The 72,089-nt window shown below is 39.7% G+C and overlaps 2 protein-coding genes across 3 annotated transcripts; one reads left to right on the top strand and one right to left on the bottom strand.

The window, feature by feature from the left end:
- Positions 1 to 519: 519 nt before the first annotated feature.
- Positions 520 to 1,468, bottom strand: LOC123602703 (olfactory receptor 5G3-like). Its single transcript, XM_045487171.1, is given in 2 exon segments — positions 520 to 550; positions 552 to 1,468. Coding segments are annotated over 2 exon segments (948 nt in total).
- Positions 1,469 to 37,661: 36,193 nt separating this feature from the next.
- LOC123601688 (fatty acid desaturase 2-like protein FADS2B) lies at positions 37,662 to 69,682 on the top strand. 2 transcript variants are annotated; one of them, XM_045485238.1, is made up of 12 exons: positions 37,662 to 38,269; positions 46,839 to 46,949; positions 48,557 to 48,754; positions 50,254 to 50,355; positions 56,500 to 56,625; positions 59,658 to 59,718; positions 62,381 to 62,457; positions 62,652 to 62,749; positions 63,732 to 63,828; positions 66,123 to 66,202; positions 67,536 to 67,661; positions 69,088 to 69,682. In XM_045485238.1, exons 1-12 carry the CDS (start codon positions 37,943 to 37,945, stop codon positions 69,167 to 69,169), a joined length of 1,485 nt encoding a protein of 494 aa, XP_045341194.1. In that variant the 5' UTR covers positions 37,662 to 37,942; the 3' UTR covers positions 69,170 to 69,682. The 2 variants fall into 2 exon arrangements, with proteins under 2 accessions (XP_045341194.1, XP_045341193.1); XM_045485237.1 differs by having other exon boundaries at positions 67,527 to 67,661.
- The last annotated feature ends 2,407 nt before the right edge of the window (positions 69,683 to 72,089 follow it).

Raw genomic sequence — 72,089 nt, 5'->3', positions numbered from 1 at the left:
CCCATACATTTTTGGCAATTTGCATTCACATTTTGTGAATTGCTGGTTCACTTGTTCACTCAATTAGCTATTGTTTTTCTTTTTTATTGTGAATTATAGAATGCTTTTTGAATATTGGGGGTATTATCCCAATGTCTGGCACATGTACACAAATATTTTCTCTTATTTTATTATTTCCCTTTTAATATTGTTTTTCATGCTCTGAACTTTCTATTATAACTTTGGTTTCCTTGTCTGGATTAACAGTATTTAAACATCCATGATTGTACAAATATTACCTAAGTTTTCTACCAGTATATTTTCACATTAATGTTCTTGATCCATCTCTATATTTTTTGGAAAATCTCATCATGTTACAGACAACAAGATGGGGCAGAAAAATATTTAAGTACTAGTCCATTTTTCAAATCATCTATGACCTGGTAGTGCATGAACTCACATGCAGCTTCTGATTTCCACTTCAGTGATCTTTCTCCTACACAGCCTGCACCAACATCTATGGTACAACACGGCAGGGTTCTATTTTGCCAAAACCATTAGAGAATTTTTCCTTAAACTTCCTCCTGAGTGCATTTTTTACCTCCTTGTTCCTCAGGCTGTAGATGAGGGGGTTCAACATGGGGGTCACCATGGTATAAAACAGAGAAATCACTTTATTGATATCCAGGGAGGGACTTGAGCCAGGCTGAACATAGATAAAGAAAAGAGTCCCATACAGGATGGAGACAACTGCCAGGTGAGAAGAGCAGGTGGAGAAAGCTTTCCTTCTCCCATCAACAGTCTGCATCTTCAAGATGGCCGCTAGGATGCAAACATAGGAGACCATGATGATCAGGCCACTGACCACACCAATTGCTCCAGCCAAGATGAACAGCACTAATTTATTGATCAAGGTGTCTGCACATGCTAAGGAAAGCAGTGGTGAAATGTCACAGAAGAAGTGATTGACGATATTTGTACCACAGAAGGGTAAGCGAAAAGTGAGAATTGTATGGGTCATTGTGCTTAGAAGAGCCATGGCATAAGGCCCTACTACCAGCTGCACACAGACCCTCTGGGACATAATGAGTGTATACAACAAGGGCCTACAGATGGCCATATACCGGTCATATGCCATGGAAGCCAGGAGGAAACATTCAGTTGCCACAAAAAGACCAAAGAACCACATCTGTGTAGCACAACCCATGAAAGAGATACCTTTTTTCTCTGCAAAGATATCACACAGCATCTTGGGGGCAATGGAAGAAGAGGAACAAATATCTACAAAGGACAAGTGGCTGAGAAAAAAGTACATAGGAGTGTGGAATCTGAGATCAGTCCATATGAGAATGATCATCCCTATGTTACCCCCCAGGGTGACAAGATAGACAATGAAGAGCGTGACAAAGAGGACAATCTGCTCTTGGAGAATGTCTGTGAGACCCAAGAAAAGAAATTCAGTCATTTTTGTCTGATTCTTATCTTCCATTGGTCAGTTTTAACCTGTTATAAAGAAAGAAAAATAATTTTTATCAAAAAATAACCAACAGTTACAAATATATTTTAAGGCAATAACATTATGCTAAACAGATCTATATTAGACAATTACTGAAATATTGTTGAACTGAAAGACAATATTTTCGTGTACTAAGTATGAGAGTTGTGCAAAGATTCTCTGTAAACTTGGACAATTCACCCTCAATCTCTTTCGATTCACTACTCTCTGATAAAAAGAAGAGTCCAACTATATTGTCAAAACCTTCCTCAAGTTCTAAAATTGTGTTTGAAATGAGAATTACCCTCCACATTTCATCTTACTGTGTTATGGGATAATAAAACTTACTTAGGAATACCCTTACTGGGAGGACTATAAAATCTCACCAATGTGATATGCAGACATTAGACATCTGGGAAAGACTAAGCAAGGGAGTTCCTGTTCTTATTGAAGGATCAGTGTCATTCTAATATTGTTAAGACACAATTCATAGATGGGCTTATCAGTCTTTTCTCTACTTGCACTGATAATGGCCTATGGAAGGATAATGTACACAATTAGCAAAGCAGTTACTCATGTAAAGTAATATGATGTCAGGGGAGAAATGGAGAGATCTTGCCTTTGAAAACAGATGACCTAGCAAATGTTGGACAGCAAAGTGGAAATGTCATCATTATAAGTGTATAGAAAATTAAGTGTGTTGCACCAAAGTAAGAAATTATTATTTTATGTGATTCCCTATACATTATGTAAACTACTTTTTAACGTACTTATTCTGAAATTTGTTAGGAAATATCAATTACAGTAATAAGATACAAAAATATCAAATGCAGAATAACTTATGCAGGGAGCACAGTGAAGAAAACACGACTTTTTGTCTTATTAGTTCAGGAAGATAATATCAAATGGCTTCTGAGGAGACAATCACTATGTAGGATAATTTATATGAAAAAGATCTGACTTTAAGTAACATTTATTATTACTTATTCTTATTCTCACTTCAATTAATCTTTAAATAAATAAAGCAATATGCTACTCATATTATACAATAATTATGTGTGAAGCCTGGTATACGATATAGTGACTGTATTAAATTTGCTTCTTTTACCATTATCATATTTCCTCAATGTGATATAAAGTAAGCTTTCAGTAGTCACAAAGACAATTCTAGGCTTAACTTAGGAGCATCAGGTACGGCATAAACGTTTTCAGTTATGGTAGCCCAAATATACTAATATAGGTATGTGGATGTAGGGGTAGTTTAGAGAGGCTGTTTCTAGTTTTGGTCCAACCACCCTTTGCTTTTTTCTTTCTTCCCTTCTTCTCTCTTTCTCTTCTTTCTTTCTTTCTTTTTTTCTTTCTTTCTTTCTTTCTTTCTTTCTTTCTTTCTTTCTTTCTTTCTTTTTTCTTTCTCCTTCTCCCTTCCTTCCTTTCTTTCTTTCTTTCTTTCTTTGTTTCTTTCTTTCTTTCTTTCTTTCGTTTTCTTTCTTTCTTTCTCTTTCTTTCCTTCATTCTTTATTCCTTTCTTTCTTTCCTTCCTTCTTTCTTTTCATTTATTTGAATATAAGTCATTTCGAGTCTTATATAATACAAGGAGGATGATCTCTATGCCCTTTAATACCTACATTCTGTGATTTTGGAAATCCTTGTGGACATTTCAGAATCTCTGTATTATACAAAACTGAACAAGAAATTCAGTTTAAAACAAAAAAAACTCACACAAACCAGTTGTTTAGTTTCCTGAGAATGTGAATAAAATCTCAGTCTGCTCTCTTTAGAGAGTCTGTGCTAGGAAAGTTATTTTCCTGACATTCAAACTCAACTTGATGTTTCTCCACCAAAATTTGGAAATGTCACATTTTCCAAAACGCGGTGTACTCACTTCTTTAAGGATATCCCTCATGTAGTTCCTTTAATTGCTTCAATCATCATTTTCTAGAAGAATGGGACACTAATTTCCTTCAAGGTGGTAACTTATCCCAAAAGGTATGAGTTTGTAAATACTCGGTGAAGACAAATCTCCCATCTTGAAGAACCTGGGAATAAAGAGATACTCTTTGACCTTCACATTAATACACATACTGCACAGAATAAAGGACATTTTTCTGGGAGTTTTCATTATCTTAGAGCCAGGTCCCCAAAGAACTAAAACCTCAAGAGTTTACACCTGAAGGGACAAAATTAAAAGAATCTCAGTGGCATTTAGACCAAATATTATTTCCTAACTATGTCTTTTCTTAAAGAGAGGGTTCCTAAGAATATATTGTGGTTTCCCCCAACCCTTTGAGATCTTCCTTTGCCCAAAGAACTTTTTTTTTCCTATCAGTGGAGAGTGATACGTTGAGCACCAGGACCAGTTTGGAGGAAATAGTTTGCACTTGGATTCTGGAAACACATCACCTGCTATTCATCTTAATTCCACAGTCTTTCTGCTTATGTCACTTTGAGCAAGTTTTTAAGTCTCTCTGTGCCTCATTCTCTTAATCTGTAAAATAAAGAAGCCAAGAGTGTCTAGTTCACAGAGATGTTGTAAGGATTTCATGAAGTAATACATTTAAAGTCCTTAATGAGTGTCTGGCACAGAATCAGTACTCATTAATGTTATGTATCATTATTAGGGATTTATAGCATAGTTGGGGACAGAAACCTAGACATTAAAAAAATACACAGCTGTTCAAGGAAGCTTTTGCTTCACTCTAGAAAAAATAAAACACAGTCACTGGACTCCAAAATAATGAAAGATGACCATAAAACTGGAATAGAGAAGAAAATAAGGAAGGAATTATGTTGGAATGATAAATAAAATTTAGATAAACTGAAGTTAAAAAGTAAAGGTATTCTAGAGAATGCTACAGAAGGAAGAGATCCACAGAAGCAGGAGCAGAAGCAAGGAAGTTGTTTGGGATAGAAGGTTCACACAAGAGAGAAGCAAGTAGAGTCTGATGACACAGATTAAACCATCACCACCATCACCACCATCACCACCTTCTCTGGGACCTTATTGTTGAAAGAAGAGTTGATATTTCCTTCTATTCAATGCCTATAACGTTTTGTCGGTAGTTCATTTTTAACTATCTATCTCAGAAGGCTGTCAATAATTGGCATTTTGTAAGTATTTGTTCAATACTGGAAAATAAGTTCCTCTCTCCAAAATTTATAACTTACTGTGGTATACATTTAGCCTTTACAATTATGTTATATTTGTTTGATTAACAATGTCAGGGAACGTCTTCTTAGAACCAATTAAAAATAATAAGAAAAAACAAAAACAGATTTTAATGACATTTGATTAATCTAAAATGGGAAAGGAAAATAAAAGGAAAAAATCATTTTATTAAAAGAAAAACATTATACAAAATCCTTCAATAGATTTTTAAGATTAAAAATACCCGTGTCGAAAAAGTAATAAAATTATATCAGGTAATGGAAATATGCTGGCTAAGCCCAGGAAAGAAATTACATGAAAACTGTAAGCACATGAAACAAAACAAAAAAGTAATCCAGATGTTCCATAAAACAATCATGGAAGATGTTTGAGAAGATTAAAAAGATAACATTTTAAAATAAGCTACAACTTCAAAGTGGTTATAGAAAAGATGATTACCAAGGAATAAAAGAAGGTCTAACATACAAATAATTGGTATCTTTGAAGAAAATAGATGTCCTATTTCTTTTGGGTTTTCTACATAGTGTATCACGTCAACTGCAAACAATGAAAGTTTGACTTCCTCCTTGTTGATTTGGAAGCCTTTTATTTCTTTGGATTGTCTGATTGCTGAGGCTAATATTTCCAGTACTATGTTAAATTGTAATGGTGAGAGTGGACATCCTTGCCTTGTTCCTGACTGTAGGGGAAGGGGTCTCAGTTTTTCCCCATTGAGGGTGATATTAGCAATGGGTTTTTGATATATGGCCTATATGATGTTGAGATATGTTCCACTTTGTTGAGGGATTTTATCAAGAATGGATGCTGTGTTTTGTCTAATGCTTTTTCTGCGTCTATTGACAGGATCATATGGTTCTTGTCTTTTCTTTTATCAGTGTGATGTATCACATTGATTGATTTGTAAATAATGAGCCAGCCCTGCAGCCCTGGAATAAATCCCAATTGATCACGGTGAATAATTGCTTTAATTTACTCTTGAATTTGATCTGCTAGTTTCTTGTTGAGAATATTTACATCCAGTTTCACCAGGGATATTGGCCTGTGATTCTCCTTGTTAGTGGGGTCTTTGTCTGGCTTTGGAATCAAGGTAATGCTTGATGAGGCAGAATGAGTTTGGAAGCTTTCCTTCCATTTGTATTTTTTGAAAAAGTTTGAGAAGGATAAGTATTAACTCTTCGTTAAATGTCTGGTAGAATTCCCCTGGGAAGCCATGGACTTTTGTTTGTTGGGAGATTTTTGATTACTGATTCAATTTCTTCACTGGTTATGGGTCTATTCAAATTTTCTATTTCTTCCTATTTCAGCTTTTGCAGTTTGTGGGTGTCAAGGGATTTGTCCCTTTCTTCCAGATTTTACAGTTTGTTAGCATATAATTTTTTATAGTGTTGTATTATAATTGTTTGTATTTTGTGGTATTGGCTGTGATCTCTCCTCTTTCATTTGTGATTTTATCTATTTGGGTCTTTTGATAAGTCTGGTTAAGGGTTTATCAATTTTGTTTATTCTTTCAAAGGACCAGCTCTTGGTTTTGTTGATATGTTCTACTGATTTTTTTTTTGTTTCTTTATCATTTATTTCTGTTCTAATCTTTATTATTTCCTTTATTCTGCTTGATTAAGGCTTTATTTGCTGTTTCTTTTATAGTTCCTTTAGGTGTAAGTTTAGGTTGTGTATTTGGGACCTTTCTTGCCTCTTGAGATATGCTGAATTGCAATATCCTTTCCTCTTTGGACTGCCTTTAGTACATCCCAAAGGCTTTGGACCAATTGTGTTTTCATTTTCACTTCCTCATATGTAGTTTTTATTTCTTCTTTAATTTTGTGGTTAACCCATTTACTCCTTAGTAGGATGTTCTATAACCTCCATGGATTTGAAGGATTTAGAATAAAGCTAAAAAAGGGGTAAAAGATGTATTCTTTGAAAACTATAGAAGAGTTAAAAAACAAATTGAAGATGACACAAAGAAACGGAAAACCATTTCATACTCATGGATTGGAAGAACAAATGTTGTTAAAACGACAATACTACTCAGAGCAATCTACACATTTAATGCAATCACTATCAAAATACCACCAGTTTTTGCAAAGCTAGAACAAACAACCCTAAAATTTCTATGGAACCACAAAAGACCCCAAATAGCCAAAGAAATCCTATAAAAGAAAGAGAAACAAAACTGGAGGCATCACAATTCTGGATTTAAAGCTATAGTCATCAAGACAGTATGGTACTGCTAGAAAAATAGACATATAGATCAATGGAACAAAATAGAAAACCCAGAAGTGGACTCATAAGTGTATGGTCAACTCATCTTAGACAAACAGGACAGAATATCCAATGGAAAAAAGACAATGTTCTCAGCAAATGGTGTTGGGAAAACTGGATGGCGACATGCAGAAGAGTCAAACTGGACAACTTTCTTGCATCATACACAAAACTAAATTCAAAATGGGTGAAAGACCTAACTGTGAGATAAGAAACCATCAAAATCCTAGAGAAGAACACAGACAGCAACCATTTTGGCCTTCCTTTGGAAAGGAAGAACTAAAATTGTCACTGCTGATTAAATGCTTTTATATATAGAAAATCCCCAAAAAATCCACTGAAAAATTGTAATAACTAATCAACAATTCAGTAAAGTAAAGGTTACAAAAGCAACATACAGGAATCAGTTGCATTCTTTTACACTAATGATGAAACATCTGAAAAAGAAATAAAATATCCTATCCACAATAGCATCAAAGACAATCAAATACTTAGGAATAAAATTAACTAAGGAAATCAAAGATCTGGCAATGAAAAATACAAGACTGCTGAAAGAAATCAAAGAAAACACAAATGGAAAGAATTTCATGTTCATGGATCAGAAGAATTAATATTGTTAACCAACCTATGGATGTAGCCCGAGTGTTCATTGATAGATGAATGGATAAAGATGTATTATATATATATATATATATATATATATATATATATATATACACAATGGAATATTATTTGGCAATTAAAAAATGAAATCTTGCCGTTTGCAATAGTATGGATGCATCTTGAGAGTATAATATTAAGCAAAATAAGCCAGCCAAAGAAATGACAAATACCACATGATGTGTAATTTAGGAAACAAAACAAGTGAACACAGAAAAAGATAGAGAGACAAAACAAAAAAAAAAACCAGACTCTTAATTATAGAAAACAAATGGATGATTACTGGCAGGGAGGTGGATGGGATAATGGTTGAAATAGGTCAAAGGAATTAGGAGTACACTTATCTTGATGAGCACTGAGGGATACAAGGAATTGAGTCGCTATATTGTTCGCCTAAAACTAATATAACACTGTATGTTAACTACACTAGAATTAAAATAAAAACTTAATGTAAATAAATAAATAAATAAATAAATAAATAGAAATTTAAATGGGCAGAACAACTAAAGAGACATTTTTTCAAAGGAGACAACAAAATGGCCAATAGACAAATGGAAAGATGCTCAGCATCACTAATTGTCAGTAAAAAAGTTAAAACTACTTTTATCTATCTAAAAGTAGATACCACCTCACACCTGTTAGAATGGTTATCCTCAAGAAGATAAGAGGCAACAGGTACTGGTGAGGATGTGGAAAAAAGGGAACCCTTATACATTGTCGGTGGGAATGTGAATTGGTCCAACTGCTATGGAAAACAGTATGGAGGCTCTCACCCAAATTAAAAATAGATCCACCCTACAATCTAGCAATTGCATTTCTGGGTATACACCTAAAGGAAATGAAAACAGGATTTTAAGGAGATATCTGTACTTCCATGTTTATTGCAGCATTATTTATACTAGCTAAGATATATATGGAAACACCTAAATGTCTACTAATAGATAAATGGATAAAACAAGATGTAGTATGGAGAGGGAGCCAAGATGGCAGAACGGCATGGAAGTTTTTTGTATGTCTTGTGTCCATGAAATACAGCCAGACGAACACTAAACCATCCTGCACACCTAGAAAACTGATTTGAGGATTAACACAACAATCTGCCCAACCTGAAACACAGAATTCAGCAGGTACACTGCACAGAGAGATGAACTTGGGGAGAGAGAAGTCTTGGAGGGAAGGGAGGTGCTTTTGCATGTGGAGAGAGGATGGAGATGGTGGGGAGAATATGGAAAAAGCACACCTCCCCAAAAGCAGCTGGAGAGAAAATGGAAAATTGGAAACAGCCGCAGGGACTGAACTAAAAAGGGAGAAAGAAGAAAGGATAAAGGATAAAGGAGAGGGTTTAAATTCCATTAAGACTATAAACAGGGGGAGCGCAGAGTCTGCAACTCCACAGCTCTATACCTGGTGGTGCTCTGGTCGGAAGAATGAATCCCCAGGAGCAGAGTGGGGTCTGGGAGATTCTTGGGCCACATGGGGAGAAGCGGTTCCAATGCTGGAAGGACATTTGGTAGAGGCTGTGAGGCTACCTGGTCCCAGCAGACCCCAAAGAACAGTCACATTCACTGGTGCCGGAACAAGGTCATTAAGGGTGAAGCCTGGTGCCAGATGCTTGTTGTGATTTTCCATAATCTCTGAAACGCTGCTGCTACACCATCTCATGAACATTTTCTGGGGCGGGCTGTCACCTGCCTGCAGTCTCCGGGCATCGGCAGTAGCATGGTCCTGCGAACTTTCCTGGGTGCGGCTGGTATTCAGCCACTGCTCCATGAGACACTCCTCAGAGGGGTGGAACAGGTCAAAGCCACAGTCCCTCAGAAGTAAGGGGCTAGTGAAAACAGCCCCATCTGAGACAAAACTCATGAGAGAGGTACTACCTGGGGTGTGGTCACGGATAGTGTAAAAGCGAGGAGTGGACAAAACCTGAAGACAAAGGATGGGTGTGCAATTGCTGATCAGGGAGAACACAGTTCGGATACTAAAGACTGAGTAGCTGGGTGGTGCCATTTTCACCACTTCCATGCATGCGCATATGCACCTACAAGCATCACAACAATCCACCCCAGTGAGCTAAGCAGCGCCATCTAGTGGAGAACGGGGCTGTTACACTAGGCCCCTCCCAACTGGGCCAACCTCATTCTTCAAGAACAGAAGTCTCACTGCCTGCTTAGTTTATGGACTATAAAGTCTGACTTCTAGGGGAGAATGAACTAATTTCAGTCGTATTTCAGTCTGTTAGCAGGTCCATCTATTCAATTTTCTTTCTTTCCTTTTTTTTTTCTTTTTTTCTCTTTTTCATTTTTTTCTTTTCTTTTCCAATTGTTATTAAAAATATTTTTCTCGAATTGTTGTGCTATATTTTTTACTTTTGTGTAATTTTTTTCAAATTCTACTTTAGTTCAATTATTTCAGTTTAGTCTATTTCAATGTATTCATTTTTATAAATTTTCAAACAATTTCCTTTTTTTTCTTCTTTCCCCTTTTTTCTCTAATCTATTAAGCCACTTTCAACACCCAGACCAAAACACATCTAGGATCTAGCATCATCTATTCAATTTTTTGTGTGTGTTTTTAATTTTCTAATTTTAATATTTTTTTATTTTAATTTTTCTACCTCATTAATTAATTTCCTCCCTTCAAAATGACGAAATAAAGGAATTCACCCCAAAAGAAAGAGCAGGAAGAAATGACAGCCAGGGACTTAACCAACACAGATACAAGTAAGATGTCTGAACCAGAATTTAGAAGTAAAAACTAGTCAGGATGAAATAAAAAATGCTATAACTGAGCATTATATCATAATCGAGGGGTCTATCCACCAAGAAGACCTAACAATTGTAAACATTTATGTGCCAAATGTGAGTGCACCCAAATATATAAATCAATTAATCACAAACATTAAGAAACTCATCGATAGCAATACCTTAATAGTAGGAGACTTCAACATCCCACTCACAGCAATGGACAGATCATCTAATCAAAAAATCCACAAGGAAACAATGGCTTTGAATGACACACTGGACCAGATGGACTTAACACATATATTCAGAACATTTCATCCTAAAGCAGCAGAATATACATTCTTCTCCAGTGCACATGGAATGTTCTCCAGAATAGACCATATACTGGGACACAAGCCAGCCCTAAGTAAGTACAAAAAGATCGAGATCATACCGTGCATATTTTCAGACCACAATGCTATAAAACTCGAATCAACCACAAGAAAAAATTTGGAAAGGTAACAAATACTTGGAGACTGAAGAATATTGTACCAAAAATGAATGGGCTAACAAAGCAGTTAAAGAGGAAATTAAGAAGTATATGGAAGTCAATGAAAATGATAAGACCACAACCCAAAACCTCTGGGACACAGCAAAAGTGGTCATAAGAGGAAAGTATATAGCAATCCAGGCCTTCCTAAAGAAGGAAGAAAGATCTCAGATACACAACCTAACCTTACCCCTTAAGGAGCTGGGAAAAAGAACAGCAAATAAAGTCAGCAGAAGACTGGAAATAACAAAGATGAGAGCAAAAAGTAATGCTATCAAAACCAAAAAAACAGTAGAACCTATCAATGAAACCAGAAGCTTGTTCTTTGAAAGAATTAACAAAATTGATAAACCACTAGCCAGTTTGATGAAAAAGAAAAAGGAAAGGACTCAAATAAATAAAATCAAGAATGGAAGAGGAGAGATCACAACCAACACAACAGAAATAAAAACAATAATAAGAGAATATTATGAGAAATTATATGCCAATAAAATGGGCAATCTGGAAGAAATGGACAAATTCCTAGAAACATATACATTACCAAAACTGAAACAGAAAGAAATAGAAAATTTGAACAGACCCATAACCAGCAAGGAAATCGAATTAGTAATCAAAAATCTGCCAAAAAACAAGAGTCCAGGACCAGATGGCTTTCTAGGGGAATTCTACCAAACATTTAAGGAAGAGTTAACACCTATTCTCTTGAAACTGTTCCAAAAAATAGAAATGGAAGGAAAACTTCCAAACTCTTTCTATGAAGCCAGCATTACCTTGATTCCAAAACCAGAGACCTCACGAAAAAAGAGAACTATAGACCAATTTCCCTGATGAACATGGATGCGAAAATCCTCTACAAGATATTAGTCAATCGGCTCCAACAATACATTAAAAAAACTATTCACCATGACCAAGTGGGATTTATACCTGGGATGCAGGGCTGGTTCAATATCTGCAAAACAATTAGCATGATTCATCACATCAATAAAAAAAGGACACGAATCATGTGATCCTCTCAATAGATGCAGAGAAAGCATTTGACAAAATACAGCATCCTTTCTTGATAATAACCCTCAAGAAAGTAGGGATAGAAGGAGCATACCTCGAGATCATAAAAGCCATATATGAATGAGCCAATGCTAATACCATCCTCAATGGGGAAAAACTGAAACTTTTCCCCTGAGGTCAGGAATGAGACAGGGATGTCCACTCTTGCCACTGTTATTCAACATAGTATTGTTGAATAGCCTCTGCAATCAGACAACAAAAGGAAATAAAAGGCATCCAAATTGGCAAGGAGGAGGTCAAACTTTCACTCTTCACAGATGACATGATACTCTATCTAAAACCCAAAAGATTCCACCAAAAAACTGCTAAAATTGATTCATGAATTCAGCAAGGTTTCGGGATATAAAATCAACACACAGAAATTGGTTGCATTCCTATACACCAACAATGAAGTGACAGAAGGAGAAATCAAGGAATTGATCCCATTTACAGTTGCACCAAAAACCATAAAATATCTAGGAATAAATAATAAACAAACAAACAAACAAACCAAAGAGATGAAAAATCTATACACTGAAAACTATAGAAAGCTTATGAAAGAAATTGAAGAAGACACAAAAAAATGGAAAAAGTTTCCATGCTCCTGGATAGGAAGAACATATCGTTAAAATGTTGATACTACCCAAAGCAATCTACATGTTCAATGCAATCCTTATCAACGTAACACCAGCATTCTTCACAGAGCTAGAACAAATAATCCTAAAATTTCAATGGAACCAGAAAAGACCCCGAATAGCCAAAGCGATCTTGAAAAAGTAAACCAAAACAGGAGGCATCATAATCCCAGACTTCAAGCTATACCACAAAGCTATAATCATCAAGACAGTATGGTACTGGCACAAGAACAGACACTCACATCAATGGAACAGAATGGAAAACCCAGAAATGGACCCACAAATGTATGGGCAACTAATCTTTGACAAAGCAGGAAAGAATAATCAATGGAATAAAGACAGTCTCTTCAGCAAGTGGTGCTGGGAATACTGGACAGCGACATGCAGAAGAATGAATCTGGACCACTTTCTTACACCATCTACAAAAATAAACTCAAAATGGATGAAAGACCTCAATGTAAGACAGGAAGCCATCAAAATCCTCGAGGAGAAAGCAGGCAAAAACCTCTTTGATCTTGCCCGCAGCAACTTCTTACTCAACACGTCTCTGGAGGCAAGGGAAACAAAAGCAAAAATGAACTATTGGGACCTCATCTTCTGCACAGCAAAGGAAACAATCAGCAAAACTAAAGGGCAACCGACAGAATGGGAGAAGATATTTGCAAACGACATCAGATAAAGGTTTAGTATCCAAAAATCTATAAAGAACTTATCAATCTCAACACCCAAAAAACAAAGAATCTAGTGAAGAAATGGGCAAAAGACGTGAATATACACTTCTCCAAGGAAGACATCCAGATGTCCAACTGACACATGATAAATGATCAACACTCATCATCAGGGAAATACAAATCAAAACCACAATGAGATACCACCTTATACCTGTCAGAATGGCTAACATTAACAACTCAGTCAACAACAGATGTTGGCGAGGATGCAGAGAAAGAGGATTTCTTTTGCATTGTTGGTGGCAATACAAGAGAATAAGCCACTCTGGAAAACAGTATGGAGGTTCCTCAAAAAACTAAAAATAGAACTACTCTATGACCCAGAAATTGCACTACTAGGCATTTATCCATGGGATATAGGTGTGCTGTTTCAAAGGGACACACGCACCCCATGTTTATAGCAGCACTATCCACAATAGCCAAAGTATGGAAAGAGCCCAAATGTCCATCGGTGGATGAATGGATAAAGAAAATATGGTATATATGTGTGTGCGTGTGTGTGTGTGTGTGTGTGTGTGTGTGTGTATATATATATATAGGAGTATTTACTCAGCAATCAAAAAGAATGAAATCTTGCCATTTGCAACTACGTGGATGGAACTGGAAGGTATTATGCTAAGTGAAATTAGTCAGTCAGAGAAAGACAAAAATCATAGGACTTCACTCATATGAGGACTTTAAGAGACAAAACAGATGAACATAAGGGAAGGGAAACAAAAATAATATAAAAACAGGAAGGGGGACAAAACAGAAGAGACTCATAAATATGCAGAACAAACTGAGGGTTCCTGGAGGGGTTGTGGGAGGGGGGATGGGCTAAATGGGTAAGGGGCACTAAGGAATCTATTCCTGAAATCATTGTTTCACTATATACTAACTAATTTGGACGTAAATTTAAAAAAATAGAAAAGAAAATTTAAAAAGATGTAAAAATAAAAATAAATGTCTTTTACATCTTTATTCTCCAAAAAAAATAACCTAGGAGTAAACATTTTAAAAATAAATATAGAAATTATGTTTAGCGGAATGAAAACATGAAATATCAAAGTAATAGGATAAGATAAAGCTGCACTTACAGGAAATTTCTAGCACTCACCACCAACAGAGAACAAGATAAAATGTCTTCAATCAATGATTTGAGCTTCTACCTGAGTAAGTAGCTCAGGAAGCACAATGTGATAATTAGAATAATGCCTCCTCCTCAAAGCTTTCAGGTCCTGATCCCTGGAACCTGTAAATGTTTCTTGATTTGGTTCAGGAGGTTTCATGATATAATTAAAGTGAAGATCTGAGATAAAGTAGGACCTAAATGCAAGAAAGTGCTTTTATAAGAGAGAGATGTCGAAGTGGTCAGAGAGAAAGAGAAATAGAAGGAAGGCAATGAGAAGACAGAGGCAGAGATTAGAGAGGTGTGTTCCCTGGGCCAAGAAATTCTGGCAAAGCTGAAAGAAGCAAAAAATGAATTCTCACCTAGAGCCTCTGGGGAAAGTATGGCCCCACTGCCATCTTGATTTGTGCCCACTGGTGGTAATGTGTTAGTGTAACCACAGTAAACTAGTACACAAAAGAAAAGAAACAGTAAAAATCAGAGTGGAAATCAATTAAGCAAAAGCAAAAAAAACACTTTTGTAAAAGCAATGGAATCAAAACCAGGTTCTTTGAGAGACAAATAAAATTTATAACCTTGTCAAATTGATCAGAAAAAAAAAGAAACAAGTTGGGGCACCAGGTGGCTCAGTGGGTTACGCGTCTGACTGTGGATTTAGATTCAGGTCATGAGCTCACAGTCATGAGTTCAAGCCCTGAGTCTGGCTCTGCACTGGCAGTGCATTTGGGCTCAGGTTGTGATCTCACAGTTGTGAGTTCCAGCCCTGAGTCAGGGCTGTGAGCACAGAGCTTGCTTGAGATTATTTCTTTCTCTCTCTCTCTGCCTCTTTCCCACTCATCTGTGCATGTACACACACTCTCTCCCCTGCTCTCAAAATAAATAAATAAACATTAAAAAAAGAAAAGAAGCAAATTACCAGCAACAATAATTACAGAGGTGACAGCACCATAGTTTCTACCACAGGTGAAAGTGGCCTGCATTAAAAGTACGCTCAGACTCCTGAGATGTTGCAAATGGCCTGGCTGTTGTTAAGGAACCCCGAAGATGCAAGACTGGAAGAACAGAGACAAAGAGCTCTGGGGGCGAAGCACACGGATAGAGCTATAAGTGTGTGTCCAGTGGATGCAGATCTTTGTGTCTTATATCAATGCCACAATATCACCTGTTGGAGATATCACTGACCAGGTAGACAGGATGTCAGCCAGTCTGTGTCCTCAGTCACCTCACTGCCAGCAATGGACCCATGAACAGAGCAGCCGTGGTGGAGTGAAGGAGGCTATGCACAAACCCAGCAGCATGAGCCCTCCCTCAGCATGGCTGATGGAATAGCCTTGCTGGTAGTGAGGCAGCTACTGCTGAATGTTCATCGTCACCGGAAGACTGATTCTGGGCCATTGATAAGGTCCCATCCCTTGAGGAAACTAACCAGCCACCTGGAACTAAATTGATTATATCAGACCCCTTCTACATTGTAATAAGCAATAAATGTTTTGATCTCACTGGGATTAACACAAATTTGAAATAAAAATTTGCTCTCCAAGGATGCTTTTGCTATTATTAGCTGACAGGTCACAGAATGTCTACCTTATTGTCATGGGATGCTGGTAATGGCATCCCAGTGTAAGGGACACATTTATGATGATTGGGGAGAAAAAGCAAGTGACCATGAAGCCATCATGACCTCCCTTATGTCACATCATCCAGAAGTTACTGACTGACAGAACATTGGGATGGCCTCAGGAGTAATGCTCAGAAAACAGTTTAGAAATGATAACCTAGCATGGTTAGGACACTTTTTCCCAATGGTCTGTATACTCCGAACCAACAGTCATTACATGGTGTGCAGTGTCCCTGAGAGCTAGAATACCAACATTGATGGTGGAATCCAAAAGATGAAAGAAGTAGCCCCTATCTTAAACACAAAGACCCACTTGGGGAGTTTATGTTTCCTACTACTTCAAATTTAAGACTGATGGACCTTGCATTTCTTTGCTTGAGGCCATTCACTGCTACCTGCCTGACAGGTCCAAAGCAATGGGGGAATTAACAACCCCAAGAGCTGCCTCCAGCCTGTCGCTGATAGGAGTTGGTATAGAAGTACCCCAGCCCCTGGTCACTCCGAGGGACCACCTCTGAGGTTTGTGTTCTGAACAGTCTTCCAGTGTGTCTTCAACTACTGCAAGCTCCAGATGCCCACAGCAGTAGCCTCTTTTTGGACAACCTCCTTTTTCTGTCTCAGTTCCTCAATCCTATACTGGTGCTTCCTTCACGTCCCAGATAAATTACTCAAACTCAAATCTCTGTTTCAGGTTCTGCTTCTAAGAAGCACACACTGGGAAACCAACCTGGCCTGAGAAACAAGAAGATAAAAATAATAAAATATAGATGGTTACGAAGAAACAAAACATCTGTATTTTTTTCTTTGCTAGGGTATTTCTTACATCTCTTTTCAGAACCAAGAGGCAGACGAACATCTTTTCCTTGACATTTAGGCTACAACTAAGCTTTGGTCTGTACATGTGCTTGCGTGTGTACGTGTCTGTGTGTTTTTAAGCCTTTTATAGCTGCCTTTTAAGTTGACATTACATTTTGGGTCGTTTTGCTTGTTTTAAATGAATACTTGACATACAATATCCTATTAGTTTCAGGCGTACGTTATTGTGATTCTGTATTTGTATACATTACACAATAATTCTCACAATGAATCTAGCTGCAATGTGTCACCATACGATATTACAATATTGGTATTACAATAGTATTGGCTATACTCCCTACATTGTACATTAATACCCATGGCTTATTTATTTTATTTCTGGAAGCTTGTACCTCTTAATCCTCTTGACCTATTTTACCCACCCTTCTTCTCTCTCTGGCAATCAACAATTTGTTTTCCGTGCCCATGAGTCTGTTTTTACTTTGCTTCGTTCGTTTTAGATTCCACATATAAGTGAAACCATATGGTATTTGGCTTCCCGTGTCTTCCTTATTCCATTTAGCATAATTCCCTCAAGGTCCATTCACGTTATTGTAAATGGCCAGACTTTATTTTTTTTATGGCTGAGTAATATTCCATGGTGTATATATGCCACATTTTATGTATCCATTTGTCTATTGTTAGACACTTTAGTTTGCTTCCATAGCACTGCTATTATAAATAGTGCTGCAGGGGCGCCTGGGTGGCGCAGTCGGTTAGGCGTCCGACTTCAGCCAGGTCACGATCTCGCGCTCCGTGAGTTCGAGCCCCACGTCAGGCCCTGGGCTGATGGCTCAGAGCCTGGAGCCTGTTTCCGATTCTGTGTCTCCCTCTCTCTCTGCCCCTCCCCCGCTCATGCTCTGTCTCTCTCTGCCCCAAAAATAAATAAACGTTGAAAAAAAAAATTTAAATAGTGCTGCAATAGACACAGGAGTATAGATATCTTTTCAAGTTGGTATTTTCATTCTTTTTGGATGAATGCCCAGAAATGCAATTGCTGTCTCTGCCCCTCTCTCTCTGCCCCTCCTCCACTTGCACTCTGTCTCTCTCTCTCTCTCTCTCTCTCTCTCAAAAATAAATATTTAAAAACAAATTTTTAAAGTGAATAGATACTTGGGTGCAATAGATGTGCCTCTGGTGGCTTACAAAAGGTTCGATGGGACTTATGTCCAAGCTGCACAAAGCTGGGCTCGTAGTTATTCAGAGTGCCAATCCTTAGAAGGTCAGTTTACTGTCATCTCTGCCATGAAGTTTCCCCTGTGTCCAGATTGCTGTAATCTCCTGGGTACTTGACTCTTTGATATTCTAGCTTGACCCTTCTTACTGCAGACATCACAATGATACGTAATAAACCATATGACAAGGTACCATTCTGTACTAGATAGAAGTCCCCTTCAGGGCTGGGTCTATATTGGAATAGGCTCTGTATTCCTCTTCCTTATGCTGCCTAGTGTGATTTTTTGTACAAAAAAAAACCCCTCATTAATATATATATTCTCAGGTGCTACCTTAAATGCCTTATGGCATTTTCGTGTCTGTAGAACCAGGAAGAAAAACGAAGGGTGGGCCATTGTAAACACTTAAGGAAGTCGGGAATCAAGTAATGTAAACATTAGTGTCCTAGCCTATGAAATGGTAATAATAACAGTATCTTCTCTATAGGATTACAACAATGGTATAATGAGAGAACTCATAAAAACTCACCACATTTCTGTCAAGTAGCAAGTTGTCAATAAACGTTAGCTATCATTATAACTAATTCATTAAGAAAAGAAGATGTAGAAAAACCAGAACTGGAAGCAATCTTTTAAAAAATATTTAGCATCATGTTCAAGGATATGTGTTCTTAAATCAGAACTTCCTAAGGTCAACTCCCATCTCCACCACTTATCAAAAAGTTTGGTTGTTGTCTCTTTGTCAGTTTCTTCATTTGTAAGTGTATATAATTATTTGGCCTCAGTAACATAATACATATGAAGTATTTAATAAGTATCATTTTGTTAGCTCACTACACATTTGGGTTATTATGATCAATTGTTTGGTGGTTTTGCAAATGAGAAAACCACCATCCAAAGCAGTTGGGACTTGTTAAGGTCACAGAGCAAGTTAGTGTCATTGTTGGCACTAGAATCCAATTTTCCTGAATCCCACCCCAGTGGGAAACACACACATACACACACACACACACACACACACACACACACTAAAAAGTCTGTTAAGATCTCAAAATAGGAAGTCATAAGTAGAATGAGTGTATATCCTCGGACCATATTAAGAATTCATGGGAGCAGCCTTCTAATCCTGACCAATGACAAGAAAAGACCAAAAGGTGGCAGTATATTCATGTACAAAGAGGTTGGTTGTATTGATTATCAATCTCTTCCAATGCTTTTCCTCTCAATGCTCAAAATCACAGGAGAAAATCTAGACTTGACTATTAATGTCCTGTGCCCACCCACAATGTTTCCTTTGCTTGTGTAAGCTTCAGATATCTCTAATTATGAACTCTGCTTACTGATTCAGAACAGAATTTCCCACAGCAGTTTGCTCCTGAAATCCTTATTGTTAATCAATTGATTTGTTGAGTCAATGACAGGCTTTTTAAGAACTTAAGGAGCATCACTGCATCTAAGGTTTACTCATTAAATCATTCTAGTGTTTACCAAGTAGAAAATATCACCTTACGTTTTACAGGCATTTCAAGGAGGTAACATAAAGATGCCTCACTGCTACCTCCACAGCCCCTCCCCTCTAAAAAATACAATATTTGAAATATTAGGTTTGCCAATTCTGAGAGTAAAACTATAAGTGAGTGGAAAATAATTGAGAATAAAAATGTACAAAGTTACTTTTGAAAGATCTGTCCTGAGACTGGACAGAAATAAGATTCAATTACTTCCTTATCTAAAGATGGAGTGCATCCATTAGGAGAGAAGTTTGCCAGTAATGCAACCACAAGAAAAATAGAAAGCGTAAAAGAAAGCATGAAGACAAGAAAGCATGAAGACAAGAAAGTATGAAAGCAAGGAAGGAAGGAAGGAAGGAAGGAAGGAAGGAAGGAAGGAAGAAAGGAAGGCTGGCAGGCAAGCTCTAAAAACATAAGCTAAATGGGGAAGTTCCTATTCAAATGTATTACATGGAGTGTAAGGAACTCTAGAGTATCATTCTTACGGTAGCTTAGCCAGATGCCACTGAATATTTCAATTTTAGTCACAAATTCTTTACCCATTTCCCTATCCATCAAGTTAGTTTCAAACTAGTATGTGGCACCCCACACACCCATATGTAGATATTCTCTGAGGAGCCTGAATAAATGAGGACCATGTGAGTTTCACTGTTTATGGAAACCAAATAGTTAATGGTGAAATCATAAACTTATATTCTACTTTTATCTGTCATTCTCTTGTGAGCTTTGGGGGCTTTTAGGTATCACTCGCCTGTGATGTTCTTTGGCTCAAGTCAGAACTCAACCCAATTACCCTCGAGACCAAGATTCTGTACTTGAAAACCTAACTAATCCTGGACTCGAAGACGTGTTTGAAGTCGATGGGCAACCTCTTAACTTCCTCTCATGACATTTCAAGTCCATGGACTTAACTTTCAAACATCAACAAATCGTCTTCAGTGAATATTCAGCTTACTTACATATATAGTCCTGTTTTTGTTCTCTGGGGAGATGGAAATAAGTGGTCACCTCGCTCCTTTATAGACTTAGTGATGGCTCTTGTTGTGCCGTGTAGCCTATGCCCCAGCCGTGTGGGCAGCTGGACAGTTGGATGATATCAGAAAACATGCTAAAGTCCACTGGTGAAGTATATTTCAAAAAAGGAGCGAATTTGCTGTAATGTTGTTTTAAGCAAAATAAATTGACAAATGGAAATCTGTAGCAATCGCACATCTGTTTTCTAATTCAAAGGTGACTTCTGAATCCTCCAGGCCATAGCTCATCTCTTCCATTTGCCACAGCGGTGAAAGGTGATGGATCTCCCTAATTTCACACAAAGTTCTGCCCTTCCTGGTCAAGGAATCTTGGGTGATTTATTTATTCGTGCTCATTTAGCTGACAAGCGCTCTAGAGATCATAGACTCCAACTTCTTATTTTACAAAGAAGGAAATGAAGGTCTTGCACATGCAACATGACTCATGGTCACGCAACTATTCGGTGAGAGTTCCAGGCTCACTATAGAGGACACTGGTGCCATGCTAGAAATTCTCTCAATAAAAATAATATTGAGGTTTAATCCAGGGTAAGATTGATCCCAACTCAAACAAGTGAGTGTTCACTGACCTTTTCAGGTTCCAGAGTGCACTAATGGTCGCAGTAATCTACATGATATCATTTTAAGTTTCCATGAAGTCTTTGGGGCCCTATTTAAGAACATTTGCAAATACCTGATCGCTTGACCCCTACAGTCTGGCAATGTCTGACATGCCACGATTAGAATTGCATTACTGTAGCTTAAGTTTTTATCCAGCTATTACATTTGCATTTGCACCTATTGCATTGGCAATGCAAATGTACCTGGGAGAAACATCACCACTCACTCAGCCCTCAGTAACTCTTCAAAGCGAAATAACTCCTTTATCTCTACATTTGTTAATTCATTGGTGTCTTTGATCATGCATTTAATGAGTATCTACTGCTATAAGACACTGTGGTAGGAGCTCGTGGATTTCATGGAAATGAATAGACAGGATTGTTGTCTTCACAGATTTTTCAGTCCATCAGGGAAAAAGGGATCTAATAGGATGTGACATGTCACAGCAGTTTTGTGAAAACATACTCCTGTTACCGCAGAGGACAGAGAATTTTATTTAAAGGGGATCAGGTAGGGGAGAATTAGGAAGGTTTCTTAGAGCAATCCACAGAAGGTCTTGATGGGGAATGTTAGAGAAAAATATGAGTGCATTCAGGGTCAAAAGGGGATGGGGAAAAACAGTGTGAAGGGAAGAGGAGAGGAGAAAATCAAGTCTGTGGGTTACTCAAAGGCTGACTTTATCAATTGCCCATGTGCCTTTGTCCAGCTTAACCTAGCATTTGCTCTAGACATGAGCTGAAAAAATATTTATAGACTTTTTACTGATTCACATTCCCAAGTGAATACAAAACTAACACAAAGCATTAATTATGCAGAGTTGAATGGTTGGAATGACTCATGAGGCTCCAATATAGCAGGAAAAAGAAAGCACAGGCAAATATCAGAGAGGTCCAGACTTCCAGACACAGATCACAGGGTGCTTCCTCAATCAATCACATAGGATGCACTTTTATATCTGAATCATGCACTACTAAGATATGTGCAGGATACCTTGGGCTCAGGAGAGCCATGGTCTTCTCCAATGAGTGGGTTTCAACTCCTCTGGTTATGTAGCCAAAGTTGGGCTTCATGACCAAGAGCAATAGAAGAAACCAAAGAACATAACAGATTCTAATTGCTAACCACCTACTTGATTTTTTTTTTAATGAACAAAGCCGACAAACCAATACAGATTGCTTACAGTGTCTCTCTTAGACGTTAGAACAGGAATATTTAGTTGCTTTCATTCTGATTTGGCCAAGAATCTGTACCTCAGCTCCAGTCATCCCTGGAAGTAAGTGTAAGATTCAATAGGTCAGCTGCTGTATGTATTTACACATATAATCTACACTTCCTCAAACCAGAAAAGGACAATTAAGGGTAAAGTGCTAATACAATGATAGGAAAAACATCTTTTGGCTGCATTTCTACCCCTCATCCCTCCATTCTCCCTATCCAAATATTTCCCTTCAGCACTTGTTGGGGCCCAGATGATGCCTGAAGTCTTCTTGGCCACTGGCTGCAATTGAGACTGGCACCTGCTCTCCCTCCTGGGGCCAGACTTAGTTTCCACTAAGTACATCCAATTAGTACATCCAATTTATGGCTGACCACTCCTGGATCTGTTGCTGGAGGTGGTGGGTCGTCTCTCCAACCTCAGAAAATATGCTGCTCTCAAGTACAAGAGAGAGAATCACTGCTTTCTCCCTGCCATACATAAACCATTTGATATTCTGCGATAAAAGTTAATCAAGTTAAGGCTGGATATTCTGGGCCCTGGCTGCTGATATAGGGTTGGCCACATACAAACTCTGGAGCCACTGGTATAAATTGCCTTCCACTCAGATCGCAGGCATTCACATGGTGAACATGCCAGTGGTTGAAATGGAAAGGACTTTGAGTCAAGGTTAGAACTTCAGCAGATAGTGAAAACATTCACGATTCCATAGATGTCTCTGTCTGTGAAGTTTTGTTTGTGAGGCACTCTCCAAAGGGCTGTGGATGGACTCAAATCCACTAAAATTGATGCTTCTCCGAAAGGTTGAGTCACTGTCCTAGAAATGGTGTTTATTAAGGTGGACAGCAACTAAGATTCAGATGATGAATTAGCAATTCAAGTCCTAACTAAAAAACCACTATAGCATGCCATTGTCCAACCACAAATAGACTAAATGCTTGGAAACTCATAAGTAAGTAGCTGAGTTTCTGACCGAGCAATATAGTCAGGACTTATTAAACAATGCTGGGAATTATCTCTATGCCAAGAGCCAACTCATTTTTTTTCTGTTTTATTGAGAAATAGTTGACAGACATTGGTATACAAGTTTAAGGTGTGCAGTATAATGGTTTCATTTATGTATATTGTAAAATGATTAGCACAATAAGTTCAGCTAACATCCACCTTCTCACTTAGATAAATATAGAGAAAAGAAGGAAGATAGAAGAAAAGACCTTTTCTCCTTGTGATGAGACGCTTAGAATTTACTCTCCTAATGACTGTTCTATACATTGTATAGCAATGTTAGCTACAGGCACCATGCTGTTCAGAACCAACTGTTAATTGAATCTCAACTTAACTGGGGAACACAGGGAAGGAAATCTCATGCACAACAGGATGTAGAACTGAGGAATGAAATTCAAGGAGGTCCCTGGAAGGTGGAGATGAATAAATGTCATCTGCACCCCACAGAAGCTTGAGTGCAGGCTAGAGACTTATGTCCCTGGTTCCCTTCCAGTGCAACATAGGCAGCCATAAAAGGGATGGTCAGATCACCTAGTGATTTACACCCACCCTCTCTGACTAACTGGGAACCCCAGAAGTCATGGACCAAATCCCAATACTGCTGGGTTAGAGATGGATATCTACTGGTTGCTTTGTTCAACCTTGTTACCTTTCCTATTCATGGCAAAGAGCCTGGTCGTGGACAGGAAGACTAAATTCTAATTCTAATGAATTTGCTCCTGAACAAGACTATTCCCCAGCCTGAAGATTTATGTGGGAGGGACTGAGATGCCTTTGGAGAGGTTCCACTTAACAGTAATTCCAGAATCAAGGATACATTTGTATTTCAGGAAACATCTAGAAGAGCAAGCTAGCTATTTGATACCACTCCACAGGGATGCACAGAGATTGATCATAGTGAGAACATCCTCTTATTTAGATTTACAACCTTCTCTCCTCAGCTTCTCAACCCACCCACAGCATTTAGCCACAGCCTACTTAGTGCTGTGCCCTTTATTCTAACTCACTAAGAGGAAAGAAAGGTCAGAAGTGGTTTGAACAGACACTTGCAAGAAGAGGAGGCAGAGCGGAGAACCAACTCCCCTTTCCAAGGAGCTGGGACCAGGGAATCTAGATGTTAAGTGAACAGTTCATCACACAGAAGGCAATACTTGGAGAGGAGACTACAGAAGGAGAGGAGAGATCAGACATGGGATGGCAGAAATGAGAAGGAAAATTCTAAAGTAAAAACTAAATGGCTCCTGAAAGCTGTAAGTGCTGGAAAATGACAGGGCAGGACAGGGGAAGAATATTCACTTTAAATTTGAACTTGATAGGCTTTCAGTAAATGTTAAAAGCACCATTCTTACCTTTGAAGAGCTGAAAAATAAAAATAAAAAAAAAAGGAAAGAAGAAGAAAAGTGAGATCGTTCAGAAAAGCTGAATGAATGCCTATTAACACACAAAAAGGGTGTTAAAACAAAATTTTGTTAAAACAAATAGAAATGTTCTAACAGGGAGGCTGGCTCCTGGTGCCAGTACAGCCCCTAAAGGACTGATATGAAACTCATCTTTACATCAGTATGAGAATAAAGGACATTTCTAGAAATAAAAAAAACCCATTGTCATTTGGGGGGGTCTGAGACTATAAAGACCTATGATAAGTTTTATGGCCTGTGGAACACATATTCTCCAATAGGGATTGAGATCATCAGGCAGTCTAGCCCACCTTAGGATACACAACCACCTTTAATTTTCTTATATCATGATTTTTTATCAGACTCTTTCAGCCTAAGCAGAATCACTTAGCTAGTGAGGAAGACTAGACATCTGCCCGTATTTATGAAGCTTTATTTTATCTTCATTGGGAACATGGTAATTCACTTACGGGGATGAACCTCTTTTAAGATGGAGATGGGTGTGACTTTTTCAAGTGGTTCTATCATGAAAGCCTGCTTTGGGGCGCCTGGGTGGCTCAGTCGGTTGAGCATCTGACTTCAGCTCAGGTCGTGATCTCACGACTTGTGAGTTTGAGCCCTGCGTCGGGCTCTGTACTGACAGCTCAGAGCCTGGAGCCTGTTTCAGATTCTGTCTCCCTCTCTCTCTCCCCCACTCCCCTGCTCACCCTCTGTTTCTGTCTCTCAAAAATAAAACAAAACATTTCAAAAAAAAAAAGAAAGCCTGCCTGCTTCTACTTTTGGAGATGGGAATAGAGAGGCTGAGAAAGTAATCTCAACTTCTCAAGTAATAGGTCTGCTTGAGTGTACAAGTGGAATATCAAATTTAGTGATAGCTTACATCTTCATATACCTTCTACACAAAAGCAGGAGAACTTAACTGTCTCAGTGAAAAAAAATTACTCACCAAGTGAGAGACAAATTTGTGAAAGCTGAAAATGTGGTTTACTTGTCACACAAGGATAAACACAGGAAATAAATGCCTCTGGGTAGAAAAGTACTTCAGGTAAAAAAGTCAGGAACTCGCAAGTACACGTCCTTAAATTGTAAATGGTGAGGCTACTGGGAACATTCCCAATGTTTCCCACTAAGCAATGGTTCCTGGGAATATTTTAAGAACCAGTTTTGCTTGTTTAATGTAAATTGAATAGAAGAAAGAGTATCAACTGACTTCCTTACCTATCAATTGTTTTTAAGTTTTTTTTTTTTTTTGTCCTAGATTAAAAAGTCAAAGAGTCTCATTATGGAGGTTATGGACCAGGATAAATGTTCAACACAGACCAAATATCTATATGAGATGAAAATGCTTTGGCACACAAAGATACCCAAGGAAAAATAAGCTTCTGGGTTTAAAGTGGATAAAGACCAACTAACTCATCTTCTCTGGGACAATTATGGAGGTTTGGTTGTTCAGCTGGAATTGTTGTGCTCTGCTATGTTATTAAGTTTTTGTTTCTGGCTCACTCACTCCTTTGATGGACTCATTGATATATACCTATAACTCCCAAATTTATATGTCCAGTTGAGACCTCTCCCCAAACACAGACTCCACACATCTACTCAACAAATACTCTTGGATTTTTTTGGCATTTCAAAATTGATACATTCAAAAATAAACTTCAGATTTTCCTCCCTTAACCTGGTACACCCACAGCCTTCCACATCTTTAAAAAAAATTTTAGACTGTATTTAAAAAATACATTATTTTTGAGACAGAGAGAGACAGAGTGTGAGTGGGGAAGGGGCAGAGAGAGAGGGAGACATAGAATCCGAAGAAGGCGCCAGGCTCTGAGCTGTCAGCACAGAGCCCGATGCAGAACTGCCTTCCACATCCTAATGGTATTTCCATTTTTCTAGTTACTCAAGCCAAAAAACGTGGAAGTTATCTTGATTTTCCTCCTCCTCTTCTGCCCCACATCCAATCCATTCATCAATGCTATTTGCTGTACTACAAAATATATCCATATCCATTTTTTCATACTTTCTTCCTTGCTAACACTCTGGTCTAAATTATTAATAACTCTTTCACTGGAATTATTGCTACAGTCTCCTAACTGTTTTTTCTGCTTTCACCTTTCCCCCTCAGTAATGGAGTCAAATCTCAGCACAGCAACCAAATGATTCTTTAAGAAAAGAAGTCAGACCAGGTCACTCCTCTGCTCAAGACCTCAGAGGCTCCCATATCATCTAGAATAAAACCAAAAGCCCTTTCACTGATTATGGTCCTTTATTTTTCTTACCTGTTTACAATTCCTTTTCTCCTGACTCATGACTTTCCCGCCCACTGACCTCTTTCCTGTTCCTTCAACATATACCAGATACAGCATTACCTTCCAACTGGAACTCTACTTCCAGATATTCACATGGCTCACTTCACCTCCTTCAATTTTTTGTTCAAATTTCATTCATTCATGAGATGTTTCTTGACCAGATCAACTTCAACGCCATTCCCCACACTCCCTCTCTCCTCCTTCATTGCTTTGTCTGCAACAATCATCACCAGTTAAGGCACCATATATTTTACTTAGTTATTTTACTTATTATCTGACACTCATTCTTGAATATAAGTTACGTGAAAGTGTGCATTTTTTCTGTCTTTTTTCTTCTCCTAACCTCCAACTCCCACTCCCTTGCTTTTTCTCTGGTACCTAGAATAGTGTCTGGTATATTGTAGATACTCAATAAATACTCATTCGTATTTTAATTGTTCTAAGTTCTCATACTACATTCACCCCATCTCTGAATTTGCAATAAGTTTCCCTGGGGTAGGTCAAGAGACTCTGAGGTTCATAAGTCTGGGTCAAAACTAGATGTTCCCTACTAGCCAATATCCAGACATTATCCATCCAGGATCCAAAGGCCCTCATGGCTGGCTAACTCAACTATATATAGAGACCACCTCACGTATATAGGCACAAGCTGGGAAGTTGGGTGATGGCCACTAAGGTTTCAAGAGAGATGTGAAATGGTAAGACGGTGGGTAGCGGGTGCTCTCATAGGCAGGAGTAGTTGGAGATCTAGTTTGCTTTGACACTGAGGGATATTGGCCCCACAAATGGACTCAATCAATAGGTATACCAGAACCTTCCCAGACTCTCTGCACCTCTTCTTATAACTGACGCCATCATCGCCAACAAGATGAGAGTGAGACCATGATGACAAAAAAGTCCACAGTACCCTTCCCATGCAAGAGATAAGACAACTGGTGATCACCAGCTAATGAAGAAGCCAGCAGCCGCTAGATGATGAGAAACAAGTAGGTTGGTAGGAAAGGTACTGTCGCCACCAGGATGCCAAGAGGACAAGTTCCCATAGGTGACTCCAAGAGACCCCTCCTATTTCAATCACCTTACAGTCTGCTGAGACCCCTTCCCTATACCTCTAGAGGTCAACTTGGAAAGAAGCAGGGAGATGAGGCATCTGGAAGGGAGGACCTTAAAAGATCGGTTCAGTTGTGTTTAACGGATTGATCTCAAGTGTAGTGGTCACTGCAACTCAGCGGCATGTTGAGTGCTACTTAAGATGAAGTCAGCTACAGAAAAAAATGTCAAAATACAGATTATTTGTACATATGAGTACACTATAAATTGTTTCTTCCTTGCTACATTTGTCATTTACTTCCAACACCACAGTCTAGATTTCTCAAAGGGATCCTGATGGGTCTTCTGTCTGGGTCCTCTCTCCCAGGCTAGTCTCTCCAATCCTGAGGTGGGCCTACCTAGGCCATCATGCACGCGTGCATTCATTCATTTGTTTGTTCATTTTCTTTAAATTACTCCAATAAATGAAGGCATCTGAGACATAAGAAGAGTCAATTTAGAGAGAAAAGAGCTGGTGCCAGGCCTCAGAGCCATTAAGTGTTACCTGCTCTGTGACTTAGGCAGTACCTTAACTTCTCTGAGTCTGTTTCCTCATCTGTAAAATAAAGATAATATACCCAGCTTTTAACTACTGGCATTTGAATTAAATTCCAAAGTAAATATGAAAGAGATTGGCGCATTTCATATATGAAAGAGATTGGCACATTTCAAATATGAAAGAGATTGGCTCATTTCAAATATGAAAGAGATTGGCGCATTTCATACATTGTCCTCATTAGGACAGTAATGTAGGACATACAATGTCCTACATTAGGACATTATTAGGAATACTAAAAGTACCATCACTTGGTTGCCCACTTATACTACTGCATGGTGCAAAGTTGAACAAGACACATGCCTTAGGTTCATCTGGCTTACCTTCTGTGTCTTGCTCTGGCTTGTTAGAAATCCATTGATTCATGCTGAGAAAGGCAGTTTAGACTGCGGCTTGGTTCCAATTTCTTACCCTGGAATGAGTCACTTGACTGCATACAATTCCCTGATCCCTGAGATATGACACAGATACGCACACACAAGCACAGAGGGACCAAAATGGCTCTGTCTCTCCAAATTCTCACCTTGGACATCTCTACAATTGTCTCAAGTGCAAAGGAAAATCTTTAGAGAGTCCCTAGCATAATGTTGGTAATATTGTATACACATCTCCCAGAGGTTTTTTTTTTTTTTTTTTTTACCTAATTAATTCAGTCTGTATCCATGTAGTGAGAAATTGAAGTAACCGACCAAATAATGCTCACCTGAAAATTTGCTATTGTGGGGCTCGGAATTATCCAGGGAAGCTGGTGACACTGGGCAAAGTGGCTGGAAAATAACTTTTTCCATCTTACTTTGCTAAAACCACATACACACACACACACACACACACACACACACAGATGCTTATATAATGGTATATTAACATATGCTGAGCAAGAAGAGGCTGTAAAACAACCAAAAGTGTTTATTTGGAGTTTAGGGCTTGCAATCTGGGAGATGCAGAGAGGCCAGAAATTGAAAGTGTGCTCTGAATCGCAAGCGGTGAGTGCAGGCTTAGAAAGGCAGAAACCACGAGGTTACATAAATTGGTTTGAAGGAGCTAAGATTGGTGCTGACAGGGTTAAAATGACTCTCTAAGACACGACTGGCCATTTAGTGAACAGATGTTGTATTATCTGTGTTTCAGTCCAAATTGGAAGGATGTGTTCCAGGAGGTGGTCGAGGTGCAGTTGACAAGCTGCAAGTCACAAAATTCACAAGCCGTGGTTTTTCAAAATGGAAGCAGGGGAAGTGGATCCGTCCTGCTTCCTTAATATCCTCCCACCCTATTCTGAATGATGCTCCTAGTGATGCTTACTTCACTTCTGAAGCTTTTGTCACACATGATGTAATTATTGTATTTTAATTTCATATTAATTTTGTATTAATTTATTTTAATGATATTTAATTAATATTAATTTTTAATTATTATATTCACTGTAAATGAAGCATGAGGATAAGCCTCCCATAAGCCCCACCATGCTTGGGTGTGGGGTAGGTGAGTCCAAAGGAAAAAATATGTGAATTAGAATTCAACTTATACCACTGCACACATCTTGTGTTTAAGGGTATAATTCCCTGTCACTCTAAATACCTATCTACAAAACCAGAAAACCATTTTTTTAATATTTGCGCGACACACACACACACACACAACTCAGATTTTATATATATATAAAATATATATATATATATATATATATATATATATATATATATATATGGGATTTTTCCCTCTCCTGCTTCCATCCCAAGGTTATATCAAGTTCAAAGATAGTACTTTTCTTAAGGAGGAAAAAATAAGAAAAACATACACTGAATTTTCTCTCTAGAGATATCGCAGAGGGAGATAATTAAGCTCCTTCTCTCTGAAAGTTACAACAACTCTAGGAGAAGGAGTTTCAGCCATTTGTGCTTTGATATTCTTAGTACAATCATCTCCATTTGCCCACAGGGGTACATTCCAAGACCCCCAGAGGATGCCTGAAACCAAGATAGTGCCAAATGCTGTATATACTCTGTTTTTTCCTATACCTAAGTACCAGTAATAAAGCTTAATCCATAAATTAGGTACAGTAAGAGGTTAGCAATAACTAAAAATAAGAACAATGATAGCAATAGACTGTAACAAAAGTTATGTGCTGTGGTGTCTTGCTTTCTGTCTCTCTCTCAACATATCTAATTGTACTCTACTTACCTTCTTCTTGTGATGATGTGAGATTGTAAAATGTATACCTGATAAGATGAAGGGAGGTGAATGATGTAGGCATTGTGATGTGGTGTTAAGCTACTACTGACCCTCTGAAAATACATCAGAAAGGGGATCGTCTGACTCCTGACTATATTGACTGTGGGTAACTGGAAGTACAGAACATGAAGTTTCAGATAAGGGGGCGGGGAGACTTTAGTATTAGTAAGTTACTTACAGTCTACGGTGGCCTGGCCTGAACTTGAGCCCAGCAGGATGTCTACTGTTGCGTTGATTTCTCGGGACGGTGACAACAATAAAATAATGAGCATTTATTGCATACCAGTCGCTAACTGTTCTAAGCACTCTTCATGTATGAGCATGCGTAATCTTTACAAGCACACTGGGAGTTAGACACTGTTATTATTCTCATTTTGTGGAGGAGGAAATTGAGGCATGATGTTTCAAAAGATATCCACAAGGAAAAGTGTGACAGTGGGAAAAATGAGAGAAGGAGGACACAGTCATTATAATCAAGTAACTTTTGCAAACATATCATTGTGTGAGCACATTCCTGGGGTCCCTTGCATGTCCCTTGCAGGAAGAGCTTCCTGGCAAATTGGCCTCTAATGGAAGGACTCCTTGGGAACCTATCTAGGTAGAGGTTTAAATGATGGGAAAGAAGCAAATCATGTGAAAATATGGAGAAACTTGGGAAAAGATTGCCCTGGCTCAACTAAAGCAAAATCTCAAAGCAAGAAGAAATTTGAGATGTCTAAGGCATTGAGAGAAAGCTGCCATGTATAGAATGTAACTTTATCTTTCTGGAAAACTCAGGATCATGAAAGCAATAAGTAATTCAATGTGGAACTTCTGCCTGGAAACTCATGAGTCACTATGATGAGCTTAAAGAAATATGTGAGACGATCTGATAATCTGCAATGTCACTAGAATTCTGATATGCCTCGTAGAGCCCCAGAGATTGGAGGCAGGGAAGCTTATACAGAGGCCAAGCAAGATTCAAGCCTCTCACCCCAGTTTTACCACACTGCATGTTTCATATATCTGTTTAAAAAAAACTTTAATGTTTATTTATTTTTGAGAGAGGGTGTGGGGAATAGAGAGAGGGAGACACAGAATTCGAAGCAGGCTCCAGGGTCTGAGTTGTCAGCACAGAGCCCAATGTGGGGCGTGAACCCACGAACTGTGAGATCATGACCTGAGCCAAAGTCAGATGCTTAACTGACTGAGCCCCTGGGGCACCCCTCATATATCTGTTTTACGTCTTGGATTCCTCACAAGGACTTACTTGAACCAAGGGCTCTATCACTGGGAAGAGTTGAAAGCCTACCTCACCCTTTGATCGGAAGGACACTGAAGCTCAGAAAGAGTGTATGGCTGTCCCCAAGCCACAGTTAGATAGGGACAGACCATTGCAAGAATTCCAACCTCCTGGTTCCCATTCTGGGGCTCATTCCAGTAGTCCATAAGTCACCCATCTCTAATCTTCAGTAAGTTTATTTTTTTTCTTCAGATATTTGATGTTCTTGTTAAATGCAGTGTCGCTGGGTTTTCACCAACTCATATTTTGTACCCAGCTAATGAGACAAAGCAGAAATCTGGACTACCTGCTCAGGGTAATAAATGCTACATTTGACAGTGTTAAGTTAAGAAAGGAAAAAGTGAATCTTTGCAGCTGTCAATTCTACCAACTGGAGCTCCAGTTGCTGATATTGCTACAAGCAATATCATTTCTTGATATCTCTACAAGAGTCAAGGCATGGTGCATGTGGTTGTGATGAAAACGCTAGGAGATGCCAACCTCCTTCCCCCTCTGCTCTCACCACTCTTAGTCGTTTTCAAATCCTTATTACATTTCACCTTAATCCATGGTGCAAACCATCAGTGTTTTCTCGGCCTCTGGTCTTTCCCCATTCCAGTCTGCTTTTTTCAGTCTTTCCCAATTCATCATCTTTCAAATAAAGCTCTTACAAAAACATGCCTCTTCACACACAATCTGAGGTTCTCCTACAAATAAAATTGTAGAAATCCCAGAATCTCCAAGAATGTGTGGATTCAATTACTCAAGCTCGGTATTCAAAGCCTTTTGTGATCCAAACCTTTGCAATAATTCCTATTTTTTCTCCAAACCTGCTTTTTTTTCATGCTGTGACCCAGAAAGTTTGAGTGTTCTTCATTCCCACACTCTGCTCTTTATTTTTGCAAACATAAATATTTGCTTATCACCTGTGCCCATGTGTTCTCCCTGAGAACTGCCATTGGAGAGCTTCTCAGTCTTTCATGGTCTAATTCTATGATATCTCCATTATGAAGGTTTCCTTTTTCATGGCAAACAAATAAGAATTCTTCCAACTTTGACTCCCCACAGTGGGTTTTATACCACTTTTATGGCAGTTGTAAGATGCTGTGTTATCGTTATTTGCAAAATTATTTTGTTCCCCTTATATATTGTAAGGGAAGAACTAATCTATTGATCTTGGCATCTCCTGTAGGGCCTCACACAATGCCAGGGGCACAGTGAGTGTTTGGCACCTGATTTGGTGAAAGGACAGGACTGGGAGATCCTCAGTATTCCATTCCTCCAGTTTGGGATTGACGCACAGACACTAGGTCAGAAATTGAAAAGAAATTCCTTTATGAAATATTCAAAGGCTCTGCCCGAACAGAGGGTGAAACACAGAGGGTTACCAGGATGCAGCCTGACAACAAACAGACATCCAATAAAGTTAGTTATAGACAGATGACACTATGACAAAATAGAAAGAGCTTCAGCTGGAGCCATTTGGAGCCATGTCCAAATCCTGGTCAAGTCACTTATTAGCTCTGTGACTTTGAGCAGGTTCCTAACTATTCTGAATCTTTCCTGCAAAACCAGGCTAAGGGTCAGCTGTGCAAACTGCCTGAGAAATGGTAATTAACACTTTGGAACCTAATACTTCTGCCATAAAAAGTAACAAAACTACAAGAATCAGAAAATCAACTGCAGAGCTGAGTATTTGTTACTGAAATCATTCCCCGCAGGCATGAAATAGCCATTTGCAGCAGCAAACACCTGTTAGAAACCCAAAGTTTGGGTCTTTGTCTTGTCATCTGAAGGGTTTTTTAAGCCTTCAGAAATCACCTTTCCTCCTTTTTTGCAGGCTTCCCATTTATCATCAGATCTAAAGATGATGCAGATGACACAAGACTGTGAACAGCACATCCAAAAAAAAAAAAAAAACACAACAGAAACAAAAACAAAAAAACAAAACAAAACAAAGTGAACACACCTGGGATGAAAGACCTAAGGACACTTCTAATGAGAGTGGGAGAGAAGAAGCAGGGACAGCACTGAAATGAGTCCCAAGGCCTGGCACTGCCAATATGGGAAGGGAGCCAGGCGTTAACTGAGACTTGCCCCGTCCATCACAGAGAATATATGACAGAGGAGAATGTGAACATTTCTGAGTCTTTGTTATCCATCGAGCCACTCATTCACTCTGTCCTCAAGTACTGAGGATTAGGCTGTGCCAGGTTTGAAAAATGCAGGAATGAAAGTGGCTTGTCCCTCAAATAACTCACGAACTCATGGCGGAAATAGACAACAGTTCAGTCAAGACGCAACAAGAGCTACAATCACACTGTGCTGGAGGGACGGGGAGAGCAGAGGGGATCCAGCTCTAGCAAGGTGGATCATGAAAAACTAAAAGTGCTGCTTAACCCGAGTTTTGAAGCATTAACAGGAGTCCCCGGGTAGGCAGGGTGGCACGCGCCAGCATGCACGGAGTCCACACATAGTCTAGTGTAGGAGCACAGAAAATACAAAAAGGTAGCAGATGGTAAACCAGCGGTGGGCAGAGGTCACACGTTCACCCTTTCTTGTGGATCGTCCAAAAATGCCTAGTTAAATGTTTGCCACATATGTTCTCAGCAGAGGAGTGTTTATTATGAAATCTCATGTTATCTGTAGGCTTAATCTCCACATATGATAGAGCAGAATCAGAAGTGTGCTTCAGCTATCGTCACAGAAGAGCATTGAAGAAATTATCACACCAGGGAAATCAGATATGGTTTCTTTTTAAAAAAAAATATTTTAGGGGCGCCTGGGTGGCTCAGTCGGTTAAGCGTCCGACTTCAGCTCAGGTCACGATCTCACGGTCCATGAGTTCGAGCCCCGCGTCGGGCTCTGGGCTGATGACGGCCCAGAGCCTGGAGCCTGCTTCCGATTCTGTGTCTCCCTCTCTCTCTGACCCTCCCCCGTTCATGCTCTGCCTCTCTCTGTCTCAAAAATAAATAAACATTAAAAAAAAAATTAAAAAAAATTTTTATAGTTTTATTAAAAACTAATTGACATACATCACTATATAAGTTTAAGGCAAATAGCATGATGATGTGATTTACATATATTGTGAAATGGTTACCACAATAGTTTCAACATCCGTCGGTAAGACTTTTAAATACAGAGGACAAACTGAGGGTTGCTGGAGGGGAGATTCGTCAGGGGATGGGCTAGATCAGTGATGGGTATTAAGGAGGGCACTTATTGGGGTGAGCACTGGATGTTATGTATAAATGATGAATCACTACGTTCTACTACTGAAAAAGAAAAAAGAAGTTTTTCAGACATGGTTTCTTTTTATCTGAGAGCTGGAAGGAAACTCAGATACTATCCAATATAGTATTTCTTGGCATCCTCAAGTACTCTGTGAAGGATTCTGGTTTCATTTGAGTTATAAAAAATAATATGTGTATTAGGATGACCAACTTCTAGCAAATTCTGCTATGCAATTTTGGCGTTCAAGTGTTTTGTGTTTGTGGTCCTGAATATTTTGATACCAAATGATCAGCCAAAGTGATAGTTTTTGGCTTCTTATTCTTTGGGATCTCCAAGTTCTCAAGTTTGAGAACAACTTTATCTGATGCAATCTCTCAATGTGAGGTGAGGATTTGGAGACCCAGAAAGGGAAAATGGCTTTGAAGTGCATCCAGTTAATCAGTAATGGGGACTAGAAGCCCAGATGACTGGTTCAGCATTTGTTTTAACACAGGTCGGCCACCACCCCTCTGAACAGGCAGCCACAAGTCCCATGACCTTTAGGGTCTCTAATTACACATCCAGCTTCATAATTCACAGCAATGCAATTTACCTTTATGGCCAGAGAATCATCTTCTAGTTTATCTCAGACGAGGTCTGTGCCCCACCTCTCTGAGAAGCAAGCAGAAAAAGTCAAGATAAATTACTCAAGCTTGGGATAATTAAATTTTTTTTTTTTTAAATCCTCACTCTCTGAGTCTCTCATATGATGGAATTCATGACTTCACATATTTACGTGGGAGATTTCTTATGTTCTGATGAGATGATACCATGAAACTGCTGATCCTAAAGTAGGTATTGCTATTTTGTTTGTTGAAGCAGGTAGTAACTGCTTTCCTATTAGGACACTTTTAAAGCAGAGGAAACAATCAATTTTTGCTGTGCTTTACACATATTTGAACTTCATAAGTGGTCACTGAATGAATGGCAAATCGATGTTACCTCAAACACCCATTTAATAAAATATATGATCTAATTAGAACTGGGAGGTGAGTGAACTACTGGGTAGGGGGATTCGTGGAAACACAGGGCAAGGTTCATAAGTACCTGCTGTTCAGCAAAATTCTTTGGGGAACTTTGATGAAATCAGCTATGGTAGTCAAATAATCCTTCATGAGATATAAAACCTTCCAGGATCAAGGTAATTGGGACCAGATGTCCAGTTCCTTCATCCAGCTATTTCCTCTGCTTGGTGCCCTACTTGTTCAACCATTGAACAAATAATTATTAGATGCATACTGTGCTAGACCTACGGATACAATAGTAAACACGATACAAATCTCCATTTTCTCATGGAGTATGTGGTATCAGTCTTTGTAGTATTATGAGAATTCTATCCAGGAAAACTTCCGAAATTTATAACCTTGAAATTTTTTTCCTGGTATCTCCTTACTTTTTGCACTTGGTACGGACAAACGTTTTGGCTTCCCAGTCCAAATGATAGAAAGTAACCCTTGTTAATATCCTAAATTTACATCTCCTCGATTCAAGATATTAGACAATTCCAGAAGGAGATCTTGGTTCAGCTTAGGTTGGGTAGCTCTCCTGGATTAGCCTCTGTGGCCTGGAGGAGAGGGATGTGGTTGTTCCAATGGAAATACGGTGTATCCTTGAACAACACAGGTTTGAACTCTGTGGGTCCACTTATATCCATGTTTTTCTAACAAATGCAGTACAGTACTGTAAATACACTTTATCTTCCTTATGATTTTCTTAATTATTTGTTTTCTTTAGATTACTTTATTGTAAGAGTAAAGTATATGATACATGTAACATACACAATCTGTGTTAATGGACCTTTTATACTATCAATCAGGCTTCTTCAGTACTAGGCTATTAGTGGTTACGTTTTGGGAGAGTCCAAGTTTTATATGTGGATTTTTTGACTGTGTGTTGTTCAAGGGTCAACTATATCATTCAGACAGAGGTTGGGGCAATTCCATTACACAGAGATGATGGAAAGACAATTTAATACATTTCAACCACACGTGGAATTAACAAACCTAAATGTCTCTATCCACAGGCACGCCAGAGAGCTGGTGAACCCAACTCCATGGAGTGGCAGTGTAGGACAGCCCTGTGACCTGAGCCTTGCCCCACGGCCCTGGGTGCGGGCCACAACTTTCAGACCAACTGTGATTGGTCCAAGCTCTTTACCCGGGGACATTTAATGATGAAAGAGGATGCTGCTAAGACATCAGCCTGCAGAGAGAAGGAAGGTGACCAAGCCTCTAGCAGGGCAGAGAAAATCAGGACAGACAGAGAAGTGTGAGGCTGGGGATGAGCTCACTGTCAGGACGGTGAAGAGATAACTAGGTTAAAAAGTTTTCTGTGCAGGCATCAGTAGTATTCTACTGCAGTATTCTACTGAAGCAGAATAAGAAGGAAGGAAAAGTGTCATCTTATGGTCTAATCAGAGGCAAATATTAGAAATTTCAGGAGCCAACCCAGAAATCAGAGGGGTACAATGACGACGAAGCTTGAAGACAAGCATGCAGGTAATGGGAACCTTGTAGGAGAGGGCCAGCCATACCTGGGTGAGAAGTATCAAGCGAATGGGAAACCAGTAGCAAATGGGAGAGGTGAGATCTCTGTAAAGCAGGAGGCAAATGGAAAGTGTGGCGTGCCCAGAAAAAGTCTCAACATGTACAGCTGGCAGGAGATCCAGAAACACAATCAGAAGGCTGATCAGTGGCTGGTGATCAATCGCAAGGTCTACGATGTTACTGGCTGGGCCAACAAGCATCCAGGGGGGAGCCGAGTCCTCAACCACTATGCTGGGGAAGATGCCACGGTAAGGAACTCAAAGCTCTGCCTTCTCTCTTCCGACTGGTGGGTGGCTGGGACTTGGCTCTCTTTCCCAAAGCATTTTGAGTACATGCTCAAACTCCACAATTGCTCATCTCCTCCCAAACCAATTTTTCAGGATTCCTATCCAGCAAGAACCTGAAACCAAATAAGCCTCAAGGACTAGCTCCTATTTTGGGATGGGCTCAGATGTTGACAGTGGATACTGTTTGTGTATTTTGGATTTTGTTTTCTCTTGGTGTTGTGTTTTGAATTGGAGTCACTGTTTGCTTCCTGGTTTAGTATAGTTGACACACAACATTTCATTAGTTCAAGTGTACAATATAGTGATTCAACAACTCTATACACCAGGATATACTCACCACAAGTGTGGCTACCATCTGTCACTGTCTTTTAAGAAGAAAGTTACAAATGCATCAGTAAAATTTGGGAAAAATCACGTCTGTGCCCATCTAGAAATTTCTCAGACTCTTATAAATGGGGTGTGTAAAAGGAAGACAGCAATTCACATGATAGGCATCAAAATGTTAATAACAATAACACAAACCTGCAATTATGGATACTGCTTTTCTAACCCAAGTCACAGGATCAGCTCAGATGATGTGTTGGCAAAGATGCAGGCCTTCAACCACCTTGGAAATAATTGATAAACTCACTCAGCTTGAGACAGCTGAGCTGATGAATCTTTAATTTTCTGATGATGTTTATCTCTAAGAAGTTAGGGAAAAAAACATGATTCCACATCCAATTCTAGCCAACAAGGTGGAATTAATTAATAAAATAAAACGATCAGGACTTTAGGATAAAATACCCATGCCACCTTGGGATTCATATCTTAAGAATGAAAATCCTGAGCGTGGCCAGCCATGTAGCCTAGACTTTATGTAAGTAAATCCAAAAATGTTTGGAGAAAAGATTCTTGCAAAGGAAGATGGTTCAAGAAGAATGGGAGGCTCCAGAGGAGTTCTGACAAATGTAATACCCCATAGCTACTCAGAATTCAGGGAGCCTGAGCTTGGCACCTGGATATATGAACGTGGGAAAGTTGTTAAAATGCTCGCAGCCTCTGCTTCATCATTTGTAAAATCGAAATGACCTTACCAATCTAACTGGTTTATGGTAAATGGGACTAATGCTTGTAAAGTGTTTAGCACAATGCCAAACACTTAATAAAGTTTCATTAAATTTTAACTATTATGATTTATCTCACTGGCATCCATAGCCCCAGAGGTGTGGTTATTATTTCCTATTTACCACCAGCTTAGAAATCTTGATTATATTTGGTGTCATCTGATTGGGAACAGAGGAGCCCATGGTGGAGAAGCATCATTCTCTCTAGTGAAGGAGGGCAGGACATAAAGGACCTACAATCAGAGACTTACTCTACAACCTAAGACGTGTTTGCAGGTTGTGCCCTGAAAGGCAACTGTGGACCAAAGAAAGCATAGTCTCTGTTAGCTGGCCCTCAACCCATGACCGCACCTGCCCAGTGAGGAGCACCATTCCTTTATTTACATGGAAACTCTCCTTGAAGCTTCTACTTTCCTCATAAACGCTGGATAGTGATAGATCATTAATTCACTCATTCATGTAGTCAGCTATTCTAAAACCCTTGTTAAGGGTCCAGCGTAATGATTAAGAGTACAGGTTTGGGAATGGAAAAGGGTTGGCTTGTATCTGAGCTCAACTACTTACTAAGAATGTCTTGAGAAGGTTGATGAAACTCTTGAACCTTTGGCTTCCTCATCTAGAAATTAGGGATAATAATACCTTCATCTCGCTTGGCAGAGATTAAAAACTAAAAAAAAAAATAGCAGTGCTTTTGTTTTATTATTACTTAGTTCTGAGATGGGTTGTAATTTTCTCCAAAGAAAAGGCAAGACAGATAAATCCACAAAACAAAATGGGTACATAAGTTCCTGTTATTTCCCATATGAGTTATCTGATTGTTTTCAAACTATATGACTTAAAACTAATGGCATGGTGGTAATAATTAGAGTCTAGGCCCAGTATTTTTACCTGAGAAGAGTTCACTGGGGAAAAGTCAGAAACAACCTGTAAGTCCAAGAAGAACTGATTATATAGTTATCAATATATCCATATGATGGGCTATTTTGCAATTATTAAAATAGGATTACAAAGCATTTGAGGGTGAGACATGTTTATGAAACAATAGTTGGGCAGTCTTCATGTAAGACAACAGTATGTTCTGGGTTCCATGAAAGGCATAAATGCAACCTTGTGATACATGTACATGAACGAAATATCTAGAACAAAGAAAACAAGTTCGTATCCTAGTGCTGTTCAACCCACTTATTATCTCTGAAGTCCCCACTCTAAGAAAGACACTGGGAAGCTCAAGTTCTTTCTCATGATGGTCAAAGGCCAATATGACAGGGAAAGGATAACCAAAACTTAGAGGAAATATAGAAAAGTTCATCCAGCTATTTGGAGGACTACCGTGTGGAAGACAGAGGAGCTGTATGCAGTTCAGAAGAGTGGCATGCAGTCAGTGGAGGTGAGGTTAGGGCTGGAGGAAGAGAGGATTTTTCACAGAGGTGGAGTAGAAGCAGGATTCACATCAGGAGTAAACACCCAGCCAGAATGGGCATCCCAGCTTAACCACTTCTTTTGCTTAGCACAATATTGGCCCATGGTATGTGCTCAATTAGCGTCATTGACTATCATGGCATAAGGAGGACAGAATGTGAGAAAGGAGAGGTAGAGAAAGAGAAAAGAGAAAGGAGAGGGAGAGGAAGGTTCTTGAGAGCTGAACCATGCCTTCCTCTTCTTTCTCCTCTTCCACTACACATAATAACACTTCCCTAGCACAGCATCCATCCCCATCGGCAATCACCACGACAAAACCAACCCAGATTTCTAAGCATTAGTGAAAGTGAAAGTAGTAATCAGTACGAGTAGTTGCATCTTCTCTGGGTTGTCAACATTTCTTAAATTATCTGGTTCTCACCAGAACAACGATTCAAGTAGAAAATAGGTGGAGAAGTAGAGAGAGGGGGTGCTGAGGCACTAAAGGTGAAGATGGGCCATGAGGACATGCTTTCTTTCAGAAAGGCCAGTCTGGCAGCTAAGTGATGGCTTTACTGAAGAACAGTCAGCCAAAATGAAGGAGAGAGACCAGGGAACATGTTGAAAGTCCTAACAAGGCACTGACCACAGGAATGGAAAAGACGGGGTAGCTGCAAAGGATGTCTATGAGACATAATTTATAAAATGTGATGAGTGACTGGTTGAGTAATCGTGGAGAAAGTGTCTGTCTGTGGAGAAGCATATGTGACATAGTGAACTAGGTGACTATATCCATGACAGAATAGGGAATCCAGGAGGATGAGCAGGTTTGGGAGGGAGAGCAGAGAGAGAGAGAACTGGGGCTGGAGCTCAGCAGAAAGTATCGCAGAAAAAACCTTGGTATAGGGAAGAGCTTTCAAATAATGAAAGTTCTCAAACAATGAAATGAGTTGCAGTGGAAAAATAACCCTCTGCTTATTCCTGTGGGTGAAGGGGAATCTGGGTGACTTTAAGTGAACATTCTCCATTCCAAAAAGGCTTTCTCCCAGATAAAGGGCAAAGACGGCATTCTCCTTACAAACTGACCTATTCACAACTCATGTACTACCCAAAATATGAGGGGGATTTAGCCTTTGCCTTGGAGCACATGAGACCAGAGAAGAGTAAGCATAAGAGAAATTACTCAGAGATGTGGGAATGCATATGTGGTTGGATGTTGACTAGTCTGGTGAGCTTTTGTGAGGTGAGTAAATCAAAATCCATGTTCTAGTTACCTTGTTTTGTGACTGTGTGTATATATATTTCTCACTGGTGTTTTATTTCCAGAATTTCTTCTCCCAGACAAACTAAATATAATACAAAAAGTGCAATCACTTATTAATTTATTTATTTGTTCTGGCTTTCAAAACCAAATCCCTTAGCTACTAGGCTAAGATAAGATCCTCAATAAGGTTTTATAGAATGACTGAATAAATGAATGGAAGCATTAGTAAACCCATTACGCAGAGTGGGTGACATTATTATCCTCATTTAGAAAAAAACCCTGAGGCTTGAGAAATTAAGTAATTTCCCCAATATAAGGCAGCTTAGTCCTTTGCTACCCTGCACTGTGCCTTAGTGTGAATTAGGAAGGCACACTCCTTGGGTGGTTGCAGCACAAGATTTGGCAAACAGAATGTTTGCTGGATTTCAGCCCATACCTAGCCTCCTGGATGGGTGCCTTTGTGCAGGGGACAACCTCTTGATAGTACTTAAGTTTGTAAATGCAGGGGTTTGTCTCAGGCCTGTGTCGAAATAACCCGTTTTGAAATGAATGTTGGTACAAATTTATGAATAGATTAAGGAGTAGAGATTATGGTTAAGAAGGGAGTCAAAAAGCTAACAGATGAAAATGGGAGATGCTGGGTAGGGAAGAGACACTGGTTCTTAAGACCTGTATCCTCTGAGCTCAACACTTTTGAATGCTCCCAACTTTTTCTTTGTTAGAGAAAGCTTATATTCATCTCTTCATTCCTCCTTTCCCTTATTCATCAGGCATCCACTGAGCCACATGCCATATTCCAGGCAAAACGAGACAGTAGGAATAATTTAATCAATAGTACATGGCTTTCGTCTTCAATAACTCTAACATACGTTGGAACAAATTTATCCAAGAAGGTGAAAGACCTGCACACTAGAAACTAAGACATTAATGAAAGAAATTGAGGAAGATACAAACAAATGGAAAGGTATTCTGTGCTCATGGGTTGGAAGATTTAATCTGTTAAAATGTCCATTCTACCTAAAACCATCCACAGGTTCAATGCATTCTCTATCAGAATTCCAATGGCATTTTTCATGAAAATAGATTAAATAATCCTAAAATTTGTATTGGAACCATAAATGACCCCAAATAGTCAAAGCAATCTTGAGAAATAACCCACCTGGATTCCCTGATATCAGTACATACTACAAAGCTACAGATGAATGTATAAAGAAAATGTGATGCACATGCATGTGTGCGCGCGCGCGCACACACACACACACACACACACACACACCCGATAGAATACTATTCAGCCATAAAAAAGAATGAAATCCTGCCATTTGCAACAACCTGGATGGAACCAGAAGGCATTATGCTAATTGAAATATGTCAGACAGAGGAAGAAAAATAGCATATGATTTCACTTATATGTGGAATCTAAGAACGAAAACAAAATATCAAGCTCATAGATACAGAAAACCAATTGGTGGTTACCAGAGGCAGGAGGTACAGGGTGGGATAAAAGGGTGAAGGAGTTCAAAAGTGCAAACTTCCAGCTACAATAAATAAATCATGGGGGTTGTAATGTTTTGCATGGTGACTGTAGTTAATAATACTGTATTGCGTATTTGAAAAGTGTTGAGAGATTAAATCTTACAAGTTATCATCACCAGAAAAAGAATTTGGTAACTATGTAAGGGGGCAGATGTTAACCAGACTTATTGTGGTGATTATTTTGCAATGCATGCAAATATCAAATCGTTCTTTTGTACACCTGAAGCCAATATAAGGCTATATGAATATTATACTAATTTTTAAAAAAGAAAAACACAAAGACCACTAGAGAAGGGGGCAGGTACACAGTTTCATTATAATATAATTTGAAAAGCTCTAGGGGCTACAGGAGCCACAGGAGATGGTAAATAACTTTCCTAAATTAGGTGGAGGCATTATTTAATCTGAATCTTGAGGAGTGAGGAAGAGTATTTATAGAGAGAAAATGGAGGAAGGTAGTTGAGACAAAGGAAACAGTATGTGCCAAGCTTCAGAACAATAGACAGGCATGGAATGTTCATTGAATGGGAAGATGTCTGGTGGACAAATGGCTCATGAAGGGTGATAGTGAAAGGTAAGCCTGGAGAGGCAGGTTGAAGCCAGAGGCAAAGCAATTCAGGGGATTAAAACCTAATATGGAGAGGTATCATTACTATATGCCCAGCAGATACATACAGATTTTTGCATCACCCCAAACAATCTGGTATCACTTCTCTCTTGAGAGTCCTTTCAGAAAAAGAATTATACATGTTAAGGATAGAATAAATTGTTACAGCTTCATGGCTTTAAAGTCACATAGACTTTAGTTCAAATCTTGGCTCTACTATTTACCTATTTGCTGTGGCATTTTGGACAAGACTTTCTCTCCTCAAAGACTTGGTATTTTTATCTCTGTAGCACAAATGATGGAACCTCACAGATCTAAGGTGACGATTATGAGTTGGCCCATAGATTGTCTGGTACACAAGATACGCTCAACAGAAGTTAGCACTATCCCCTCTCCCCTTCATTTTACCCCCTCTCCTTCCTTCAGCACGAATATACTTGCCCAAGTGTGTTGATAACATAACCTGTTTTTACAGGTGTTTCAAAAAGAGAATTTCACAACTTCCACAATATCCAGACTCTATTAGGAAATTCTTTTACATTGAATATTCTAAGACTACGTAAACTCCTTTGTTGTACTGCTCATCAGTACAATGAAAAGAGGTCCACATGGCAGGGCAAGGCTTACTATTCTGGAAAAACTCTGTTGGTCTTTAGGATCTGTTATTGCAATGTTGCCTATGGATTTTGCTGTGAATCAAAAGACAAACAAATAAACCCCCACCAAAACCAACCAACAAAACAAACAAACAAACAAACAAACAAACGATGAACCCAGAAGAATGTTTTTGTCAGCACACTGCTCCAGGGTTCTGAATGACTGCTTATAGTAAAATGAAATTTCAATGGCTTACCTTTCTTCTACCTTCTTATCTTGATCCACCAGAATGTTTTCCATCCTATCTGCTCTTAAAGAACAGGTAGAATATTTTGCCAATATGGATCATTCTGAAATACTTAATAGCCTTCTTAATCACTGGATGGCTGTCTTCCTGGCTCAGGAAACTAAATTTTAAAGTTGTAGAATGTGAAATTATATAGTGTAGCATTTCCAAAGGGGGTCAGAGTAAAGTACGCATAAGCAGAATGGAAAGTAGGGACTGGACTGGTTCTAGCAAATACAAAGCCCTTTTTATATCATTGAACCTAGAGACCATAAGGAGAAGTAAGTCTAAAAAGCTGATACTGCACCCTTCTAATTAATGTTGTTCATTACATAAACACCTTCTTAGAAAGTAGGCTTCTACATAGTTCTTAGATGTATCTAAAGTTGCTTTGCACTTTGAACTTGGAAGTTTCATTATATTCACTAAAATAATTCAGAGTTCATTACACATTAAGCATTGGAGTATAGGAAGAAAATCTCTGAGGTTCTGTATTGAAGGGAATGTAGGTAGTAAGTTCTTAGCACTAGAAGTATACATACAAGAAAGATGGCTAATATGTTGACTCGCTTAATCCCTAAAGTAACTTTATGAATTGGTTGGCTATTGTCATCACCCTTCTGTTAGAGAAAACAGAAGCACAGACAAGGTCAAGAGACTTGTCTACAGCTTCATAGCTCCACAGCTAGTAAGTAGAAACCAGAATTTAAATGAAGAAAGGCCACTCCAGGATCCATTTTCCTAGCCAGTACTATGGGATACCAGCACTTTAGAGTCGTGGGTGTGGCTTCCATGTTTTCAACTTATGATGTTGATTATATTCCCTCACTTTTAATAACTCCTGTACCCAAAGTCATATTAGCAGAAAGCCTAGAAAGTCCACCTCTTGGAGAATTTTCCTTCCCCCAAAATGGTTTAAATCTCTGGAAGGAAAGAGAATATGTTTTAGTTCCAAATATAAGCAGGATATAGGAACCACCACACTTCACATAGCCTCTAGCCACAAGGTGCTGCTTAACATGGACCTGAGATGGGGAAAAGCAGTTGGTCACCTCTATGTGCCTGGCTGTCACAACCCTTGCAGAGACTGCCCTAGCACTGTTTAGAAAGAATGATGAGACCCCTCCAGTGAAAAACTTTGTGAAAAGCGTGTACTTTAGACAGTTCAGACCTTAAGGGCTGTGCTCCCTTTCTCTCCTGTGCATTAATCCTACACTATCAATGTCAACTTTAACCAGCCTTTTTTTAAAAAATAACTTAATTCAAATGTTTCATTCCTCTTGGCTTTGGCCAGGAACCAAGAGGGAGATTTGATGGGAGATGTGCTTTTCACAGCTAGTCATGGTTGCTGCATGTTTCTGTGTGGGCAACTTCCACCAAGCCTGATGTTGGACTTTAAGGATTCATCATGGCTTATTAACTCCAGCAAATTAATTCTGGTGCTCGATAAAGTAAACAGCGATCCCTTCCAATGATCAGGAATATCCTGGCTGTGTTGGGCTTGCCTAATGAAGCAGTGCATCAAGCTGGGGGATCTCCAGCATAAAGCTTTCACAAAGTATCTCCAAGGGTAATTTTGATTGTTCAACTGGAGACATCAACCTGGGGTTAGAAGAAATCCTCTGTAATAGAGTCTGCTGATTCCCAAGATGGGCACAGGATAAGGTAAGGAAGGGGACTATTCTGTAGATAAGCATGTGTCTCCTAAGCCTCTATCAATTCTCTGTGATTTACAGGATGTCTTCAGAGCCATGCACCTGGACCTTGACATTGTAAAATTGTACCTTAAGCCGCTGCTTATCGGAGAGCTTGCCCCAGAAGAGCCTAGCCAGGAGAGACACAAAAGTGTGAGTGGGGTCTCAGGACTCAGAAACATGTGGAGGGATGAGGACAAAGACCAGCTGATCATTTCCTGACATATCCAAGAATTGATCATTTTCTGTGAGATGCCTGACATCATGGCTGGATGAACCTGCTATACCATAAATGAGTAGCTTCTACATATTACAAAATAACGTCATCCTCCTTAGACACTCAGAATTCTTAAACCTCTGTGTAAAAAGGAAAGAAATGTTTGGTCCTGTACCAAACAGAATTTCCATGTCTCCAAGTACCTCTTTTTTTTTGCCCAGATATATCTAGATACAATTTTTGTCCAGTGACTGATTATAAAAATGTTTGATGTCTGTGTCTATGTTCCCTTTTAAAGTAAGTTCCATGAGAGCAGGGAATATCTATCTATGTATCTATGTATCTATGTATCTATGTATCTATGTATCTATCTGTCTATCTATCTATCTATCTATCTATCTATCTATATTGCTTATCTCTGTGTCCTCAAGAACCCACCTTCACAGGATCAGACATATAGTACGGACTCCATAAATAGCTATTGAATGAAAGATGTGAATATATCATAACAGAAGCCCTTTCTACATTTGGTGAAACTATAGTCCAAGGAAAATAAATTGCTATCTGAAAGTCCCATAGTTGGTGTATCAGAAAACTGGGATTCCAAGTCACTTATTTCTGGCCCCAATCCAAATGAAAATTTTGCTTCTAGAATTATGTTCATAGCTTTTACTTTTTATGCTACAAATTTCTCCCTTTTGTGTCTCCTTGAACAGTCTTGTTTTCTTTCTTATACCCTGGTCACTGTGTCAACTGTCCTGTTTTCAAACCCATTAGTCGTTAAGCTAAGAGATATTTCTTCCCATCTCTTGCAGTGACTCTCCAGTTTGATTGGCAAGCTTGTAAACCAATACTAGCCTTGACCGTGCACACACATGCACATATGCATGTTACACACACACAGGACAAGGAAACTTACCCGCCCCCACACACATAGACACACATACACATCAGCACACACACACTATCCTGCCTTGTGCCTAGGGACCCATCAAGCAGCTCATAGGAAAGCCTTCCTTTGAACTAATTTACATGAACTGCATTTTTCTATGTTCATCATCTTTAATGAAAGGGCCCTTTGCACAAACTGATCTGATGATGAGGTAGAAAATTCTGTGTAAAGTGTACCACTAAGTATGGTAACACAAGTCCGTATAGACCACACAGTTCCCTGAAGCATAATCGGTGATCAATCAATACCTGAAACAATACTGATGGTTAAAAGACAACTGTTAGACAATAACTCCCTAGATTCCCCCCCCGCCCCAAACCCTACTCTTTCTGAGTTCCAAAACAGTTTGAGGACAGTTTACAAATCACTACCCATTTTTTCTCTTCTCCTGAAAAAGAAATTATCATAACCTTTTTAAAAGGTTTTGTTTGCTCGTAGTTTTATGTTTTTAATTTTGCTCAATTAAATTTGTTAATATCCTTAAATTTCTATTCATAAAAGTAAGGTATTAATAAAGTAATAAAAGAGATTATTGTGTTCATTTGTGCTCCCTGAGGGAACTAATTCCTTCCTTGAACATTTATTTCTCAGTCCCAGCTGGTGGAAGATTTCCGAGAATTGCGGAGAACAGTAGAGGCCATGAACATGTTCAAGGTCAACCCAATGTTCTTCTTCCTTCACTTCGCCCAGATCTTGATTTTAGAAACTCTGGCTTGGCTAATAGTGTGGCATTTTGGCAGTGGCTGGCCTGTGACAATATTCATCTCCTTCCTTCTCACAATTTCCCAGGTAAGCACATACCCTAAAACCAAGCAGTGGCTTTGGGGGTCAATTCAGAATTGTTTCCTTCTCCCTTTAGACCTGCAACAGGTGCTTCCTGACACTTCCTGGCAAGCTACTAATCCACATCTGACACCAGCAAGTTACCACATCTTGCCAGGCCCCAGTCTTTTGTCTGTAAAACGGGATAACAATTTTTATGTAAATATTCTCTACTAAACAAGTTAACATGTAAAACACTTAGCACAATGACTAGCACATAGGAAATATTTAATTTATGACAGATGCTCATCTTTGCCCAATTGTATCCATACCAGTTCAGTAACTGAAGTCGTTTCTCAGCCATGTAACACTCACCTTTATCTTTTATTCATCTTCCAACCAATAAAAAGAGAGAAAGGCAAATCAAGAAACAGAATCTTAACTAAGGAGAACGAACTGATGGTTACCAAAGGAGAGGGGGTGGGGGGATGTATGAAATAGGTGATGGGGATTAAGGAGTGAACTTGTCATGATGAGCACTGGGGGTTGTACGGAGGTGTCGAATCACTGTATTGTATATCTGAAACTAGCATTACACTGTATGTTAACTAACTGGAATTTACATAAAAACTTAAAAACCTGAACTTATGGATTCCACCATAAATTGTAGTCAACGACTGGCACCAGCAGAACATTGGATAAATCTTTGTTGAATGAAGTGTGAATCTCTGAACACGGCTTTCTGTGAGCACAACACTGTGGGGGGGACACGAAAGGAAATGCACCTGGTTCCTTCCCTGGGGAAAAGAGTCTTCCACTGGAGAGACCGATATTCAAACTGGTAAACATTCTATGTGACAGAATGACATCGGTGCCAAAGAGAGGAACCAGCATATGCTGTTAAAGCAGAAAGACGCATTTAATTCTCATGGGGATAACTGGGGAAGGTTGTATGGAAAATTGATGTCAAAGTTAATTCCAGAATTTATGATATGTTATTTATTTATTTTTTGTAAAGTCAACTTGCTTTATTCCTTGAAAAGCAATTCTTTTGGAAATTGGAAAGGAAGCAAATATTTGTTTGGTGCTTAACATAAGCCAAGCACTTTGGAGGTATTTAAGTTTGCCAACAGTCCATGAGTAAGGTATTATTATGCCTACCTATCAGATGAAGAGCTGAGGTTCAGAGCTACTGAGTAACCTGCCAAGATCTGTGCAACACATACATGGTAAAGAACAGTTGAGAACCCAAATCTGCCTGACTCCAAAGGCCATACTCTTTGTCCTCCTCACTGGAAGATTTGACAGTGGTAAGGAAAATGTTCTAGGCTGAAAGAACTCAGTTCACAAAGGCACATAAGTGGGAAAGAATGCAATGTGTGGGAAATAGAAAGTGAACTTGGCTTGGGGCCAGATGAGATCCCCCACCATTCTTCTCCAATGGGCTCCTGAATCTATGGGCAGGCTCATTGATTAATTTCTTCTTAACTCCTCAACCTCTCTAACAACAACTTAATCTCTTCTAGGTTCAGTGTTTTCTTCTGCAACATGACGTGGGACACATTTCTATATTTCCAAAGTCCAAGTGGAGCCGCTTGATGCAAAAATTTATAATGAGTCATCTCAAGGTACAGGATGTTCATGGAGCATGATGGAATTCTCAAAACTCATTTCCTAAGACTATGGTTACCAAATTTGTGTGCTGATAGGAGTAAAAAAAGTGTTTGTGCATAAATATATTTGCAAATAAGTATAAATACAATAAAAATGTAGATACCATATATATATATATGTATATATATATATATATGTATATATATATATATATATATATATATATATATATATATATACATATGACATTATAATATATATGTTAGAATTAGAATTTGGAATTTTTATGAGGGAAGGTTTATTTTTATTTAGGAAATTCCAACAGTTTTTTTTTCTTACGCTAATAAAGTCTTTGGCCCAGTCCCTGGTACCCAATTAAGAAACCACCTTGGAGGAGAACAATTGTACCTTAATAAATGAAGAGGCCCTCTGTAAAATCATGAATGGGAATGTTTCTAGAAGGAGTCTGAATATTTACTGCTGGGAAGCTACAGGAATCTAGCAAAGCCCGATCTGTCTTAGAAGGACAGGTCTATGAAGAAATAGGAAAGGATGCAGAAGAGATAATAGTGAAGAGAAAGAGAAAAAGTGGACAAGACAGGTCAGATGGCACTGTTCAAGAGTCAAGGGCTGCAAATCCCAGACGGCTGGAAACAGCAGTGATGATGATGGCAGTTGGCCTTGTATCCCTGCCCAAACTCCAGGAGAGCATATACTTTGTCCTATGTGCCACTATGCTGCAGCACCTAGCAGAGTGCTTGGCACATAGTAAGCCTTCAATAGCATTTGTTGAGTGGATGGATGGATGGATGGATGGATGGGTGAACCAAGGTAACAGTACAGGACTGCTAAGAGTGGGTGCTAGATCTGACTCTGAAAAGGCCCCTTGTGTGATCTTGTCTGATATCTGACTCTCCATGTCCTTATCTCTAATATTAGGAGTTAAACTGGATGTCTGCTTTTCTAGGACATTCTAGGATTTAGTGACTATGTACACTGGCCAGACGGGGAGGGGGGGGGGTGGAATGCCTCTGAGCCTTCCACTAAGCCAAATATTGCATTCAAGCCAGCTCATTTTAGAAAAAACTCACAGGCACTTTTGTTTTGTCTTAGCACTGTTGTTTTATATTGAACTGGAAGATACTTAAAATCACCGTCTTATCTATCCTCCTCTTTCCAGTCGAGCAAACAAAGTTTAAGTAGATTCAGTAACACTGAGTGGGATCTGGGTTCCTATTAGAATTATGTCTGTTACTCAAAATTGTTAGAATGAATAACATAGTGTCATTTTATTTGATGTTTTATTCAACTGGGAAATTCCTGTAGGTGCACTGTTCTGCCCTCCATCCACTAGTGCTAAATTGACACTGTTTCTGTGTTCAATCAGAAATCGTTACCACAGAATAAAAGAAGGAAATCCCACAGAAAGAATTAGGTAATGGACCCTCCCACTCTCCCGCCCCTGTTTTGAGGAAGTCAGAGGGAAAAGGAGACTCATGTGACCTGGAGATAATTGACAGTTGATCTGGTGTCAGTATATATAATGTTTCAAGCTCTACCCTTGCTGGTGCTTTAAAAAAAAATCATTGCTTTTCCATTGGTCCAAATTTATACACTGCTCTTTCTCTATGAGTTGTGTTGCCAGAAACAAGTTTTGCACTAGTTGAAATGAACACAACCTTGATAACTCATGAACAGAGGAAGTAAATGGGAAATGCTCTAAAAGCTAATTGAGTGCACTGGGCCTTTTGCAGGCAAAACCAGCAATTTGTGAGCAAAATGAATACAGGCTTCAATCATGTGCAGCAGAGTAAACTACCTAGGGGAAGGAAAGTTGGGAAGGAGGGAGGTAACAAAGAAAATTATAATACAAGCAGCAACAACTTCACCTTCTACATACATTACAATTTTAAATTTCAAAACTTGATTTCATGCCAATTTACCCTCCCCCATGGAAAAGCATAAATATATATTGAGATTTTGTTGGAATATGCTTTCACTACCTGTGCTAGTAATGGTGTATGTCTGGTCTTTGCTTTTTTGTGTGTGTGTGCAGCAAAAGAGCCCTTCTGAAAGTACACTCTGAAATGTCTGCACACATTTTGGACTTCTGTGCAATGTTCAAATCAAAATGGACTCCCTGTAGCATATTTTTTGACATCCCCTCCCCAACACCTAGCATGCCCAGTTTGAAAACTATAAGAATCAAGTGTCATTATAGGACAAAGAGATAGAATATTTGATATTAAGATCTGCCTTGAAAATCTAGCCTATCCTGTTTCCATGACTACATCCTAAAATAATTTTGGGGGGGGAGTGTCAAGTATGTTATTTCCTGTAACATTTTTCTCATTCATTGCACAGATGAGGAAATTACCCAACGCCACATATACCCAGTAGCAGGGATTTGAATTCATCCCCAAAATGGCTTTAGAACAATGTTTGGAATCCTTATAATGCACCAAGAAAGGACCTAACATGGAAATGAGGAATGACTTAGGGTGGTTCTTATATGGAATTTGGTACAGGGGCAACCTATTTGCGTGTAGCTGATTATCTTCACTTTCAGCTGGATCACTATCCCTCACCTCCAGTAACTGTGGCTTCCAGACCGAGGGGTGAGGGTAGAGCCAGCTGCCTTATCACACCCATAATTACTCTGACATTACCAGTTTCCACAGATAGTCATTGACTGCAAGGGTACAGTCAAAACGTTAGCTCACAAAGGATTAAACTAACAAAATGAATCATTGTTTATCACAGTGCCTTTGTTTCTGTTTGGGAAGACCTTTATCTCTCCTTCTATCCTAAATGACAGACTTGCTGGATAAAGGATTCTCGGCTGCATATTTTTTCTGTTTAGCACACTGAAGATATCGTGCCAATTCTTTCTGGCCTGCCAAGTTTCAAAAGAGAGATCAGTCACGAGTCTTATAGGTCTCCCTTTATATGTGAGGGCACGTTTATCCCTTGCTGCTTTCAGAATTTTCTCTTTATCCTTGTATTTTGCCAGTTTCACTATGATATGTCGTGCAGAAGATCGATTCAAGTTACGTCTGAAGGGAGTTCTCTGTGCCTCTTGGATTTCAATGCCTTTTTCCTTCCCCAGTTCAGGGAAGTTCTCAGCTATTATTTTTTCAATGACACCTTCAGCACCTTTCCCTCTCTCTTCCTCCTCTGGGATACCAATTATGCGTATATTATTTCTTTTTAGTGTACCACTTAGTTCTCTAATTTTCCCCTCATACTCCTGGATTTTTTTCTCTCTCTTTCTCTCAGCTTCCTCTTTTTCCATAACTTTATCTTCTAGTTCACCTATTCTCTCCTCTGCCTCTTCAATCCGAGCCGTGGTGGTTTCCATTTTGTTTTGCATTTCGTTTAAAGCACTTTTCAGCTCCTCGTGACTGTTCCTTAGTCCCTTGATCTCTGTAGCAAAGATTCTCTGCTGTCCTCTATACTGTTTTCAAGCCCAGTGATTAATTTTATGACTATTATTCTAAATTCACTTTCTGTTATATTATTTAAATCCTTTTTGATCAGTTCATTAGCTGTTGTTATTTCCTGGAGATTCTTCTGAGGGGAATTCTTCCGCTTGGTCATTTTGGATAGTCCCTGGTGTGGTGAGGACCTGCAGGGCACTTCCCCTGTGCTGTGGAGTATAACTGGAGTTGGTGGGCGGGGCCGCAGTCCGACCTGATGTCTGCCCCCGCCCACCGCTGGGGCCACAGTCAGACTGGTGTATGCCTTATCTTCACCTCTCTTAGGGGCGGGATTCACTGTGGGGTGGCGTGGCCCATCTGGGCTACTTGCACACTGCCAGGCTTGTGGTGCTGGGGGTCTGGTGTATTAGCTGGGGTGGGTAGGCAAGGTGCACGGGGGCAGGAGGGGCAGGCTTAGCTCGCTTCTCCTTAGGTGATCCACTTCAGGAGGGGCCCTGTGGCAGCGGGAGGGAGTCAGATCCGCTGCCGGAGGTTTGGCTCCGCAGAAGCACAGAGTTGGGTGTTTGCGCGGAGCGAGGAAGTTCCCTGGCAGGAACTGGTTCTCTTTGGGATTTTGGCTGGGGGATGGGCGGGGGAGATGGCGCTGGCAAGCGCCTTTGTTCCCCGCCAAGCTGAGCTCTGTCGTCCGGGGGCTCAGCAGCTCTCCCTCCCTTTGTCGTCCAGCCTTCCCGCTTTCCGAGCAGAGCTGTTAACTTATGACCTCCCAGACGCTAAGTCGCGCTTGCTGTCGGAACACAGTCCGTCGGGCCCCTCCGCTTTTGCCAGCCAGACTGGGGGGCTCTGCTTGGCCGGCGAGCCGCCCCTCCGCCCTGGCTCCCTCCCGCCAGTCTGTGGAGCGCGCACCGCCTCGCCGCCCTTCCTACCCTCTTCCGTGGGCCTCTCATCTGCGCTTGGCTCGGAGACTCCGTTCTCAGTGCCCTTGTTTCTGTATTGCTCCTGTTGGGTTGTATGTTTCATAAGTGTGGGAGCTCCATTTTATCATGTCTAACTTTATACAGCAAATACTTGGCTCAGTGTCTGATGCATGGGAGGTATTTCAAAATAAATAATGAACGGATAAACAAAGAGAAAGTGCACAATTGTAAGGGTGAGTGGGTGGTATGCAGTTTGGTAGGAGATGAGCAGAGTGCAAGGGAGACCCCACAGGGGGAATGAAAATTGATGAGTACACCTTGAGTTTGACATATCATGAAACACCCACAAGGAAATGTTTGGAAAGTGATTTCCCTTTCAAGCATGAGATTCAGGGAAGAGATGTGGGATGCAGGAAGAGAGATTCCACCATAAGGATGGTAGGGAGTGTTAGTGGTAAAAAGAGACTATCACTCCGGAGGGATGATAACACGAGGGTTTGCTAAGAGAGGACTCTGCAATAAGACTAGAAGGCAATGCTCACATGATTTTCAAACATTCCCTTCCCCCTCTACCATGGATGTATAGTGTCTAGATGAGTATAGTCCAACAGAAATATAATTCTAAGCCACATTAAAATGATATAAATCATTTTAAATTTTCTCATAGCCACATCTTAAAAGATAACTTTATTACCACATATATATTCAAAATATTATAATTTCTACATGTAATCAATATAAAAGTTGTTAATATGATATTTTACACTCCTTTTTTCATACCATGCCTCAAAATCCAATATTATGCACATACAGCCATCTTAATTTGACTGGTCACACTTCAAGTGCTCAAAAGCCAGCATGTGGCTCATGGCTACCATATTGGACAGTGACGATGTGAAACATGTATAGGCCAGTTATTGAGATATATCAAATATGCAATAAAAAACAAATACTGCTTATTCTTATGTAATAATTTATGTAATAGGGGAAAGGAGAAGAAATTGAATATCTCAATATGCCAACATTTTACATACATCATCTCATGTCTCCCCAAACAACCCATGGAGGTAAATGTCATTACTGCAGATGGAATAGAGCCTCAAAGAGGGTGAAATTTACCCAAACCACACAGCAGTATTTATATATCCAGGGTATGAAACCACATTGATGTGCTACCAAATCCTTGCTCTATTAAAACCTTTATACTGTCATTGAGAGAAAGAAAATCATAAGCAACCTAATCAGAGATGATTTGAACTCGGCATCAGTTAAAATATTTTTATTCTCATTTATATTTATATGAGATCATTGAAGCCTGAACATGCAAGAATCTGAGCCAAGCCCCCTACAAAATCATTTCAGATCCATGATTCTTTGAAATACTGATTAAAGCAGGATTCCTAGGACCGTTTTTTCCCGAGAGCTAATTAAAGTTTTAGAGTTGAATTTTCTTTATTTGTAAAATAAGAATACTAACTGCCCCTCCTACCTTCAGGATTTTTTAAATGAGGACCCCCACCCAAAATAAAGGATGGAAAAACATTTCATTTTACCGGTTTTTGTGAATTTTCATGATCAGGAGTTGCATTAGCCTGAATTTGTGTTCCTGGATCCCATGATTATTTGATTGTAGGCTTTGAAAGGCTCTGTCCAATGAGCCATTCTGTGACCCAGCAGTCAGGGAACAAGTTCCAGAAGCTCAGATATCTTACTTTGACTTTGGAGATGCATGCAGAAAACTCTGAGAGCGAAGGACATCCCAGGAGAGAAATCTTGCAGCTAATGAACCCTCTCTTCTCCTCAGGGCCTGTCAACATGCTGGTGGAATCACCGACACTTCCAACATCATGTAAAAACAAACATCTACCCCAAAGACCCAGATATTGATACAGGCCCACTTTTTGTGAATGGATATTTGAAGCCTGCCCAGGTATGTTTAGAGCTGCTGCAAACATGAAAAATGTTCCCGGAAGTGGTTCCTGGAAATGTCTATGGTCTTGTCCTGGAAAGATCGAGCTGAGGGTTCCCACTTCAAGCATGTTCTCAGAACACGTCTCCTTCTTTTATGTCCGGTATAGAGATGTGAAGTAACTGATTCTGGGGTTGTATGAATAGAAGAATATGTGAAGCATGGGACTCTGTGACTTGAAAGGACATGTCACCAACCTCCAACAGCAGGAAATGTGATAACCCGTATCACTCTGCTTGAGCAATCCTGATGATAGACAGATCCCTGCCCAGTGGCCCTCACTACTTGTAAGGCAACAAAAGTTAATGTTAGGTAGTGAAACCACATGACTGAGGTTGGCAATGACTTTCCAAAGTTGGATGAGGATGAGACATTCGCTCAGAAAAAAACATATCAGTACATCCAATAAGCATTAAATCACAAATATCTGAATAACTAGCTATCTCAACTAAGTCTAGCTCAGTGAGGAAAGGCTGTGCTGGTATTTTTAGTTCATGTTCATTTTGTTCATTTAAACATGAACCACAGCCCAAATGTTTTCTAAGACACTTAGAGATCTCACCTCTCATTTGGACTTGTTAAACAATAGAAAAGGGAGGGTAAAGTCAACTCCAGAATTTTTCAGTTATTGATTTTATTTAGCCTCAACTTAAAATCATCATGTAAAGGACTATTACCAATTTTTTTTAGGAGAAAGTCTTACTTCAACAAAGGAGGTATGAGGATAATCACAGAAAGATCTCCCCCCTCTAGGGAAATGGTAGATCCCGAGATTCCGGTGCTTAGGAAGAGGCTGCTATTTCCTAAAACAACTTAGGAGTTTTTTGTTTTTAATTTTTTTTAACGTTTTTATTTATTTTTGAGACAGAGAGAGACAGAGCATGAACGGGGGAGGGGCAGAGAGAGAGGGAGACACAGAATCGGAAACAGGCTCCAGGCTCTGAGCCATCAGCCCAGAGCCTGACGCGGGGCTCGAACTCACGACCGCGAGATCGTGACCTGGCTGAAGTCGGACGCCCAACCGACTGCGCCACCCAGGCGCCCCATTAGGAGTTTTATTAAAAGTAAGAATAGCTCTGTCAGTTGCTGCCTGTGCTTTGTGCTACATAAACCAAAAGTTGTGCAACTTTTTGAAAATAAGCTTTCCCAGCTTTGGAAGACCCAATTTTCTTCTCCACTGAATTAGGAAACAATCCCTTGACTAGATTTTTAAAAGTCTCTGAGGGTGCCTGGGTGGCTCAGTCGGTTAAGCGTCTGACTTCCTCTCAGGTCATGATTTCATGGTTCCTGAGTTTGAACCCCCACATCAGGCTCACTGCTGTCAGCAGGGACCCTGCTTTGGATCCTCTTTCCTATTCTCTCTCTGCCCCTCCACTGCTTGTTCTGTCTCTCTCAAAATAAATAATCTTAAAAAAATCTCTGGCTGCCATCACAAATCAGTTGCTTTTGACAATGGTTCCACAAACAAATTGGACTTGCCTGATGTTTGTGGACTCCTACGCTCATCAACAAAAGTGTGATACTTTGATTTCTCTAATCATCCCCACAGAGTAAGAAGGGTTTGTCTTACTGAATTTTATGAAGCAGGCTGCCCCTCCCCAGAAGTACCTCCTTAAGGCTATGTTCAGTATGCATGCTGCCTCTTCACAAATGGTGGAGGTCACCTCTCCAAGTTTTACAGTTGCTTGTCAACATCTCCCTAGACCCTAGGGCTCCATTTAATACAGTTGCAGAGCTACTACTGTCCGAGACATTGCTTGAAATTATTTAAACGCTAAAATTCAGTTGTTTTACATAAAAAATGGTTCTGATGAGCCCTGAACTTTTTCTTCATTCTCATTTTACTGTCATATTTCTACCATTTTCTTCATTCTACTTTCCAGGTTCTGTGCTCATGTTCTGAAAGACTTAGAGTCCTCCTTTGGAGTGATACTCAAAATCAGTCCTCTGTTTAGGTGTGCCAGCTCCCAGGAATTTCCGCCTGCTCTTTTCCCCATGTTTCCCACTACTTAAATGTCTGCAGGTTTGAGAGTAACTGGAAATGGTTCTTATTACATCATCATTATGCTATTTATTTGTACCTATCATAGTAAGAGAAGAAAAGGTCAACCCTGCCATCCAAATACAAAAAGATATCTATATGTAGGAGGGAAGGTATCAGCAGAATGGGGGACAGCAGAAATCAAACACTTCCCATAGTATTGTGACCAAGTGAACATACCATAAAACTATAGAGCAGATGTAAATTTTGATTCATTCATTCTTTCTTTCAACTGAACATTAATTGTATGTTTACTAGGTACTGGAAGTTTAACCATTACCTCTATGCCTCCCCTCAGGGTGTTTGCTGTCCTTGTGCACTAAGCATACAATAAATTAACTAAGGAGACTCCTCTAGAAAGTGAATCGAATTACCAGCGTTAAGATTTAGTAATATCATTGCACCTTATAAATAGTCCATCACAGTGTGAGATCCACAGTGAGAACACAAAGGAGAGAAGATGGGACAGATAAGAGGGGCCATGCCTATATCTTCTACACATGACTATTTGACAAATATCTGTTGAATGAACGAATGGAGATGGAGACTGAGCTTCAGGCAGACTTCTAAACACCATAGTGAAGAGAAGCTAGGAAAACCCATCAGAAATATTCCCTTTTGATCACCACTCCACTCCATAGAAGGACAAAAAAATTTCAAAATGGTTACCATAGGAATTTTTAAAAAATCACAATCCCCGTAGTCAAATGCAAGAATTACCCACATTTAATTAAAGAAAAAAGATGCTGCAATATTTTCTCTTATTCCAGTTCTTGTTCTTCTAGTGCCTCAAGTGTGACAGCCAACAAATTCTGACCATATGGCTCTTTCCATAGAGATTTTAAACACACACACACACACACACACACACACACACACACACACAATGTTCTTGAGTATTAACGACCACAAGCATTGTCTCTTATTTTAGTTTTATGCTCTCTCCTTTCAGAATGGCAAGAAGAAAATCAGTTACATCAACTATGAAAAGCAGCACCTGTGTTTCTACATGGGTGAGTCCTTGGAGCCACTTTCCTTATCATACCGTGTCCTTGAAGCAAGCCGTTGTCAAGCCAGACGGCACAACAGCAATGCTCTCACAGAGAGACCAGGCCATGTTTTATTGTGACTTGGAAAAGTAGCATGTCTTATTTCAGACTTCCTGGTGGCAAAAGTCTGAAAAGGAAAGCAAAAAAAGCAAATAAGTATTTAAAAAAAATTTTTAATATTTATTTATTTTTGATAGAGAAAGAGTGAGACAGAGTGTGAGTGGAGTGGGGCAGAGAGAGAGATGGAGACACAGAATCTGAAGCAGGCTTGAGACTGAGCTGTCAGCACAGAGCCTGATGCAGGGCCTGAACTCACAAACCATGAGATCATGACTTGAGCCCAAGTCGGAAGCTTCACTGACTGCACCACCCAGGCATCCTGCAAATAGGTACTTCTAATGTGCATCTAATGAGATAGTTCAAGAGGGATGAAGTCAGGATGCCAATCTAAGCCTTGCATCTGAGACTATCATAGGAAAACTAAACACCTGTCAAGAAGAAAAGAATAATGGTATTTTGATAGGGAGGAAAAATAGGAAAAGAATGCCAAAGCACTGACATTATGAAGCCAGAGAATATAGAAGCTCAGGAATAAAAGGCACCTGAGAGCTACTGTGGAGAGGAAGCGGGTTGCTCCCATGGTCTACATACAGCTGCAGAATGTGTGTGTGTGTGTAAGGTAGTAATTAAAACTACCCAAACAACAAAATGTATTGATATCCTAATACAAACAGTCTAAATTATCATGATAAGTTTTTTTACAGAAAGCCAGTATTTGAACAATCAACTGTAAAGATATTTTAAAACACAAAGGAAACCTTCCATCATTCAAAGTATATTTTGTAACATAAAGGGTTTTTAATTTCTAAACTGGTATCTTGTGGATCAAAAAGCTTTCAGGGTTCCTGGCTGGCTCAGTTGGCAGACCATGTGTCTCTTGATCTTGGGGTGGTGAGTTCGAGCCCCATGTTGGGTACAGAGATTATAAATAAATAAACCTAAAATTAAAAAGCTTTCAAGAGGAGCGATAATAACTGTTAAGACATGTGTTCAGTTTCTCAGTGGAAAGTACAGGGCATTTCTAACCAATCTTTGAGGTTCAGTAATCCTGCAAATGTTTAAATGCCCACTTCATAAACACAAGTCACATGGAGCACCTGGTTGGCTCAGTTGGTTAAATACCCAACTCTTGATTTGGGCTTAGGTCGTGATCCCAGGGTCATGAGATTGAGCCCCAAGTTGAGCTCTGTGCTGAGTGTGCGACTGCTTAAGAGTCTCTCTCCTTCTTTCTCTGCCCCTCCTCTACTCAGGTGCTCTCTAAAAATCAACAACAACAAAACCACAAGTCACTAGAAATCTTTTATGATATTTTCACCCAATTTAAGTGAAAATCATATGTATGTACATATATATATATATAATATATATGCGTGTTCAGGCTTGAAAGAAATATATATAAACCTGAATATGTGTTCTGGCTTGAAAGAAAATAGGGAAGCTAAATAATTCTGACTATGATAAAATATCATAAGCAAAAATACTTTGCTCTTAACCAAAATCAAACCCATACCAACTCACAAAGAAAGTTTTTGTGGAACCCCAAGCTATGCTCGTCCTAAACATGCTTACGCATTTGAGAAATGAGACAAAATTAGGGCAGGCCCCAAACATTTCCTTTAGATCAGTGGTTCTCAACCAAAAAAATACTGTCCTACTGGGACATAGACAAAAATGTCAGGTTATTGCCCCCCGTACAGAGGCTGGAAGATAGGGTCCTATCCTGATTTTACTACATTCAAAGGAATGACTCTCAGGTCTTTGATAAAGGCATTTATGGGTTGTAGAAGATCAATCACAAAGAGTCAGAGAAAGTATTTTACAGTTGTAAGTTTTCTAACAGAAATAGTCTAAGCCTGAGGCCTGTAGTCAGCTTTGGCTAGAACAAACAGTAAATTCAGTTGACAATGTTGAACTTTCTCAGGCAGAACTGTAAGGGGGCTGGGGTCATCCCAGAGGCATGGCCTTGAACTGTTAAAAACTATGCTCATGTTTGTTGAAGTATCTCAGTGTGGAGGTTGGACCGAATCATTCATGCTAAGAGTTTGTAGAGTTTGAGAGTCAGAAACCCAGTATTGAGACCTAGTGGAGAAAGAGGGCTCGACTAAAGTCAGGACTCCAACACACTGCTTTGTGCTCTAGACAGCCCCCCTGGTCCTGGAGAAGCAGGTAAATAACCATCCGGTCAGAAAGTGAGCACAGGTTCTGTGTTTCTGCCACCTTGACATATTGTGACAGGGCCCATTCCTAAAATTGTGATGATGATGGATTCCATGGACCTTGAGAAAGCTTGAAATTTTGCAGCAGACGCTCTTCTGGGTTGCTCCATCAAGAATGATTCAAATCTTCAAAGCTTCCTCTTTCTTAGTCTCTTTGAGAGAGCTTGACCCAAAACCTGGTTCAGCCTCAGAGACTCAAAGAACTCCATGGAGTCCAGAAAGTGGTTGTGGATCTCCACTTTGCATCCCTTCTCAGGGGCAACATTCCAGGAGTAGCATGTTAAGGAGATAGATTTCTGCTTACTTACATCATCTTTTACTCACCATCTTTTCTTTGTGTTCTTTTTCAGTTGGGCTCTTTCTCCTAATGCCTGTGTATGCCAACGTGATGTCCATGGAAATGATGTACCTCCAAAAGTCTTGGGAGGTGAGTAACTTGACTCATCCTCTGAAGCTAGATCAGGTAGAAAAAGGGGTGGAAAATGCCTGGTTCTTTCTAGATGCAGCTTCCTTGAGGAATAAGGCATAAGATTTAGCTAGTATGAGAAGGGGCCCTAACCTGGGGAAGGGGAAATGAAATTGTGTCCAGGGCATTTAACTGTCAATTACTTTTCTCTGCAGGAGTTTGCCTGGGTCAGCAGCTTTTATATCCACTATTTTATCATGTTTGGCCCTTTTTATGGAATCTTCGGAACCATATTGCTCATATTTTTGGTCAAGTAAGAAAGCAAGAATATTCTTTTATTCCCATAACCTATATGATTCTCCTACATTATTTATCTGAGATATTTGTGATTAGCAGAAGATTGGAACACCATGCCCAAGCTCCATAGCTGAGACATTTCCATAAAAACATTTTTTTTTAAGTTGAAATAGTTGAATAAGAAGAGTCGTTTGAAAAAAGAGTTTGCCCAATCTTGTCCTTTTCTTCCTACATACTTAATTCTCAATTGAAGAATTCCATCTGATCCCCAAGTTCTTTAGAATTGTAATCCAATTGGACACCATAACCTCGCCAAGAATAATGGAAGGACAGTCTTTATGACTAGAGATTTCCCCAAAACTAAAATGGCTTCAGACTAAACAGCTCTCTTCAACTTCCCAATTTATTCCTCTCCCATTCTTTCACATTATTATCCTAAATCTTACATAATAATGCCATTGACAACTACTAGGCATCACAACTTTGATAAAGGATTTACCTGCATTATATTATTTGATGTAATCCTTGCACCTCCCTGTAATGTAGATAGCATCATCTTCATTTTTCTGCTAAGGGATCGAAACCTCAGAGAGTTAGGTAGGTCATTTGTCAAACTTACAGAGCAAGTAGGGGCCAGTGGCAGTGCCACACCAGAACTTGAGCCGAGTTCTACCTGATGGCAAAGCCGAGGCTGTCGATCACTTTGCATATGCCCTAGGTATCCTTTGATCCTTGCACCAATGCTACAGAAAACTTTGGGGTCACTGCACTCATACATCAGGCTGCAAGGCTGGTTTTGTGGCCAAAACCCAGTGTGTCATCTCTACACATAAAGGGCCTCCAAAGAGGAAAACAAGTGACCTCCATTTTATCGGAACCTTTGATTCCCTCCCATTTCCTCAGTTGCTCAGCCAGATCTTCCAGCAGTTGTGCCAGCCCAATGTTGGGAACTGTAACACCCCAAGAAGTCATCACTTTCTCCTTTTATTCTCTGAAAGGTTTCTCGAAAGTCCCTGGGTATCATATATTACCCACATGAGCCATGTACCTATGAGAATGAGCAAAGAGGAGAACCGGGACTGGCTCAGCACTCAGGTAATGGTGGCGTTCCTGGGAAAAGGTCCTTCCGATTATACTGATTTAGAGTCTAGTTACCTCAGATGATAATAATTTATGCTTATGAAATGCTTGCTAAGAGGCAGGCACTGCCCACTGCTTTGCGAGTGCTATGATTATTACCACTTTACAGATGGTAAAACTAAGGCATGAAGATATTACCCAGCTAATAAGTGGTAGAAAGCAAGTTTTAAACCTGGGCAGTCTGATTTCAGAGCCTTTCTCTAAAGTAAGGGTCAGTAAACTACGGTCCAAGGGCCAAATGGAGCTCGTTGCCTGCTTTTGTAAATCAAATTTTATTGGAACACAACCATGCTTGTACATTTACATATTATATATGACTGCTTTCATGCTATAAAAGAAAAACAGAGTAACTATGACAGAGAAGTAAAATATTTACTGTCTTGCACTTTATAGAAAACATTTGCTGACCTGTCTCCCACTCGACCCAGTCTTTCAAGTGAATCTGAGCTCTTAGAATTACAAAATGAATTTTACACCTAGATGGTCCCTGGAAGTCACTTCACGTCATTTTATAGGTAGAAAGACCCAGAGAGGAGACATGGCATGCTCTTTGAGCATGTAGTTAATGATTAACAGAGTTATGATCAGTATAGAATCCCCTTGACTCCTAAGCCTTCCAGTGGTTAGGCCATGATTATACCACTTCCTTCTCCAAGCTCATTCCCAAATTCAGTGGACCTTACATTAAAGAGTATTGGTTCTAAAACTTTTTGGTCACGGACCACCTTACACTCTGCAAAGTTATACTCGTTATACTCGCAAACTTGTACGTTTTTGAGGACCTCAATGAGCTTTTTTTTTTTTTTAATGTGGGTTATAGCCATTGATATTTACTATATTTGAAACTAAAACTGAGAATTTTTAAAAGTTTATTTATTATTTAACTTTAAAACAACAAGAATAAAGCCAGTACATTTTAAACATCAAACTGATGATGCCATTCTAGGTTTAGAGTCCTCTGGAAAAAAAAATCTACTGCACAAGCATCAGAAATTGGAAATGAAAAATGCAAATGCTGTATTAGAGGTATTCTGGGAGTAGTTTTGACTTTGCAGATCTCCTGAAAGGTTCTTAGAGAACCCTGGGGTGCTCTGAAGTACACTCTGAGAAACGCTGAAATAGAACAACCACAAAAATGACATTCAAAATAGCAACAACCCCAACTGGAATTAAACCTTAGAAAGGCAGTGAATAAAATGGCAATCATAAAGATTCTTAATCTTGGAAGCCTAGAGAAGCCTATGAACTCCTTCTCAGGATAATGGTTTTAAATGTGTAAATAAAATACATTAGATTTCAAAGGAAACTACTTCTACTGAAATACATTTCTATTCTCAGAACCCATGGTCGAACAATTAACTGCCTTACTTCTCATTTAGAAGTCCTTCAAATGTACTGTATGGAAATGGTATTCTAATCTCTACAGTCTCTACCCAAATCCTACAATCCCACTTCCCATTTGCCAGTGATCATTCGTGACACCTTAGCTTTCTGTATCCAAGGGCTGATGGTGACTTAACCCCTCAAATCCCACATACTTCTTCATATCTATTGTATTGCATAAACTTCTTAGCAATATGTCTTATCATCTTTTTATTTATTTTCTGAAAAAAAATTTTAACGCTTTATTTTTTGAGAGATAGAGAGAGACAGAGTATGAGCAGGGGAGGGGCAGAGAGGAGACAAAGAATCTGAAGCAGGCTCCAGGCCCCGAGCTGTCATCACAGAGTCCAATGCAGGGCTTGAACTCACGAACACGAGATCATGACCTGAGCTGAAGTCAGACGCTCAACCGACTGAGCCACCCAGGCGCGCCTCTTATCACTTTTTTTAAATTATAAAGCTATAATTAAAAGCCTATATAAATCATAAGCTCCTTGAGACCTGATACTGTGCTTTTTTTTTTTTTTAACGTTTATTTATTTTTTGAGACAGAGAGCAAAACAGTGTGGGTTGGGGGGAGGGATAAAGAGAGAATACCAAGCAGGCTTCTCACTGTCAGTGCAGAGCTCGACCAGGGGTTTAAACTCATGAACCATGAGATCATGACCTGAGCTGAAATCAAGAGTTGCACACTTAATGCGCTGAGCCACCAGGGGCCCCACTGTATATCTTTCTTATCCTTCAAAGTTTCTTACAGAAAATAGATACTTGTTGACTAATTGACTTAAAGAGAATAAATAAAAGTTTAATTTGTTTAATCTGACACGTGGGCTTATTTACATCTAATGTAAGCTTTTTCTTTGCAGGTCTTGGCCACCTGTAATGTTGAACAGTCCTTTTTCAATGACTGGTTCACTGGGCATCTGAATTTCCAGATTGAGCACCAGTGAGTGATAGAAACAGTCCATGATAAAAGGCAAAGGCTGTCACTTATAACAGTCCCCCACCCTCCATACAGTCCAGAACAGAGCCCTAGACTAGGGATTTCAGAGGGAAAAAATGAATCAGAATTCTCTAAATTCTATTAACTTCAATGGTAAGAAAGTGAAGAAAGAAAAAGCAGAAGGCGTAATAATTGAGTAAATGGAGGGAAATCTTGGAAAAATAACAATGACTCAGTTCATAGATTCCCAATGACTTAAGAATTGGTGGTTGTTTTCTTTGCATGTGGTTTGTTGGCAAAACCCAAGAAAAATCATGATACTTGTGTAACAAAGTTATGTCGAAATTAATTTTTATTTTTAATATCAACCTGTATCTATATCTTTAGAGCCAAGGTTACAAAACAATCAACTGAAATCCAGTTTCTGCTGCAATTTCCAAATGATATTTGAACTACTTTACCAATAGGTAGTTATGTGCACATGTACCAAAGAAGGAGAAAATGATAGTACTTTGAAAGTCAATCGCAGCAGAATATTCAAGGAAGAGACTTTCCTATTCATCTTTCCTCTTCATCTAAGCTGTATCTATGATAGAGAAGGAAAAAGTTCTTATACCTATTCATGGGATTTTCTCATCCTTTCTCTCATGGTATTCCTTTAAAATCTCGGCAAAGCAAGAAAGCTTATTATTCATATGTTATCAAAATAAAGTTTAAAACCTAAGAAGTTCACCTGGCTGGTAATTAAAAGCCTTGAATAAAACCCATCTCTCCTCCCTTCTTATTCCTATCTTAGAACTTTCCCCCATACACCTTGACTAAAACTTACTGAATACTCACTTATTTATTGTACAGGAGTTAGAGGTATCCACAGAGAGAGACAGAGACAGAATTGGAGGGGGGGGGTATCTCCAGCTCACTAGGCAATTAATTGTTAAGTAATCTCTACACTCAGTGTGGGGCTTGAACTTACAACCCTGAAATCAAAAGTTCCATGCTCCACTGACTGAGTCAGCTAGGCACCCCTCCAGCTCTCTAGATAATTCAGAATGGTAGAAAATCTTATACTTTCATATGACTTGGTCAAATTAATATATTTGATAGAGGTAATTCTCTTAGGTCTTCCCAAACATTAGCCACCCACAGGGCTTACAGAGGGTTGAGAGATAAGATTGGAGTGTTCTGGCAACAGATTTTGAGCTTCCTGGAACAGAAGTATTGTACAATGTCAAGGTCTGCATTGCTAATAGAGTTTTATCCAACAATAGGGGAACAAAAACTCCTTCACGTTGCTCCTTTGCTCTAAGTTTTGTATCTCCTGTATCTGTTTCCCTAGTCTGTTTCCCACAATGCCACGCCATAATTATCACAAGGTGGCACCCTTGGTGAGGTCGCTGTGTGCCAAGCATGGATTGCAGTATGTGAACAAGCCCCTGTTGAAAGCATTTGGAGATATCACCAGGTAATTACAGAGTCTCTCAGCTCGTAGCTCTCATTTCCCCCTCACTGCTTGTCTCCACACTATTCACTGGCTTGTGAATCACTTACCCATAAGCTATTTATTAAGGGACATCTGTATGCCCAGCATGGACATGAGACCCTTCAGGGAACATCAACAATGCAATGTTAAAAAATAGTTCTTACCATTTACCTACTGCCTTGTGGGCACTTCTTAGTGAAAATGCCTTGCTACCCTACTACTAAGTATCAAGCTTCTTAAAACCAGGGCTGCATGTTATTTGACTCTGTATCCCTTACAGAACCTTGACCTGCTTTAGAATTTATGTGCTGGGAGGGACTCTCAAATCATGGTCCAGAGTTGCAAACTAAATGCCTACAGGGTCCAGGGACATAACTGTATGGATCAGGGAGGGGTGACTGACCAAGAGCAGAGAAACCCACCAGAACTGAAAGTCAGTACTCATCTTGGTGCATTCAAAGTTCCACAGAGAACATTAACAGCCTATGATCAGACTTTAGTAAGTTTCCCTGTCTTCTGGAATTAGGAAAAAAATTGCCAGTGTCTTAAATGAAGCCAACTAGGCCAGGCCTGGCCCGATCTGACCGTTAGATGGTGCTCCAGTTACATACTCTTCACCATGCCCATCTTACTTTTCTGCCCTCCAGAGATCTGGCCCTTCTTCAGTTGCTACAGAACTCCCTGTCCCTTGCCATCTCCTGTCCTTTGCCCCCTTATCTTCTGCCTACAATGTTCTTCCAGTCCATGGCCTCCCCTCATAAAACCTTGTCGATTTCCATCCCTTCTCCAAGGCTCATAAATGCCTTTTCCTCATCTTGGTCTTTCCTCAACCCCAGGACTCAACCTGTCACCTGCTTTTGCAGGTGCTCTAGCACAAGCTTCTCTTCACTTGTGAGCTTTATCACAATCATGAACAAATAACATCGTGGGTAATAAATTATTTAATACGTGTCTCCCAAGCTAGATGAGGAACTCCACATAGGTGGGACTCATGTTGCTCCTACTCACTGCTGTATTCCCAGAGCCTAGAAAAACACCTTTCACATTGTAAAATATGATGAGTGTGTAATAGGATGGGTTGGTATAGAGGTATATGCTTTATCTTACAGAGATTCAGAGAAGCTTTTTTTTTAATGCTAGGGAAAAGGACTGTTGATAGTCTGGGGTACAAAAAAGAATAAAATGAAAGAAAAACTGAACCCCCTCCGTAAAGGAAATGTGAAATCATCTGCTAACATGCAATGCAGTGTATTTGTTCCCTCCACTGGGCAACAGAAAAGACATCTTTCAGCCATAACTGAAAATGACAACATTTCCCTGAGCCAAGTAAAGGAGTGCATGGTCCATGGCGCATCTCCATTTACATTAAAGTCTCATCTACTGATGATTTTGTTTACCTCTCCCACAGGGACTTGAAGAAATCTGCAACCCTCTGGATGGATGCTTACTATGAATCATGCAGCAGAGCATCAACCTTGACACACATGTAGCTGTGTCTCTGAAGGGGGTTAATGAATGTGCAAGAGCTCTTTCCTGCTTACCTGCTGGTGCCATAGGTATACCTGCGGTGCCAGAAGTGTGAATCCCAAGGGCACATGATAACCCCTTCCCTGAAGGTTTTCTCTGCAATTGCAAAGCAATGGAAACACAAGATGGTTAGGGTACCAAAAGGGAAATGGGAGCCAATTTTCTTTATTTCTTCTATAGAATCTTGAACTTAGTCCTACGAATAGACCTAATCAGATCATCTCCATCACTGGGGCATATGCAAGGGAACCAGGCAAAAGTCTTACTGAGAAACTGGGTATAAGAAGTGGGACAAAAGAGAGACCTCTGATGGACACTTGGGAAAACAGCACGGTTGCCCTTAGAAGAGAATGGTGTATTTAAGAAATTTCTGCTGACCATACAAATTTTTGCTTATTCCTTACTTAAATGTGTGAGCCTCTTTTTTCTCTAAAAATTAAACATAATTAACATTAAAGTCTCCTTAAATGTTTCAATATTCACATTGGATTTTTCTTATTGTAATGGCATATGTGTAATTATGGTGTGTATGTATTTTTCTTCCAACTTATAAAATCTCTTAAGGAGCTCCCTACATCCAGGCCCAATATCCACTGACACAGGAGGTTAAGCTTCCGTATTTTAGCATTACTGGCCTTCTGCTAAAGCATAAGTATAAGTATAAGCATAAGTATAAGTCCTGAGTATAAGACTGATTTGCCTAATTCCTACCCACAAGAGCGGAAATACTGTGCCTTGCTATTGAGTAACTCTGATGAAGGAAAGAGATATGTTTTCTGTAATGTAGGCCCCAGGCTGTGTCAAGGCATTTTCCAAGCTTAGCACCGAGTTATGCATTTCTTAAGATAAGAGAGTTTCAATGCTAGAAGGATGAGTGGACACTCTCAAGACCATACTGATGTCTGGCTTTGGTGCTTTTGCTCATCTGTTCATGGGGTCATGTTGGAGCTCACCCTAGCTGTGAGGAGGGAAAGCAAACAGTATAAACTCCCATCTGCAGCTCCAGGCAAGTCAGTATTAGGGATTTATCTGTTGTCTGAAATGCTACCAGGAAGCATTTCATTCCCTTACTCCAAACCCTGCAAAATACTCTTCTTCTTTGTTCTTAATTAAATCCCCAGGTTCAGGGGCGCCTGGGTGGCGCAGTCGGTTAGGCGTCCGACTTCAGCCAGGTCACGATCTCGCGGTCCGTGAGTTCGAGCCCCGCATCAGGCTCTGGGCTGATGGCTCAGAGCCTGGAGCCTGTTTCCGATTCTGTGTCTCCCTCTCTCTCTGCCCCTCCCCCGTTCATGCTCTGTCTCTCTCTGTCCCAAAAATGAATAAATGTTGAAAAAAAAAATTTAAATCCCCAGGTTCAGTAGCACAGATCCTGTGGCAGAAGTGAGTGTTATGACTTGAAAGAAGCCACTGGTGCTGAAGCAGAGGGAGCAGGGGCCAGAGAGGTACAAGATGGGGCAATGAAGGACAGTATGTGAAGTGACTCACAGGTCCAGGGGAGTTAACCATGTATGTCAAAGCCAGGAAAGCAAGAACTGGTTGGGGGGGTGGGGGAGGAGCATTGAAATGGTAATAATATTGAACAAGGAAGTTAAGCAGAGGATAGAAAGGAAGAAAGGCTTTATTGGTTTTATGATTCTTTGTAATATAAGCCCTAATGGATATGGCCATAACCCATATTCCACCTACTGGTGGATCTATAAGTGATTTCTTCTGCCGGAAATCAGGGCTCCAAGTGGGTGTGGGGGACAGTGGTTGTTTTCTCTGCCTCGTCTGGTCCAACCCCCAGAGGTGCTCAAGTCCTGTTTCTCCTCCTGGTCACTAGAAATAGCAAGTCAACTTCTCCCTGGACAGACTCAGTAACTCAAAGGCATCCCTCTCTGTGTTGAGACCAGACCACTTGGCAGTTGCCTGAATGGAGTTGGTTACTGTGGGACTGAACACGTCTGGGAGATTTTGACACATTTTGTAGGGAAAACATGTGAAATTAGTTCAAGCAAGTTGCTAGGTAAGAATAAAAATTTATGCTGGGTAAACTTTAACCTGCTTAGGGGGTCCCAAGTCAGTATAGTAGTCATTTTCATGAACTATCTCAACTGATTTCTCTCCCTCACCCTGTGCTGACAGGTATTTGCACTTGGTGAGGAATGTGACTACATTTTATTACCTGTTCAACAAGCCTCCTGGAGAAGGAGAACCAAGGCCTGTCACGTTCACAGCTTCCCACAACACTGAGCACTGAGGGAGAATCTAGATGGTCAGTCCTCAGGGTATTTCATTTCTGTCCTCTCTGCTCTATAGCCGCTTGAATGAAGCCGGGCCAGACTTCTGCGTCTTTAAATGACTCCTGAGAATTGAGTTACAGCCTTACCTGAAACTGTTCAATGGGTTTTCATGGCTCTTGGAATAAAGAGCCAACCCTCAGATGGCCAACAGACTTTGCCTGCATTGGCCCCTCCCCATATACCCTCCCCTACCTTGTACCAGACTGGCCCTTGTTCCCTCTGCTTTGGCCCCAGTGGCTTCTTCCAGTCATGACACTTGCTCTGCTACAGGGTCTTTGCCTCTAAGCCCAGTGTCTGAACCCCTCTGTCACCCTCCCTGCCCTCACTTCTTCTCTCCTGGTTACCTGCCACTCACCTGCTGATCTCAGGGCAGCCTCCAGGCTAAAGACCTATTGTAAATCAAGACCTATTGTTATACACTCTGTAGCAATTACTACAGGTAAAATTGTACATTCGTTTGTGTGATTCATTAATTTGTTTGTCTTCTACCTCAGCCTGCAATATCCATGAGAGTAGGGAGTGTCTGATCTGTTGGAGACGCATAACAAAGATGTGTGGAAGGAAGGGAGGGAGGGAGGAAGAGAGGGAGGGAAAGGAGGAA

The sequence above is a fragment of the Leopardus geoffroyi genome, chromosome D1 (assembly GCF_018350155.1).
Source record: "Leopardus geoffroyi isolate Oge1 chromosome D1, O.geoffroyi_Oge1_pat1.0, whole genome shotgun sequence".
Lineage (NCBI taxonomy): Eukaryota > Metazoa > Chordata > Mammalia > Carnivora > Felidae > Leopardus > Leopardus geoffroyi.
Note: the sequence above shows the minus strand (reverse complement) of the source record. Positions and strands in the feature narration are given on the sequence as shown.

Excerpts from the sequence above, each read along its gene's own strand:
- LOC123601688 (XM_045485237.1), top strand. The coding sequence starts at position 37,943 with ATGACGACGAAGCTTGAAGACAAGCATGCAGGTAATGGGAACCTTGTA. Across the intron at positions 56,626-59,657 it reads GATATTTGAAGCCTGCCCAG|AATGGCAAGAAGAAAATCAG; the intron begins GTATGTTTAGAG and ends CTCTCCTTTCAG. Across the intron at positions 67,662-69,087 it reads GCATTTGGAGATATCACCAG|GGACTTGAAGAAATCTGCAA; the intron begins GTAATTACAGAG and ends CCTCTCCCACAG.